A 72,089-nucleotide genomic window follows, 5' to 3' on the forward strand; every position below is an offset into this window, starting at 1 on the left:
GTCTCAATAGCGAGTCCTTTGAAGAAGAGAATGCTTTTGTTTAAATTAGGTTTAAATTCCACTAGAGTGGCACAATATTCCTGTGTAATAGAGTAAAGGTCATCTAAGCCTATCTTTTTCTTTTTTCTTCTTCTTTCTTTTCTTTTTTCTTTTTTTTTTTTTTTTTTTATTTTAAACTTCTACAGCTCTATAAATCCTCTGCAATAAATCCCAAACTCCCTCAGGAGGGCTGACTAGCACATTGACCATAGTAAAATGGTATCAAACCTGGGCAAAAGCCCACCTGCCTTTTATTCATCTTTCAGTCCTACAGGGCAGGACCATGAATTAGCGATGATGCCCACCCCCAGTGAAACTGTATCCTTCTTCCAATACAAAATTAAGAAAAGTGCATAAAGCATGTTTAATAAAAACTGACACATATCCTCACACACACTCCCTGCTGAATTCACTCCCTCATTTTTTATTTACTCAGGATATACAAAGCCAAAGAGCCAGCAGATCCAGGAACCTCACCCAATCAGCTACAGCACTAAAAAGGCCCAAAATGAAAAGGCTTATACCATGAGAGAACTCAAGCTGCAGGATTTTTTTTGAGCCTGACCCCCTCCAGACACTGTAGTAGTAAATGTCCCTGGTGTCGTGGGAGCAGCCAGGAGATGGGCAGGATCTGGCAGCAGCGAGGAGTGGGGGATTCCTGGCACAAGGGCTGGGTGTGTTTTTTTGAGGGAAACCCCTCCGTGCTGAGACAGTGACTCAGGGATGAAAACCCAGCTGGCTCTTTGCAGAGTTACTGAACACCAGCTAGTACAGAGCAGCTGCAGCAAAGTATTTAAATTTGAATTAATCCTCTTTTTCTCCCCATGTAGATAAGTCTTTAATAATAAATCCAGCTATCAATCCAGTTTATATGAAAAGGTATGATCTATAAAATCCATGTGCAGAAATACAAAGTTCTGTCTATATTAAGCTCTGAATATATTATTCATGTGGCCACTGAACTTTGTAGGAATCTTTCCATTGACTTCACCAGGCTTTATGTTAGATCCCTAGTTAAAATAGGCTTGGTCATGTGACTGGTATAGAAACTAGCAGTAATACAAAAGAAAACAGAAAAAGTAGTTTGCTTTACTTGTTCTTTTACCTTTTTGACATGCCAGTTTCCTGCTCTGCGTTAGGTTTCCAAATATTTGTTTCACAAGCCGTTGGCACATGCATGCATAATTGGTCTATTTGCATGTGCAAATTTCTATTATTTGCCATGCATCTGCATCTGCACATTCCATTGGATGCATTCAGTTTTTGCATTTGTTAAATAGACATACTTTGTATTTGGAGGAAAACTAGACCCCACACACAGTTCTTCTGTTTACTATGATAACTAACAGCAAGTATTAAAAACCAAACAAAAATAAACAAACACACCCACCATTAAAGCATTATTAATTAATATAGAAAATCAAGTTCATCCAAATGTTCTCCATTCTGTACCTAACCATGTTATAAAGAGGTTAATTTCTTTAAATCACAAAGACTATCGCTATTTTCGTTCATATTTAGACACAGAGACTGTACCATAAACTTAAGAATATTCCTCTCTTTCTTTCTGCATTGTTATTAGGGGAAAACAATTACAAAACACAATTTCTTTGGAGGGAACTTCCCAAAAACTTAATCCCTATTCCAGTTAATTTTAAAGATGCTCTGTTTAAACACTGTGTATCATTTTCTGTATTCACGCTTGGTAAAAATCTGGGTGTTCGCTAATTGTGTGTGACACCCTGTCCTGCTTCTGTGAGCTAGCTTGCTGGAGGAAGAAGGTATCACTATGACAATTGAGAGCAGTTTGGCAGTAAGGGGCTGGTTAGCATGGCTGATGAGTTATGCCATCAATACCAAACTGATTTCCAAGATAAATGCAATCTTGAGGCATTACAAAGCACAAGTTATGGCCAACTGTCTGCGAATGTGATCATCTTATAGTGATACTACAGCTTAGAGTTGCTTTTATCACTAGCCTGGTGATGCATTTATTGTGATTTTTGGAAAGAAAAGGATTAAATTAAGAAGACAGTACAGTGTTATCAGCTAAATTCTTTAGTTCAGCTCCTAATAGTTGAACAAGTTGCTCAGCTGACATTGAATGAGTGTAAGAAAAAAATGAAGTATAAATTATTTGTTAGAAAAGCAAATAATTTGGGTTACAGTTACAGAAACAGAATGTGAGGCCTCTCAGTGACCACATCATCTTCTATGTACAAACAGTTGATAATCTTATCAATGCAAAGTTGCCTCCGTGCTGCATTTAAAAGCAAGTTGCCTTTATTCCAGCTTCCACTCCATTGAAATCTGCTATAAATACCTACTTTATAACACTGACCCAATATATAAATTGCTTAGTTCAAAAGAAAAGCTTTTTTGGAGGAAGGGGGAATGGAGTAAACGCAGTGTGTTGTAAAAGCTAAGTGGTTTTATTGGCACTTTAAAATACCCTTTTATGCTGAACTCTATCAGCTCTGATTATATATAACAACAGTAGTTATGTATTAAAAATGTGTGTCAATAGTTCTAGTAGCGCTGTGATTTGTCATTTGTATGCCAGAGGTCCCAACAGGCTTGACTGACAAAATCTAGCCGTGACTTAAAGGGATCAGATGCTGGGGTATGCTGTTTGTTTGGTAAATTGATAAGAGTAACCATCTCAGTTATTTAAATAAAAAACTTCATGTGTCAACCACAAAAATGCTAATGCAGTCTGCAGTTACACATCTCTTACGGATGCCCATTCGTGATGCCAGCGGAGAAGCCAAGGCTGCCGTACCAAGACACCAGCCTGTCCGGTGCAGGAGGTTCTCGTAGGATTTTATCAATCAAATAATGAATAAAACCTCTAGTAAAAATTAAGGAACAAGTTTACTCATATTTACACAGGAAGGCTGATATTCTCCTGTACTCAGTGATTTAGTACATGCCCTCATAACTGTGTGGCTAGATGTCAGTGATGATAAAGCCTGTGAACTCTTGCTCCCAAAACAACATCTCTACCACAAGAGGTAAAGGTGTGTCTCACTGAGAGGTATAAACCTTGTATTTTCCATGGATGAGCTACTCAGAAGTAGCATACATTTTTTCGTGTGAGACTGTAGCCACTCAGACAGCCTGTCTTGCCTAAACTTCTTAAATAAGCAGCATATAAAGCAAGCAATAGCACGATTACTTGCAAAGATTAGTCAAGCTTTTAAAAGGATGGTTTTAAGACAGTACTGTATGTAAAACAGTGAATAAAGTTTCATTGCACCTGATGCAAGTGAAGCTGCCCTCAGACAGCAGGTGTTGAGCCTGTTTTGTTCAGTGAGGGGAACTTCTTTCTTCAACCAGCTTGTTCTGCCTGCGTGTGAATTCACGGGCTGTGAAATGAAACATCCCCCAGGACAGCTCACTCTTTGAATTCTCTCGGCTGTATCGTACATAAATTATGGTACTCTGAGACTGGAGGAAGTAATTTAATGCTGGAATTCTCCAAAGGGTTTGACTGCTTGTTTTGCTGAGGTGTAGCTGTGTTATACATTATACATAAACAGTGACTTTTGAAGACCCCCTCTTCTTTGCAGTCATAACTGTTCCCATAGGAATTAGATCAGTGACTTTATATTGATAATTGCAGAATACTCAGTACTTTGTTTTCTTTTCATACCACCCTCAGCTGAAGGCCAAGCTGAGTAATGCCCATAGGAGCAGCCAGCTGCCTCTCACCCTTAGTGAGCGTGCTTTGACCAATGGAGCACAGCTGGAGAAGGTGCACCTTCCTTCTCTCTCTCTCTCTCTCTCTATATATACCAGCTCCCACCACCCTTGAAATCATGTCTTTAAGTGTATCCTCTAGTCCCAGCTTTTCCTTACTGCACACAGCAGTCACTGAGCCAATGCCCACGTAAGATGCTGATGTTCCCTGCTGTATGACTTTTGTTACCTCCCAGGGCAGAGGTACTGCTGGTAGCTGGAGTTAGTTTATGGAGTATTTGGCTGTCTTACTGCTGCTCTGATTCAGCTTCTTAAATAACATTATTATTTGTGGTTAAAACTATTGTGCCCTCCTACAAGCCAGGATGATGGGGGCAAGTTTTCTGCTCTGGCAACAGCAGCCTCGGAGGGAGAGCAGGAGGCAGCTGGGAGCAGCGATGTTTGCAACTACCTGGGTGAGCCTCTCGGCTCGCTGCTCCAGCCCTGCCCCGGGGTGGCTCCGGGAGGGAATGAACGTCCTGCCAAATATTAGTCGTGCCTGATATCGGTGAGTCTTCATGTGGATGGGAAGTTTGCAGAATTATCGCTTTAGGGTGACGAAAGTGGCCTTGTCCTATTCGTGAAACACCTACTATTCTTTTAGTGGCTTATAAATAGAAGGTAAAAGAAATAATCATTTCAAAACATTTTTGTTTTAAAACTCCATTTATAACTTTGCAATCTAGACTAATGGGGATAGTCACAAAGGCTGGCCATCACCTAATGAGGCTAATCACACCCTGCCTACTCTGTATCAACGGAGGGAAACAGTTTTCTCCAGGGCTGAGTCAGAATAGTGTCAGCTTTGACTCACCCATTGGAAGAGCTGCTCTCTCTGCATTGATACGCAGTGAAATGAAACCCCTGAGGCTGAAGATGGGCTTTGCAAATATTCCGTGTAAAATGAGAGATGTGTCGGAGACTCCCTTCCTTCATCCATGCTTGCTTGGTTTAGAGGCACTTGGGTTTAGTTTTAAAAGTAGAAAGACTCTTAAATGAAATGTAGATTTATATTTTTATTTATTTTATTTTAAAATAAGTGAACTTTCTTTGTAAGTTGCATAGTTCAGCATCACTCTCTGGGTAACCAGCATGTTAACCAAGTGATGCTCAGGGGTTTCTGACTGTAAGTACTCTGTTGAGGAACAGCAATACTGGTTCTTCTGTTGTATGATACAAAATGCATCCAATAAACTACCCAGCCAGTTCTGTTAGTAGCCTTAAGATGTCACTAACTGACTTGGCCTTGGCTTTTTCTGCTGGTTTGCAGCAGAACTGGAGCTGGAGGAGCGGAAATAAGCTGTTATTTTTAACACATCTCCCCCCTCCTAGAGTGAGTGACAGACAAGGTGCTGATGTCAATTGGCTAGTGTTACAGGCATTAATTAAGTCAACTAAAAGTCCTTTTAGTTTCCATTTCCTTCTGCAGGGACAGCTAACCTACATAAATGGGAAGTGCAAGAAGAGAGGGCAAGCACCGATGCGACCCGCGGCTCTCTGTGCTGGGGAGCGAAGTCGGGCTCCGCACGCCGGCAGCCGTGCATCTGCTCGTAGCGCACGAGCTGCATCAAATAGTACTCGTGTGAGGGCCCCAGCTGAACGCTGACTTTATTATGAGGGTTATGTTAAGCATCTCAGTGTTTTTCACTCTTTTTTTCCAACCCCCCCCCTTCTTTTTTTACATTTCCCCACTCCATGATTTCCCCATGCCTTGCACTGAGTTGCTGAAGCCCCCTCTGCGGTGTTAGCCTCCTCTTTGCTTGTTTCAAGGTCTGCTTGTTCTCTCGTGCTTTGCCTGAACTGAATCCTGGTTGCAATACGTTTCTTTTGGCAACAGGGCTGTGATGGTTTTTAATGTCTGTACTGAGATATTTGCATTGAACGTGCATGGATGGATGCAACTGGAGACTGGTGTAGGAGGGCGAGTTTATACCTGCTCCAGAGTGGGTCCTTGCAGCTCCTCGTACTTGCTGGAGGAGGTTTCTGGGTGCCTAGATAAGCCTTGAGGAGTCACCCAAAGACTAGTACAACCTTATTCCTTATCCACCAAGCTGCCGTAACTGACCGCAAGGCTGGGCAGTAGTACACCTATGGTAAAATCCACGAGTGTAAACCCCTGTAAACAGTGTTAAATTAATGTTTCATTTTACATTTGCAGTGGGATAAGACTGTACTAAGCCAGCTGATGGATGACAACCAGTGCCAAGCCTTGGGCTGCCGATTCTTTAGCTCTCAGTTGTTTCAGATCTTGTTGGTGCCATCCTGAAATTTGCCAAAGTAAGAGAGACCACTGACAACATCCAGTGATCTTTAAATTAGATCTGTGGCATCCATCATACTAGCTTCCATATAGCTGAAATTGATGCCAGAATTGTCTTTTCTGTTAAGCAAGGGTTTGGGCACTGCAAAGGCTAGAATTTAACATAGAATTCCTATTCCAGTGCATTAAGACATGCTGCGTGTCCCCTGAGCATCTGGCAATAAATAAAGGTTAAACTGGGAAAGATATTCTACCTTTCAGCTCCTTTGTCCATATTTACAGTTGTTAAATAGATATTGTATTTCTATAAAACCAGTCATTATAATTTTCTTAATATTTTGTCAGATGCTGCAGTTTAAGCTGTCTTTGCGCTAACCTACTGTTTCCTATCCAGCCAGTATAACACAGTATGAACAACTCCGTATCTAGATCTTATTCATATAAGTAAAATATATGTATAACTTCCCAAGATTAAAGCATACTTTACTGAAGAACAAATCTGTGACAAAATGTTAATCTGTTGTTTGGGGTTTTTTCCTATTCTACCAGCTGCTCCATCCTCTCTCATAGAAACTTTTTTTCTTATAATTCTACAGATGATCAGTTAACTGGGATCTGGTCTGCATGTTACTTACTTACCAGTAGAATTATTTCAAATTGTTATAGGAGTCGACTAGTGGCTTTTGCAAGAGACATCTGTTGTTCCTGTACACAATATTCCCAGCAGCAAACAGGACAACCACAAGTCACATACCAGCAACTAAGATGACATAAGTCATATGTCAACAAATCCATCGTCCTACAGCTCAAGTTCTGTCTCTTTTCACCTGATGAGGATAGGTGATAGATTCACCTATCTTGGCACAGATTCGCCAGGACATGAAAAGCTGCTGTCCACAGGTTCCTCAGAGGTATCTTCACTGGGGAAGAGAAAGATTATGGCCGATGAGGGGGGACTGGACACCTCTTTAATAGAGCTCATTAATTAGGAAAATAAGTGGTATAAAAAGAATTGCTTTTGTGTTGTGGAGTGAAACTTTAAAGCACTCATGTTAAATGTTTAGAACTTCAGGAAAACACTGTATTCACATCTTATAAGCTCTACTGCTTTAAAAAAAAAGTTACGAATAGTAAACACCAGGCAATGTGGAAGAGCGCAGTAAGGGAGGGCATGCTGGCTCTGGGTTATTGTAGAGGTCTCTGATTCAAGGTTTACTACTCTACCATGGTTTCATGAACCTTTTTTGTGACCCCAAGCAAGTTACTCCCATCTCGCTATTCTTCCATTTCCCCTTTCTGTAAAATGATATTAATAGCACTTCAGCTGCAGAGCAGGTTTATTGTACAAGGCTTAATGAATGTTTGTCTCCCTCTGATTGAGATTCTTTCCTGCTGGAGGCAAGAATTTTAAGCAGGTTGATTAAATATAAAAGATCTCTAACTCTGAAGCTATTATTAAAAGCAGAAGGAATTATTTCTTAGCGAATTTTTAACTTGATATCCATTAGAATTGTCCAAAACATAGCAGCTTTAGTTCTTCTGTTATTTAGCAATTTTATTTTTGTTTCCCCTAGAAATTCTGTTAGGGGATGCTCTGACTTTTGAAATTATCCAAGGCAATTAATGCCCAGACAGATAATGCTAAACTCTTCTTGCCCTGAGGAACAACAAATCACAGCAGTTACAGTCAGAAAACTTGTCACTGTATCAGCAATATACCCGGAGTTCTGGAATTGCAGGAAAAAATGATTTTCGGATGTTTGGCCAGATCCAACCCTCTTCCCTAAGGCTGTGATGTTAGTGTAACACTCTGGCATGAGATTTCAAGCACTGAGAGGTGCAAGACCTCTTGCTGTTTGCAAGGAGAAAACTCAGCAGCCCACAACAGGATGAATGAAAAAGGCTGTGCTGAGTATGGAGCACTAACTCAAGTCACTAGGAAACGCTGAAGACAACTTCAGGACACCTCAAATGCCTTGCGGCATGTGTTTACCTGTAACTGAAAGCCCAGAAACATCACAAATGTCTTGCTCTTTGAAAGAAGGTTCCCACTCTTAAAAGATTGCTGCCAGAAGATGTGGTTGTGCCCTCTTCTGCTATACTTTATTGCTAAGAGCCATTACTGAGAAAAAAGTTCATGCCCTTTACCTTCACCTGTCCCGAAGGGTTCAGGTGCAGGTTTCTTCCATCACGAGTGGTAACCAGTGTGCTGCGTGTGCCCCAGAGCCTCTTCTCTAGCGAGCTAAAAAACACACAGTTACTGACTGGTCTCTGGCCCCTGCTCTATTTCTGTGATTTATGAAAAATTGTCTTTGGATAGGACACAGAAACAGTCCTAGAAGCAGGGGCTTGAGTCCAAGGGCTTTCTCTCGTGAGATGGCTGCCTGCACCCCAGGGTGCAGCCCCATACTCCCTCCCTGGCTCCAGCCAGTCTTCTATTACAACCTGCCAAAGGTGCTTCGGCAGGGTATGGTTCTCGGTGTTTGGGGTACTGCTCAGGGGGCTTTTGGCACAGCCTATGGTGCAGCTCAACAGCTGATTCCTTTGTCAGATCTGGAACTTTTTTTCTGAAAGAGAAGCTCAGTTTCCCAGCCCTCATTCCCATCTGCAGAATATCTCCGAAGCTGACTGGTGAATTCCCAAACATTAGAAGTATTAATTGTGCCAGGTTTTTGTCTGGAATTGCTTCATTTTCTTTCCCTGCCTCTTGCTGTCACATAGTTCGGGTAGATAGCTTCTGCCACCAAGAACAGTTGGTAAGTGACTGGTCCTGCTGAAAGAAAATCATCGGGCATTAAGTGAAGTTGAGAGTATTTTAATCCTCATAAGATTAAATAGCGTGTGACTCACAGGAAAATATGAAGCAGACATGATGTGAACTTAATTTTGATGTATACTATTCCTGTGTGTTTTGCAACTCCAGGTGAGTAGGGGCTCCGAGAACAACGGTCACACACCATGGCAGTGGTGTATGACCATTTCATGCACCTTCTGCTCAACCCAGCAGCATGCTCAAAAATCAGTTGTGTCAGCGTAAAGTTACATGCATACCCAAGGCGTTTGCTACAGGAACCAAATACCCAGCTCTAACACTTTTTCTGAAAATTGCCACAGAATCACACTTTATAGGTATTGTAAACTTCTTAAGTATACCTCCATAAAAACAAAAAATCTTTATCACAGTAATAAAAGCATAACTACAGAATCCTGTTTTGCTTTTGTGTCATGAAAGAAGGAATTTGTAAACACTCTCAGAACTTTCAGAAAAGCTTCAAGAAGTTCCCCAAAAGCTAAGCATTTAAAATGTTTTCATTCCTTTCTGGAATCAGTCCCCTTTAACTATGAGATTAAACAATCAGTTATCACATATGTATATCTATATTCACTGTTTTCACAGTTGTATATAGTGCTCTTCCTAGTGAATGAGTGGCAGCAAATCTGAGAAGGTTTTTGTAGGGAAGCCTTACAGCCAGATCTTCTTCACCACGGTTTGTACAAGCACTGAGCAATAGGTGACTACACCTCTGACTATAACACACGGAGGAAGGGGACAAATTTAATGTTCTTCTCTGGATTCAGATATTTATTACAAAATGGACCTACATGCTTGACTAAGGAGTATTTACAAGCAGTTGCAAGAACTGACATTAGCAGTTATATGAATTTAATCTCTCTTCTGTGGATATGATGAAAAGCTTGGCAAGAATTTAGCCACTAGTCAAGGCGAGTGTTACAGAGCACTATTGTGGGTCAGGGATTATATAGCTACTGCTGGTGGCCAGAGACAAAAGATGTGATGTTTTAAGAGTTAGCCCCGAATAGAAACCACAGTGTTTCCATTATTATACAAACAGGGCTTAAAGTCCTTGTCTTTCTTCCTGATGTGTTAAAAGCAATTGCACTGGTTAATAAAATTCAGGGACAAGTTTTGTTGTTCTCAGAAAGTGGAGTGGATGGAGCCTCTTCAGAAAGCTGTATGATGTAATTTTGCTAATATCTGCAACTTATAGCTAAGAAAACTAATTCACAATTCCCATGTTACAACCACAATGGCCAACAGATGCTTTATAAAACTGGCAAAGGAAGGAAAACACAGGGGAACGTGTAAAGGAAGATTTTGCTATGGGAACAAATATACAACACACATGTGGCCAGCAAATCTTCCTTTTTTTCCACTCTACTTTGATTCAGTGACCTGACGTTTACTCCTAAACCTAATCTGCTTCTCTTGTTCGTGATATCAACTACAGAATAAATAGATCAATGTTGGGAGTCAGCGTGTTGACATGGGAGCAGTGCTTAACGTGGTGGGATTTATAGGTGGTCAAAGGAGGCAGATATACAACACGCAAGTGAGGACGTTGGCAGCTTTATACCAACGGGCTGGGAACACCGTGACTATGAGGCACCTATGAACCCACGATAATATAAGGAAGAGCATTTTCTGTTCTCCCTCCTCAAATACCCCAAGATGCAAAAACGGCAGAAATTGCTGGAATCATCTTCTGTTGTCAAACTTCTAAAGCAAACAGCCTTGTGTAAGAAGCCTTGGAAGGATCTGGCTGGTTTGGAGCTGTGCAAAATGATTGCCATAATATCTAAGTGGTGCCAGTTTTGTTGGAGTTTGGATTCCAGATAACAAATTAGGCTCAGTTCAGTGAGAAGAATTTTGAGGTTTTAAATGAATTCATCGTTTGCTTATATTTGCATGTTAAGAGTAATATGTTTTTTCTGTTTGGCAAAGCAGCTTGTAGTCAAACTGCTTAGTATCATCTTAATCCTTTTGATGTTTGAGAGTCATTCATTTTTGAAATCCTCAGGTTATTCATATCCTGCTCATGTAGAAGTTACTACAACATTAGCATGAAATCTCCCAACAGAAATTGGAAGTTTCATGGAGCTTTTGCTATGAAAGAATGATAACAACAATCATTTCTTGAAACCTGTTCAGAATGTCATACTAAGTTTTGGATGTGTTAAAAAATCAGATAGACCTTACTTCTCATTTAGTTTTCTCAAAATAAATTGTGAGAGCTCCTCTGGTAGCCTAATTCAGAGCTTATGTCTTTTTTACCTCCATTACATTTTGGCATGCTCAGGCAATAAAACCGATAATCTTCCCCATGTAAAAATGTGTTTAATAAGCTACAAAACTACATTCGGCTCCCTCTTCCCTGTTATGGGGGGATCTCAGCATCAGTGCAGAATTGCACATACAGAAATGTACACAAACAGAGGCTGCAGTGAAAATCAGATTTACAATCTTCTTTCACAAAGCATCATGTTTTTGCAGGCTCTCTACAGAGTTGTCAGAATCCATTAAAAACAGAGATCCTCTTTTACCATCCTTAGTCTTTAATTTTTCAAACATGGGTAGAGTGGTTGTGCCTTCATAATAACAGTTGCAGTAGCTGTTCAGAGGGAAATGGCACATTTATGTAGATGCTTTAATGAGAATTTTTATTCCAAGTTTATTAAAGACATTTTTGAAGGCACACTTCTTAAGAAAAATAGTCCATATTTGTAGTTTTCCCTATTAACAGTTTATTTACTTATTTATTTCAGCTGCTGATCTCTCTCTAACTATTGCATTCCCAATCACTTTTCTTCCATCAGAGGAAGCAATCAGAAAAAGCTGTCATTGCCCCTCAAGGTTTCTTGTTGGCTAATTGGAGTTTTTGGCTCTTTATCCTGATGATTAAAAGAACAGCTGAGTGGAAGTCAGAATGCATTTACAGAGCTGACACACCCAGCTCTGCTCTTTGGTTTACTCTGATTAATTTAGCAAATGAAACTCCTGTAACTCACGTAACTTTTTGCCTATACAAAACTACCAAAACTACCGTTGCTATATAGTTTTAAGTAAGCCCTGGGTAAACTGTCCTGTAAATAACTAAATCGGTGTAACAAAAGCTTTTTGTTGAAAAGTGTTTTTCTGTAAAGTAACATTTTGTGCTGGGGCATATAGATTGTATGAAATTAAACAGCCCTTTTCAAGAAGCTGCCTTTATTTTAGTGTATGAGAAAAACAACTGTTACTGTTTACACTCTTCAATCAAGGTAAGCATGTTTGTCTAAAGTATTACTACAGCTTGGCTTGCAAACACTTGAAGATTGCTTACCATTTTTCTATATATAGACGGCTCTGTGGAATTGTCTTTATCAAAACTTTTGGGAAAATCTTTAACAGATTCTGAGAAACTTGCCTAATTTATGCAGCCATCTATTCTCCTTCTATTGATTCCCTCCATGATATATGTTTATCCTCCCTGCCTGTGAAAACCTAGAATTAAAACTGAAGCATTTCTATTTTATGCCTGTAATTGCTGGTAGAAAAGAGATGGGGTTTATGGGTAAAAGCCGTAATCTGTTTAGTGAGCTTTAAACAAATCATCTTGTAAAACAGAATACAAAACTATCCCAAGTTTACAAGACAGAAACTGCCAAACAGTAAAGCCTTACTTCACAGCAATTTTTAGAAACTACTTTTAGAGAGCTAACCATTCCCACACCTTTTGTAATGAAATAATACAAAGTGAACCAGCCAGCTCCCTGGTTTTGAGAAGGGAGAGAGAGTGTTGGGGACGTAGTCCCCACATCAAAACTATCCTGGAGAGATCAACCATTGATGATTTAAATCTTCACTACTTTATCTCTTTGTTTGCTGCTTGGAATGCTATTGATACCTTCTTTGTCTTTGTAATTGTTTTAATTAGCCACCCAGCATGGGCCCCTGACAGTGCTTGTGATAGAGTATTATGGACAACCCAGCAGGACAGTGAGCCTGTTAACATGAAACACAGACATTATGGCAAGCTTAATTTCTTTTATTTGTGTCATTTTTTTTCCTGTCCTCTTTGTTTGTGTGTGTGCCTGCGTTATTACTTGGGAGAATGAAAATAAGTTCCCAAGTACTTTGCCTTTCAAAGGGGTAAAGAAGCATGAAAACGCCATCGCAAACATTTCTCGGGGATTGTACAATTAAAGCTGATATTGCCACGTATCCTTTCTGGAGTCAGACAAAGAATGAAACATTGGCCATATTGATTAGTCTTTTCATGCATCGTGTCTTCAGCAATTAGGCTGATATTTATGTCAGTTACTGTACTCTTGACTCTGCAAATTTCTTCTTAATTATTATTTTTTTGGCTCTGTAATGTTATTTGTTCTTGTTGACCACATCCTTCTTTTGTAAATGGAAATCTGGATGTTCAATTATGATGCAGATCTGCAACTCATTAGCAGTAAGCTTTGGTACTGTTGCCATTTGAAGACAATTCTGTCATTTAACTTGTGGGAACTTTTGGCAATGAGTATATTCTGGGAAAAAAAAAAGCAAACCCCAAAAGTTTGTTTTTAGAGACAAACAATTCAACAACGTCAAAACCTCAAATCCTTTCATAGTATAGTTTAAAAAAAAAAAAGTGCTTGGGATAGAGGAATGTGAATAGAGGGAGAGGTGCTTCATGAAAGCACAAGTTTCCTTTGAATTTGGTTTGTTCAAATTAGCCCAAGGTCAGTCCCTGCCAATTATTGCCCCACTTCAGCTGTTCTCTGGACATTAATAAAAGCATCTGCTTTATTAAGTAGGAATCCAGTTTTGCACTCCCAAAGCAAGGAGTTTGGGGTTTTTCCCCCACTGTGTTCAATTGCTAGCTTGTTAGTCTATTTGTTTCATTTTATTGGCCTCCTTGAAATATATCTATGAGAAAGTATTAGTTTGTGACTTGATGGACCAGACTGAAATCATTCTCCACTTTGACAGAGTTGAATGTAAATCCTAAACGCCTGGGAATTCCTATGTTGTGTTAACCTAAAGGCACTGCTTATTTTCAGGTTGCCAACTCTTGCACTTTTTCACATTCCCTCAATCAAGAGGAAAAGGTGTGTAGCGGGGGGGGGGGGGGAGGCTTGTTTCTTAAGGAAGATTTTAATCATGACTGGTTTGAAGAGAAGCTGAAGTACAACCCGTGGTGTCCACTTCAAGCCAAAGGGAAACCGGGGGGTAGGAGGAGAGGGAAGGGGACTGGGGTGCTGCCTGGCTGTGCTGGGTGCTGGTGGTGAGCTGAATCACTGTACAGTGAGCTGAAATCTTAAAACCAAAGGGTATTGCCCCCGGCGCGGGGGTGGCTGCGCAGGAAGGGTATCTGCTCCTTCCACAGTCTGCAGCTCAGCAGTTGGAGGTAAATTCTCATCCTTTTCTATTTATGTTAATAGAGCAGCGATGACTGAGGGGTGGAGGGCTCTGAGTCCTGGCTGGGTCGGGCAGCAGCAGGAGCTCGTTCAGCTTCTGCGGGGACAGTAGATCAAAGACATGTTAGCTGTAACTCCGTAATTTAATACACTAGAAGAATTACTTAATTTAAATTGCGAGGATGAGAAATCCCTATTGCCATTAAAATAGTGAAAGAAGGCTCTTTATTAGAACAAATAGACAAATAATGTTGCCTTATGTAGAGTGTGAGGGACGTGGGTTCCTTCAGGGAAGGAGGCAGCACGACATTCACTGGCCACGTTTTACCCATCTTCACGATAGCCTAAAATGCAGTAATATGAAGTTTCTCTGCACCGTGGCCCCATTTCCTTTGCTGGCAGATACGAGGGGAAAGAGGCGTCTCTAAGTTTCCTCAGCACAGTTCATGTGCGTTAGCGGGGTTGGGGTATGGCAGAAATCAAGTTGTCTCGAGATTTGCTAATTTTTATTTAAAAGGTACAAGTCATGAAGCATATTATCTTGGCCACAGACTTCTTGTTTGACCTTGGGCAACTTGCACAGCCCACCGTGTGCTTCAGCCTCCTCCCCCCATCAAGTAGGTGCGGCTCCTCTTTTCTAGAATGTCATAGGGCTAAAAAGCCACTAACAATTGCAAAGAGCTCAGAGACTGCTTTAAAGAAAGCTGTTGGGGCTGAATGGAAGAGAACTGATAGTATCTCTGATGCCAGTGCTTAGCCATCCTTTACAGAAAAATAAATAATCTTATTTATGTCTCTTTATGTCTATTTGTTTCTCTTCTCCAAACAGAAACATAACTCTCTAGTAGCACTCGGACTGAATAGCTGGGGCATGCCGTGTTTCCCAAACTGATACTTATAGTTACATGTGGTATTTTAGTATTTTAATAAAAATAGTTAAGCTAAACATTGCAAATGTCTTTGTGCCGTGAAATCGTGCACTTGCAAACTTTGATTTTCATATTTCTGAACTGTCCGTTCTGATTACTTTGAATTTGGATGTGCAGTTACTTGCAAGCAGCAGTGATGACACTGCTGATTACCTAATTAGGTTTTGATTTACTTATTTCCATATGTATTCATGGAAACTACATGTACAAATTAAAGGTACAATTTGGTGCTTATTATATCCCAAATACTGCCCTTACTCTTTTTTATAAACTTGAGTGATTGTAAAGTAGATACTGCAATTTATGTGATACCATAAATGCAGCTGGCTGTGGGCAGCATGAGGTCAGTGATGTGACAAGTTAAGAGCCAGATCATTGCTTTAATTACCTTGGACTCAAAATTATTTATCCAGAACCCACTGAAGTCAGTGGCGCCTCTTTTACCAATCCCACTGGTTTTCTTGTCAGCACCTGATGGGTGCGTGGACACTGCAAGGGCCATGACTGCTCCATTGGCTCCTGCCTCCCTTTTCTCCACCATCCTTTTCTATCTCATTGTGTGCTGGCCTCTCTGGTAGACCAATACAGTTGTTGGGCTGCATTTTTTTTTTTCTCTTTTTTTTCCAGCTTGGACCAGTGTCCTGAGAGATTTCATAGTGCAGCTGAATGGGAGGCATGGAAAGCTCCGAGGCTGGGTCCAAAGTCAGGGACAGCTGGGGTGGCAATGCCATAAGCTGCTTTTCCTTGCTGAAGGTTTTGTGATATTGAACCACAGTTTAAGGTGAGCATCCTTCGCAGGATGAAAGTTGGATGCCCTACAAAGCCAATGGGAAGAGATGAGTGCCCGTGGGGAAAGTGGTTGAGCACCTGAATTAGATGCCTACCTTGTAAAGGCGTAAGCAAAACCCTAACAAACTAAACCCAGCAAGAATCCCTTGCACTCAAAAAGCTTGTGGAAAGAGACAGAATTCCTCCAGTTTGAAGGAAGTTTGACATGTTATTAAGAGATTAATATACTCTCTATGATTATGATGGAGCCATTGGTCTGGAGTCAATTTTCTTTTCAGGTCAGCAAACCTTGTTCGCTGGTTATTTACGAGACGATGAAGGCTCCTCTAAAGCAATAGTACAGAGCTTTTTGTGTCCCTCGATCTGACTCACGATTTATAAATAATAGCTGTGTTTAGAAATCAACCATGAGCAAAACTCTCCTGGGTGAGGCGATGTCTGAACAGAGACAGTTTAATTAGTTCTTACTCAATATTTGGTAGGCAACAAAGGCCCATCCCAATGCCAGCAGAAATCGGTGGCTGTCTTCATGGGATGCTGGATTGGCTATCTGATTTGACCACTTTGGACAAGGAATTTTATTTCTATGTTGGAAAACTTGCATGGGAAAGCTTTGTAAGTTATCTGTAAGCTCCAGACGTTGGCACACAATAACGTAGCCCGAGTCACGTGCGTCTCTCCTCTCCCCAGGCAAACTTGTGCATCGTAGAGTTTAAAAAGAAAAATATAATATCTTCTGCATCGTGGCTTGACATTCTCACTGGCAAAGGCTCCTAGAACATATTTAATCTTAAATCCCTGGTTTCATAGAGGTTAATGTTCAGGCCTGTTATTAATGACCCTGCTGCACAGGCTGCCAGTGGCCAGCCCCAGACTGGGGACCTGGAGATGTCCTTTGGGGGCGGGCGGGGGTCCGTGGGGAGCCACTCTCAGATGTGGGCATGGAGGGGTGTGCACCTCTTGGAGAACACACCCCACCTTGGAGAGACCAACGGTTTAAACCCATCCTGATGGAGATGCCATGGTGGGGAGGGGTTTTTCTTGTACCTTGAGCAGTGGGGAAGGTCATTGTAAACCTGCTGGGGAGAGTGGACTCATGTCTGAAATGGGAGAAATACATAACATAGCTGAAACTATTCATTTCTTACACAAGAATTCTTGTAGTAACGCATTTACAGAAAGGCAGCTTGAATGTAAACAACTAATTGTAAAGGCCGAGTGATTATTTTCTAGTTTTCATTTTGAACTAGATGGTGAAATGTTTACATCTCCTATAGATATGATTGATGTGGAGAGCAAACAAGAAAAAAATCCCTTACTGGGTCAACAGGTTACTTAGAAATGTGTGGAAAGGTTAATCCCAAAGCTTCTGTCCTTCTTAAGTGACCATTGTTATTTATGTATTCATAACCCTGGAAAAATCATAAAGACCTTTCCCCCCACTCCAGGAAGTTATACTCATGCATTTACCTGTTACAAATGACTAACTAAAGTAATCCACAATTTTTATGACCTCTCACTGCACTTTCAAATGAGGTTTTTTTTCTTTCTGAGAGCTTGGTGAGGTATTACTTTCTGCTCAGGTGTAACTGAAATCCCGGGTCATCCATTCAGGAATGTTGTTGCCTGCAAGATATTAATTGCTTCTCAAACCTTAGAACTACTCCAACTTCCAAAGGTTAATGGAGCAGATAGATTTAGGACATGTTCCTAACCACACAGGTTATCCTCCCTTCCAGAAATATGACACTCGCTGGAGATGGGTCATTCATTTTTATTGTTTAAAATGTAACGAAGCATGGCATTTATAATCCGCTGGCTGGGAACATCTTATTTGTGAAAAAAGAGGCCACAATATACGCTGCTTTTATGGATGTTAGCACATCCGTCATTGTTCTCATTCTCTGGAAACTGGCCACAGAGGCACGTGTTTTAGCTAAACCATCTGGTTACCCTTAAAGGGCAAACCTGGTGTGCCCCGCTGGGACACTGCTGCCCATGGTCCTCCCAGAGTTAGGTGGTTTGCAAAGCTGCTGAGAGCTGCAGAAGCTAGACTGATGTGAGGAGCTCAAAAAGGTACGGTAAGAGAACATGCCACCTAGCCGGCAGCAGCGAGAAGTAGCCGGTTCACCTTTGCAGATCGTGAATGCGGTGGGTCGTTCATGAGCGAAGTCCTCCAGCATCGGTGTTTTGGAAGTTCCCGAGCTTCCTTGGAATAGCCTCACACTGAACAGTAGCGTGTTCTGGGTTACATTACACTTGGTTGACACAAGCTTGCTTTTCTGTGATGTAAAATATACTCAGCTGAAATCTGGAGTGAAATGTTAGTTTCTTTAAATATCAGTAGGCCAGAACCCTTGAACTCTGTGCCAGATGACACTCTTGAACAGCAACAACAAATTCCTCATGTGAACTTCATTACCCACTCCTAATTTTCAGAAGTTATCTAAATTCTATCTATCATAAACCCTTGGCAAAACAACTGCTAAGTTTTGATAAATATTCAATAAGCCTCAGGATTTACTAGGAAGATTCATGAGGGTCCCCTTGTCCCTCCCACACGCACTATGGGCTCTGGAATTTTAAAAATATTTGCACAGGTTGCGTGTGAGCAGTGACTGTGGACACGTGGCTACCCATAGCATGGATAACCTCCAGCTTCTCCTCTTTGTCTTACACTACTGGATGCAGTAGTTTGGCTTGCAAGGTTCTCCAATCCACTAGGTACTGAAAATACAACCAAGGAGGTCTAAATCTGGTTTGTATCATTTAAGAACCATGTCTCTTTACCCCAGTTAAGGTTTTGACTAATAAATATAATCCATGTTCTGTGCAAAAGAACAGAAATAACTTCTGGCTTTCTGGTGTCTGTCAGTGAAGTCAGATATTTCAGTAAGTTGAAATTGTGATATAAAAATGTCATGCCCATTGTTGCTATAATAGGCTGTATTAAAAACAATGATGAAAGATATTTTCAGAATTATAAGGAAAACAAAAGAGAACTTTGATGTCAGTTTGGAGAGATCCAGGCAAGCATTAAGCTTCAGTTGCAATCCCAGGGAAATCAGTCAAATTCTGTGCAAAGGCAAGTGTCACCCAGACTTTTTTCTTTCATTTAAAGATGAAGGCCCAAATAAATACTGCCCCTAAATCTGTCCGTGATTTTTTCCTTGCAAGCTAGTGGCAAACTTTATGCTTTAAGTTTCGATCTTGCAGAAGAGTCTGTCCAGCGTTTCTGACTGCAGTGTCATTGTACTCCAGGCTGCTTTACGTGAGTACCAGGTTCTAACTACCTAGAGATAGTGGCAAGAGTTTTTAATGTATTACTCAGTAAATCTCAAGAATATTCAGTGGAGTCTTACTTTGTAAATTTAATTTAAAACTTTTTTTTTTAATTTCTTTAAATTTCTGATTTCTGAGTGTATTCACCATTTCCTCTCAAAAATAGGAGGCTCCTATTTCTTTCCTCCAGGCTCTCAGTAGGGCTTTTATGGATCACAGCAGTAGTTCAACAAGTTGTCAGTCAAATATGCATGCACACTGCGTACCACTTCAGTGATAAACTGTATTGGCTGGAGACTGCAATGTCTGGGTTTAAATTCTGCAGCAGCTTACCTTCTGCTGCCAAGCATCTTAAAAGACTCGGGATCACTTTAAGACTCCATCTCTGTTGTAATAAGTACAGCATTTAAGGAAACTCCTGAGGAACTGGGATTAGCACTGCAATTTCAATATAGATCTACGAGAAGAGCCCGTAGGCTTTTTGCTGGGGGAGTATCTGCCCCCTCCAGCCAAGGACACTACCGGCGGGAAGACCAGAGTGATCTCAGTTGCCCACAGAGAGAGGGATGGTAAATTATGCGATGCTCCTTTTGGTCTCCTGCTGTGGAAACTTAACTTTATAGACTACAGAGTTGAGTGCCATGCTGCAAAATATGAAGGGGGAAATTTTATATCTTCATCACAGAGTGATATTGAGGATGAAATTATTTCAATACTTAGGACAAATAGTAAGTGGGAGGTCAGTAGATAAAGAGATTAAGAGCACCCAAAAGGTCATAACATCTTACTGTGGAGCCAGGAAGAAGCTAGATGAAAGAGAGAGGCATGCCGAAGAGCGAGATGTTTGCTGGCTCCTGATACAGTATGGGCTGCCTTTGCAGCTGCTTAAAACACAGTCCCGTCTGGCTAGGAAAGGGCTATATAGATCACAAGAGGAGAACAGTTGTTTAACAGAATTTCTTCACTACTGCATTTGGATTAATTGAATCCTGTTCGAGGCCTTATCAGGAAGAGCTGTCAGCAAAGAATTCCAATAATCCAATCAGGAGGTCACGAGTGCAAGAATAAGTATCTACAAATCGGATTGAGAGAACCAAACTTGAAGCCAAGCAATATTCCAGGGATGACAGAATAGATGATTTCACCATGTTGCTGATATAATTAATGGAGATTGATAAGTTTATCACAACACCCGTGTTTTGTTTGTTGTGCTGGAAAGGTGGTAATCTAAAATCCTGATTAAAAAGGCAACAGAACAAAACAAGGAGTGTAAATCAGGTGATAATAGCAGCTAAACAATCATGTCTGTCATGTTAGAGTCTGTGCAATATTATGAATATCAAGTCTTTTTAAGCAGATGTCCAATGTTAACCACCACATTAAGTACAAGGCAGTTGATAACTGAGTAACAGATGAGTTAGAGGTTGTTTAAAAAAAAAAAATCATTGGTCATGGGACTGGTTCTGTCAAACAGTCACCTAAAAACAACAACTATTCTGCAGTGCGGGTATTCTGGAATATCATCTGTATCAACCTGTTCTCGGGAAGAAATATTTCAAGTGGATGACTCAAACCTTAGTCACTTCTTGTGTTTCCCTTCGTATTTATCAGAGAAGTCACTTAACCTGAGCTGTCTTATATAAAAATAAAGGTGTCCATAACTGAATGAAATACAGTAAGTCCAACTTTCACCCTGGTTTCACCTGTCAGTCTATTGATTCAAGTTTTTGGGGTTTGATTTTTTTTTCTTGTAGGAAAGGGTAATCTCAAAAAGAGAAACGCAATGTGTGCTCAGGATTGGGTCTTGACTAGGAAAAGCATTGTAAATGTGAATATAATTTTTAACACATATTTTGGCCCACTTGAAAGGTGGTATTCGACCGGGACAGACCTGGGGACTTCTGACTCTCGAAAGGGAAGGAGTCTATGAGCTCTCTCATTCAGGGTGACTTTAGGTCCGTGAATTAGTAATGCGAAAGAAAATGCCATGATATGTGCTGTGAATAGGTCTTCCACTACTCTTGTTGAAGAAGTATAATGTACTGTTCTTCAATTTTCTGACTAGTGATGCGGAGACAATATATCTACATATCTGTATATTCTTTGTTTTATTTCTGTTTCAGTGTTACAAGATAGTAAAATCTGTATATGCCAACAAAACAAAATGAACCGAAGATGGGAACAAGTGATGTGCTAAATTCAACTTCCCTTACACAGGAATGACTGAGAGTAACTTTGTGATTTAAGCCAGTGTGACTGAGAGTTGATTTGGTCTATTGCTGACTGCATAAAGGCTTTCCTGATCCAAGAGATGCCTCTCCATTGTAAAACCTTGTATTTCTAACCTTTAACATCTTACCAAGAGTACTGTCCATTGCTTTCACATCATTATCTGAGTTTAAATACCTCTCATCTGAGCTTGTTCTTCCTTAATCTTTAAACCTTGCTTAGCGCTACCTTCATACTTAATCATTCTCCTGCTTTGCAAAGCACTTGGGGATCATTCCGATGATAAATTTCAGCTTCATCAGCTACTGACCCACATATGCTCCACAGCCAGCCTGCAACTGCTTGTCCCTTTAGGTCCTGGGGTAATGTTATAATTAAAGAGCAGCTGCTGGCATATATAGGCTCTATGGACTCTGTCATCAAAGGGCAACTGATGTCCCACATTAACTGAATGGATCTCTAAGGAATTTCAGTGATAGAAACCAACTTTCCTCCTCAGGAGAAATTACAGCACATCTGCCTTGCCATAGCCAGACGCTGCACTTGTCCTGATGATTGTGTCTCATCCAGTGCTCCAGTCGTGCCTATGGGTAGGGTGACTGAGGTCTTGACGGTACATCGGGACCTCCATCCATCTTGCTAGGGTTCCCCATGAGTACCAGAGATGCTTCTGTGCATGTCACACAATAAAGTTGTGTGGCTAGTTACACTTATTTACCCATCTGATGATTAAAGATAAATGGCAGTCAAATTTAAAATGTCCTTTTATACATCAACAAAAATGGATAAAAGAAAATAATCTTGTGTTTGGTGTATGATTAACCTGTGGAATTTACTGCGGTAGGATATTACTGAGGCAAATAGTTTAGTAGGATTTAGGGATTAGACACGTGAATAAGAAGAGCATTTACTAGTTACCTTCTCTAGATCTTAGAAAGGTAATTTCTTCCTGGTGCAATTCGATACATAAGGACAGCAAATGATCGCTAGCGTAAGGACGAGCAATGTCTTGTCTAGCCCATGGCTTCCAGCAGGTCTCCAAGACAAGGTCCTTCCTTCCTGGAGAAGGATAAGATATCAATGTGCTTGTCAATCAGGGCGAGATACTGTACTGAGTGCACAACTGCTCCCTTCTGTTGAGGGATTATTTTGTCCCTGCGGGTCAGGTCAGGACTATTTCACACCCTCAGCAGTTTGAGGTTTTGCCCTCCCACCTTTTTTATTCCTTTCTTAATTTCAGAAAGCCTGACAGTGTGGCCAATGCCCTTCTGCAAGGATCATTACAACTAATGGACAAGCCTATTTATTATAAAGTCTGTTAAAGGGTAGTTAACAAGCCCTGATTTCTATTTAACTGTCACTCTGTAACCTGCTTGAGAGCAGATCTGCACTCTAAACATAATCACCTCTTAATGCTTCTTATTTATTTATTTAGAGGCAGTATAAACACCATAGGCCAGAACCTCTGCTGATACATCGGCGTGCCCCCAGCAGCCAGGATCTGTTGAAATCAATGGGGCTTTACTGATTTACATCCCATGAGAATCTCCACAGAAAATAAATTCCAGCCAGGAGGTAGGAGATATATGTATATGCAGAAGTCAGATAAATTGGTGTGTTCGTGTGACACACAGATACTTCAGGGTCAATAGTATGTACAGAAATCAGAGTTCCTTTAAAAGAAAACTTAACGACTAATCCAACTTATTAAACCTGATTTATGTTTGTTAAAAAACAGTCAGGTGACAACTAACTGATGCATATCTTTATTTGCTTTGGTGTAATCCTGCGTTTTTGTTTTGCACTTGTAGATATGATGTTTCACTGTTTTAAGGTCAGAGTCTAATTTCAGATGTCACAAGAAAGGTAGTGTATGAAGGAAGCACACTGCTGCTTTGTGTGCATGCAAGGAAAAACCAGATATTTTGCAACACTGAACTCCTCCACAGTCACAGTAGCTATAAACTGCCCTATCGACCTTAAAAACAACAGAATACCTTTAAATCAAGAAGTTGCAAAGCGCTTTTCAAACTGTCATCCCAGCCAGCCCAGTTTTTAATAAGTTGCAATAGTCCTAATTTTTTGTTCCCTTGTTGAGGTTAGTCTTCAGAAAACTATGTGCAGTTTTCGCTCCAAGTGAAATGAATATGCATCCAATTTTCTGGGGCTGCAGTCCATGGCGTGTGCACAATTGGAAGTTGGATTAAGCTGAAGTAGGTGGATTGTTAGTATTGTATATTTTAAGTGCGTGATCTTAACTGACTCATTTCTCTGCCTCTTTTCCACCCTCACCCAGGATGAAAGAACAAACCAAAAGTTTTGACACAATTATTTTTTGGGTTTTTTTAGTGATGTAGCCTTGTCCCTTAAGACATGACTACTGTACTATGACTTATTATAATGCTGTGCCATGAAACACCTCATAAAAATAATGTTATTTCCTCTGCTTTCTTCTGAACCTTTACAAGAAAATTGCTTTCAGTCTGCTTAAATCCTGTTGCTTTTCATAACAACCTCTTACAAATAAAAGCAGTATAGTTAACTAGGTTGATATGAACAAACCAGAAAAATAAGGTAGATGTTTAAATCCCCCCCTCCCCGTTTTGTTTATTCCTTTGTCACTTACCAAAGGTTGGAAGAAAAAAGAGTAATTGGATGTTTTATAATTTGTGACCATTTAAAAGAATAAATGACCTGAATCAAAGGTCAAAGCCTTTGTGCTTTCTGCAGTAGAGAGGTTTTTGTTTTGTTTTCCCCTGAATCTTTTTATACTGGAAAAAAAAAATAAGAAAAGAAATTAAAGCGGACTAAAATAAAAATCTTCCCTGTGCATATTCATGCACAAGACGGTTCCTAAAGGATCTTTACGGCTTCTGATTTAAATGCCTTTTTCCTTAAAGCTTGCAAATATCAACAACATTCCTGCACACTGTAATCAAATACTTTCCCAAAAAGCCATGGTATGTGCCATAATTTGTCAAAGATCCTCACTGACAAGTTTTTAGTAAAGTCCACTACAGCAAACCCTCCTCGGCCCCCTTGACCCACGTAGCAAGAGACCTTTGACCCTATTTGGGCCTCTTTTATGAGCTTCTTTCACTCTGACCAGATGGCTAAACTATCAAAGGTTTTTATGAGTAAAAACTGCTTTTCAAACTCACAAGTTGTATATTTCTCTCCATGTTAATGTGAACTATCAACCCAAAGGCTTTAAATTGAAAACACAAAAGGTGCTCTGCAGCTGCCGGCTCTGCAGCGGCACCTCGCATTGTGCCGGCTGGGTGGGGATGTTTGCAGAGTAAACAGCTGATGTCCAGATGAAGACAGTTTAAGGCCAAATAGTTTAAAAAAACACCCATCGAAACCCTAATAAATTATTTTTCCCCAGGATATTGTTTTGAGCCTCTAATGTGGCGTTTGCATATTCATTCACAGCTACCGCCAGCCCACCCTCTCTCTTCTGCATGAAGACCACTACCCGGAGTGGCAAATTAGGACTAATTAGACCAAATTGTGTCAGAAACAAAAATAGAGAGATTACAGACTTCTCAATCGGTTTGAATTTCAATGCAAACATCTCTGAACACCTGGACATCACTTTCTTAAAGCCAACTGAACTGTCTTGTCCCTTGCTGTCAGAGTAGCACTGGGGAGGATTTTTGATCTAAGATCATTAGTGGATATTTGTTGTTACTGTACACGTCACCTAGTCCACATTTTTTTCTTTACAGAAAAATTCAGTAGGGTTTTTTTTAATGTAATATGCTTTTAATGTAATATACTTTTTTAATGTAATATATCTTTTATATAAAACTATTAATATACTACGTGTATTTCACAGCTTTCGCTCTTCCTATTTTTAACAGATATTTAGCAACTTTCAAATCAAGATACTATAAATCACAGAGAGATTAATAAAGAAAAATCATACCGTCATCGGCTTTCCCAAGAGAGCTAGGGAATATAATCTGCTCTTCCTCTTTCTCACAGGTTTGCAAGAGCTCTTTTTTAACCCTTCACATTCTGGCATGCCATTCTCGCCATGGCATATTTGTTTCATTAGTGGAAAATCATATATTGTCAAAGTTGCAGAACTGCACTTTTGGGAAGAACTTTAGTTTAGCATTTTTAATCAAACTACTCTTACGCAAGGTATTTCTTTAATTCAGTTTGAAATGAAGGTCTTAATTGGTTATGTATCTTTTTAAGTCAAATATCCTTTCCTCTCACTTAAAATCACAAAAGGGTTTTGTGTGGAGGAAAACAATGGTGTCCAAGTGGGATAAAAGATAAATATTGGCAAGAAGTCTCTACTTTCATGAAACCCGGGTGTCTGTTAACATCAGGCTCATACATCATATGGTCACCCATGCATTCTGAAATCATGTAGGCCAGGGCTGTGTCTTCTCTTTGGTAGTTGTTCAGACCTACTGTACTTATAGCTGTCAGTCATGGCAGCACATGTTACAAGTGAAGATAATGTACAGAAAAATAGATGTAAAATATATATCCATTTTTCTCTTACCTCAGGAAAAAAAAATCAGTTTATCCTTACCTTCTGTCTAAAGCTTTTCACTTTCTCAGATTTCTTTACATGTGACTTGTTAATCCATCAGTCTTGTTTATCCAACCAGGTTTATTAATGACAAATGTTGCTGGCCTTGCTGAGTTATGACTGTAAACTGAAAGAATATGAGGGCCAAGGTGAAAAGGTGATTTCTTTATAACAGCTGTAATTTATCCTGGGCTTTGGCCAGGCCTTTGATTTTGGACTGGCCCTGGATATAGTATTCCTACTGATTGCATTAGAATAGCCCTCAGGGGTCATGCTGAATTCCAGGGCCCTGGAACCAGTTAGAAGAATGGAAGATGACCATATGTGCAGGGTTAGAGAATGATAATAAGGTGCAGCACAATACAAGCCTGGGTGTTGTGGAAATCCTCTGCTATGCCTTCTGCATGCTGTCATTCATAGAAGCATTGCATAAGAAATGCATCCCAGCTTGGTCAGGAGGAGGAGAAAAGAAAGCAGGAAAAAAGAAATTAAGTCTCTTAGTTAGTCCTTGGGTTCATTAAACATCTCCTGCAAAGAGAGGGTTTGAGTGTATCATGTTACTTCTGTTTAGATTTTGAAAGGATAGGAGAGGCCAGTGCCATCTAAAGCAGCTTCAGCAATTGTTGTTTCCAAGTATCACTTCTTGTGCAAAAGCCATCTGGTCTTTGTCCCACAAAGAAGGACGAGATGGAGAATATGAGGGCCTCATCTCTGGTTTTCACTTAGTTTAGTAGTCCTGAAGTCAGGTCACACGGATAGGCCATGTCTTCTTCTGTTGCCAGCACTTGTTTCAGAGACAAGGTCTCGGTCTGTCCAGAGGTGATCCTCCCCTCCTGCCCAGCTATGGTCTCTGCAGTTGGAGCAGTCACCCAGGTGTAGGAGACCTCTCATCTGGTGCTTTTTCAGTCTGAGTGAATAGCGTATCTTAATCAGGATCGAGTTCCCAGTCTTTCCTCTTGAAACTCTTTCACTTTTCATGGAATAATTAGGGTTTAGAGTGGAGTTGTAAGGAGAGAACAAGAATGCATATAATTTTCCTAACTAGGGGTTACAGCACTCTCAATGTATGCATGAGTATGGGGCTCTGCTCTACCAAGTATTTGCATTATTTTTATTAAGCAGTTACAGATAAGTTACCACAGGAACTTTATCTTCTAATGTTCCATTCTGAACCATAAAATCATAAGAAACTACAGGAAACAGGAGGTCTAGGCTCACCTGCCCTCAAGTCAGCTGGATTGCAACTTTGTAGGTGCAAACAGATGATTATACTGCAATAACAATTGTACAATTCAGTGATACACACTGCTATAGACAAGTTTTCACAGGTGCAAGATTGCCTTTGAAAAGAGATCAATCCAACCTCTTAAAGTAGTTTTATTAACTGTTGACAATTCCCATTATTTTTCAGGCATGGCTGATTACACTGTCACTTTTAGCAAATGCTAAAATAGCTCATGATCTCTGCTGACTTCAAAGGCTTTGGAGCAGGGCAATACTGTACCTGATTTCTACAAAATGCATCTGGTATCTCAATAAGGGCAAAACCGTTAATTGTAGGAATACAGGTCTGGCTATCTGGCTGCACATAAAACTGTACATACTACTGCTAATCCTTCTACCTGCCAACCTGTCATTAAGTGCTGAAACTGTGATTTGCAGCCAGACGTGCTTACCATGACTCAAGTCACTGTTTTCACATGAGATCAGTACCGTAGTCAGTCTGTATTAAGACATGACATGGCATTAGCTCTTCCTTGGGTGTGTGCCTTTGGTCTCTGCAGTGTTTTATCGCTATTATCATACGTTAACTTATTAATGGTCCAGATTTTACCTAATGTCATTGTGAACCTACTCTTTGCAAGTTCTCACGTTGTTCACCTCGTCAGGACACATCTGAGCATCTTCCAGAAGTGCAATAAATAATGTGCCTAATCAATGTAGTACGTGTTCATCCTCCTCCCTCAGAGGAAAAACATAGGCGGTGGAATAGCTTGCTTTCAGGAGGGAGAGACTAGGATTTTCTGAGAGGTGGGAAGGAGAGGGTGAGCATTCAGAAGGCCCTTACTGCAGTAATTTAACATACAAAGGCATTCAGGCCTCTGGACAGTTCCTAAAAGAAATAAAAAAGCAAGCTACTGCCCACATACCACTCCAGCTTCTATTCTGGTCTTGTGATAGGTGTCAGTAAATGACAAGACAGAGATATGAGTGGGAGAGCTGTACTCTGAGAGGCATGTGATTGCATGGGCAATTGCATACTTCATTTGCACAGGATGACTCTTTCAGCTCCTGGCTAAACAATTGCTCTTGCAATGTGCCAGTGGAGCAATAAACAGCTGGGAGGATTGTTTGGGCCAAATGCTAGTGGTTCTGTGTTCTTCGTGGCCAATATTTCAGAAAATACAACCTTAAATTTCTTCATGTTCAGATGGCAAAATTAACAGTGAGGCATCAATCTTCATTGGCAGCAGAGGCACTGCAAGTTATTTGAAGTTTCATTATTAAGTATATAGAGGCTATGGGGTTTCGTCTCAAAAAACACTTTCCATTTCTAATGAAGGATACTAGAGAAAAGAATAACCTTTATTACATGTCCTTGTTTCTGTTCTCTGTTCGACAACATTGTCGGTAGTGCTCGTAGCCTAAAGGAAAGGTATACCTGAGTATTTGGGGAGTGGGCACTGAATGGTCCTGCTAGAAATGCTAGACAGGAAACATGTCTAGCTCATCCACACCTTGTTAATTAAGAAGCATTAAAATCTCAAGTCAGGCATCATTTTAAATCATCAGATTAAAAAAATTACTCAATACTCTTTTTTTTATTATTTCTTTTACTAATTCCTGAGCCCTTAGATGATATATATCAGGGTTTTTCTTTCCATGAGGCTTGTTTAAAAAAAAAAAAAAAAAAAAAAAAGGAAAATCATCATTTTTTTTCTTCATGAAAACTAAAATTTTTAAGTCACTTTAGTTTTGCATCAATTCTTAACATCATAACTAGAGTTAGTAGTCCTTTGGTGTAATGCAGCAGTGTTCCCAAACCAGTGCACCACTATGGCATAAACAAAAAGTACCTGATGAGAGCAGACCAGAACAGGGATGTCAGAGCTGCAGTATGTCAGGACAAAGAGTGTTGACTGACAGATTCTTGCAGGTCTGGCTAGTGCAGTTCAAGAAGTTCCTGCCTGCCACTGTTTATTACTGACTCTGGGTTGGTGATAACTAGCTGAGAGGTGGGAGCAAACAAACAAGGGTGGTAACTTCTTAAATTGTTCCAGGTAGATCCATTTACAGAGTGTCAGCCTGCATCCTGATGTGTGCTCAGTCTATTGAGACTGCTTCTTGTTTGGCTAAAATTTTGGCGCTCCTAATTTAAACACATGCATTAAAAAGAACAATAACGAAATTGCATTTCTCAGTTTGGGTCCTAGGAGGGTTGGGCAGAGCACTGGAATGAATGAAATGAAATGAAAGCCCTTCACAGGTAACTGCACCTTGGGCTCACATAATGCAAAGCTGTTGTTTTATCTTCGCATCTGACATGCCACTGGCCTTATTTGCAGAAAGCTGACCTTGTGTCAAACAAGATGATCTGACTGACATTTTCTATTTCTGGAAATGATTAATCTGTTTATAAAAAGTTCAGCTAAGAAAAGCCTTGAAGTTTCCTTCTACATTTTCATTGATTTCTTAAAGATTGAGTTACATTCTCCATTTGTTAGAAGATATAGATAGAACTTGCTATTCAAAGAAATGCAGATCGCAGTGCTCTGGCATGTACAATGACTGGATGGTTGTACTCTTACACACGGGTTACTTATCCTAGCACCATGACACACCTCTCTGTAACCAACAGAAGCTTTTTGGTTGTAAACATGTTTGAAAATTTGATAGTGAAATACTAACAAAAGCCATTCCTCCCCCCTCACCCTCAAACTGTACAAACCCTACTTAGGAGTTTCATTTGTGTAAGCCAGTTGACTATGCTGAAACAATCACAGGCACAGCTAGATCTCCTGGACCAGGACCGCTACGGAGAAACCCAGTCTTGTCTGAGGTTTACAGACTCATGTAAGGAACAGAGCTCTTGCACCGTTTGCAAGCAGCTGTAGCTGCATTTTTACCTTCATATACAGCCTAGAAAATAATCACATCTCCTCAAAAGCCATGCGATGCCTTCTTTGCCCCACAGAATGGCAGTATGTGTTCTCTTCAAATTTGTTTGCATTTCATTTTTTTTTCAGTCTGTTCTGAGCTATAAATACTCTCAGGATCCATTAGGCTCATATCAGATACATTCATATTTCCCCTTCTTTTGGCATTCCAGTTCCCAGCTGAATCTGATAAGCAGATCAGTCACTGCTATGTCAGCAAAGAAGAGCAATGTTGTACCTTAATATTTGTCATCATTACCCAACACACCCATGCAGAGCAAGCTGTGAGGAATGCAGGTTTTCATGCTTTATCAGCTGTAACTAAACATCTGGTTACCAAAAAAAATGAATCACTCAAAGTTAATGAAGGTTATGATTTCATATAATCTTTTTCAAGCAAAACAAATTCCATTGGAAGAATATAATAGATTAACTGTGGAACTGAATCAATTGAGGTTTTAACAGCACTGTTATTTACAACCCATCCATTTTCCATTCTAAGCTCAAACTTTGTTTTGTCATTGCCAGCAGGGCTTTTGCATTTCTTTTTAAATGCACTCTAAAACGCCTTCATTTTGTAGTTTCCTAGAAACATAACCACTACTGTAGCTGTGAGCTCAGAGAAATTAATTCAGTTTGTATTGCTGAAATGCTGATTTAACAAATGGAAAAAAATACATGTATTCTTTAAATGCAGGTATTGTGTGCATTCTTGACGTAGGGTGCAGCTGCAGCGGTGGAGTAAAGTGGCCTTCTATAGCGTTTCTCATCAGCAGATCTTAAATATTTCACATACGGTAGGAAGATCTTAGCAATGCCCTGCCAGGATGAGGAAGGAAGTCTTAATTTCCCTTCCGCGGATGGGAGGAACTGGGGCACATGCTGCAAGTGGCGTGCGGTGCTGCTGCCAGGGGTGGGAAGAGCTGAAGCGGGCAGCGCTGTGTCAGGCAGGAGGACGTTGTCCCCCAGGGACGCACTGACCCCGAGCGACATGCCGCCCCGGTCCCCGGCAGGGTGCTCGGGCGTCCCCACAGCCATGCCTGGTTTACTCCACACAGTTCCCTGGCCTCATCAGCTTAGCCTGATTTCCTAAGGAAATGAGGTTTACGTGATTGTACTCCCTGCGCCTCTGTCTGTTTATGCGTGCCCATCTCCCTCATCCCCCTCCCCACTGCAAGAAATTGTCTGATTTCAACTAAATTTGAGAGACAAATAGAGGTCCCAAAGGAAGATCAATTTCCCAAGATTTCTGTGTGTGGAGTGGAAGGAAGGAGATAACTCATTAGTGCGCTGATGGAGGCAGGAGCAGCTGCCTGGGTTTTCCTTGGTGGAAATAGGAGAATCCACGCAGGCAAAAAGCGATAGAAAACCAGCTGTATTCTCTGTTTGGTTTGTGGCATTATAGCATTTTAGGTGCTGAAGGAGGGAATGAAAGGCAAAAGCCCAAGTGACTATTGACCAAACCCATCCACTGACTCCACCCTGTAATTCCATTCCCAGCCATCATTTCCCAGTCCAGGAGGAGTTGGGAATAGGCAAATTTGTCCAGACATCTATCCTTGCTTTTGTCGAGTAAGAGGACGTTGGTGTGAGATGGAGGCAGGTGATCGTGGAGAAGCGTGGCGGAGCATCAAGGAAAAAGCTCCTATGAATGCACACACACTACTGGGAAGTCAAGGGCACCCCAGCATTACATGTTCAGCTCGTCAGGCTGTCAGCAGCAATAGTAGTGCATAGACTAGTAAATGATGGAGCTTCTCTTTGCTACTCATCGTTACAAATGGGCAAAGGAGGGAGATAGATGCTTCATGCTAGTGCTCCCTAAGAGGTGGCTGGAATTGGTGAAAGAGTAGAAGAGAGGACAGGCAGTCTGACAGCACTGCCCTGGGCTAAGCAAAACCAGCAAACCAGAGCAAAAACAGTAGTCTCTTGAATTGAAAAGTGGTGCACAAGTACTTTAAGATCACTAAAGAATTTTTCCTGGTACATGGGTGACAGAATTTTGGGAGGCATGGCAGGGGAGAAGTGCTTTAATGCTTTAATGAAACCTCTGACTTTTATTCACTATCAAATTATGATTTACCTAAATGTAACTTAGACTATTAATTTCATTTTTAAAAGCAAAACTAAATAAAACTGCCTGTTTTTTAACTGCTCTCTGCACCACTGAATCTGGGATTTAGCAGACTAATGGGATCAGTCATCCCCTACTTAAATACATCCTGGACAGCATTCACAGGAATGTTTTTGTTTGTGTCCAAAATGCGCTGTCGTCCTCTTTTTAGCATCTCTGAAAATAAGTGAAGATCGTGACAGCTGCGGATGGTGCCAGGTCTCGGCAGGCCGTGCCTGCAGGACCATCTCTCCCATCGTGCTGGCCCATGTCCCAGGAGAATCTGCTCCCCTTGACTTACCCCTCACGCTCCTTCTAGGCTTGCGATTTAGTGACCCACGTTCACTGTACCTAAACTCTGCCCTGCCCATCACTGGTGACAGTCTGAGGTATCAGCCCCGCACTGTGCTGGTCCCAGTGCTCTTGTCGCAAGCGGGGTCGTGCCAGATCCAGTGCCACATTCGCTTTGGAGTGGGCGAGTGAGTCATGACTGCCTGGGTTAGAAGGTGGACTACAGGCAAAGTCTCCAAGGGTAGTGGTGGGAGCAATGCATTGGCATCCAGCCTGTTAGAGAAACCACTTCTTGAGTCTTAACAAACTCAACTCAGCGAAAACAACAGATAACTTATGTTAAAAAATCATTAGTGTTGGATATACAGCAATTCAGCTTCTGACCCTTGTAGTAAACTGAAACTTCTAAGTGGAGAAATCCCACTGGGCTCAGCTCTGTCCTCTTGTGCTGCAATATAAATCCAGAATAGTTTGCTTTAATGAATCTGAGGACAGAACGAAGCCATTGAGCATTAACTGAAATTAATCATTTAGTGGGGAGGTACAAGAACAAATGGATTAAGGATCTTTCTGGAAGGCAAATATGAGCCACAAAAATAGAGATGCTGTGACAGCCACCTTTCTGCTGGATAAAGTTTCACATCCTTCCAAACGGCACCCAGTTGTCTCCTCTGTGTAGTAAAGATCTTCCACTTCTTTTACAAAGCCTCCACGACTTATCTATTTTTGTTTTTCCCAGCTGTTGTTGTAAAATCTGTTATCTTTAATGTATTACCCTGAAAAACAACACACCTTTGAGAAGGCCAGTGGCCTGTGACATAATTAGATGCAAAATGCACATCTAAAAGCTGTTTACTTCCTGTAACACTAGGATAACTACTAATGAATCACCGACTCTGGGGATTCTCAGTTTGTAACTGGATACTCCACAAACTTCTTATCAGATCAACAATGATTTCTGTCAAAAAAGGGGGGAAAAAAAAAAAAAAAAGAAAAAGTGGGGGTGGGCAGGTTTTTTTCCCCTGAAACCAGAGTTTAGCCTATATGCACCAATTCTAAAGCATTTTTAGCATGTCAGGCAGAGTAGTCATGGTGAGTTTGAAGGGATAAGGGAAGATAAAGTGTATCAAAGCAGGATCTGACACTCGTGATGCTATGCAGACCTTTCTTTCTGAGAGCATCTCGCAGACTGGACTGACAGCAGGGATTAATCCATGCAATGGCAATAAACAATAGTTGAAGTGGGGTTGAGGCCTAACACCTGGATGTTATGTTACCATCAGTAAAGCAGCCTGTTTCATGCTGGGGATGAATATATATGATTCTGACACTGTTGCTTTCTCAGCAACAGGTAAGACTTCTCAGACCTTTTTTGTGAAAGGATTTTTTTTCTCTTTTTCTTTTCGCGTGCCAGAAAGCTGCAGGCTCTCTGATTGACATGAAATGCTTTAGCATGTTTTGCATATGACCCTTGTTGCCAGGTACGAGCGGCTTAAATGCATGGACTGACATTTTACGTTTATCTATAGATGCATATTTCTTCTCTTTAAATCAGTCCCGCTAAATCAGAGGATCAAGCTTTCCCTTGCTGAGCATTGACACCTCTAAGTTGTTAAGGTCGTCCCGAGGGGTGCAGCTGAGTTTCCCACGCAGGACAGTGGGGATGTCCTCTCAGCAGCTCAGCGGTGCCAGCGGAGGGGTGACTCCTGCGCCGGGAGCCACCAGGGCCATCATGTTGCATTGTCCTCAGCAGAACCAAGTTTGTCACATCCGCTCAAGCGCGCCAGCACCGTGGAGGGGTGAAGGCAGGAGAACATGAGGAGATCTTCCCTTATCGGCCTCTCTCTAGGGTTACTCTTTTTGGCAATAAAGCTTGCCAAAAATTTACGTAAAGAATCTCAGAGGACTTTAAAGGACACAGAGAGGTTGAAACTTAACCATGCGCCAAGTGGTTCTCAGGAAACCGTGGTGCAGCTAAACCTTGCTAGGAAGTTCACCATGTGGGGGCTTTTATCCATTTTTTACCTCATTTACTCTTGTGTATTATCTCTGACTCCTCAGGGTCAGCCTATGTAGGTCAGGGATTCATTGACATAGATGTTCATCTCTCTTCTTTACAAGAAAAAAAAGGCAGGGAGGGAGAAAAGAGAAAGTGGGTTGGACAGACTGACAGAGGGCCCCAACAACCATGTCCAGAAAGCAATCCGGTGAGAGGACGTGGGAGCAGGCGCGAGAGGGAGCACGAAGGAAAAGAAAAATGCTTCAAGGGACCGTTTGGGCCAAGCAATGGAAAAACATATATGTAGGAGCTATCACACTGATTCGGAAGTACTTGACCTTGGTCTTCCCAGTACAGACCTGGTCTTACCAGGCTGAGAGCAGAGAACTGGAAACACGGCATGCAAAGAGCTCCAGCTCTCTCCCCTTCTTCACTTGGCAGACTCTCAATTGCTTTACAAGAAAGATTTATCAGCCAGAAAACTTGCAGGCAGAAGTTTCTGTGGGGAAGCAGAAATGTTCTTGAAGGTTTCTCAGTGAAATACTGCCTCCTCTTGGATCCAGATCTGTGTGCTGAACTGGGAAAAATGAAAATGTTCCCGCTTTGAGTGCTTTGACTCAGATGAAGAGACGTTTATCTGAAGGTGCCATAGGGTTTGAAATCTCAACAGCAGGCACACAAATGGCCTTAAAAGGGCTTGTTATTTTACAGTGTGTTTTCCAGGCAACAGAAAGGAAGCTCATCTTCTACAACAGGCTTTATGAGGTTACTCAAATGATGGACTCTGGTCCACGTCCAGACTGCACCAAATTCCCAAATGTAATTTCTCAAGTAGTTCATTTCCTAGTCTCTTGGCAATGAGCTGCCACTAATCCTAGCCATGGAGGTGGCACTCACTGCCTGGCTGGCCAAGCAGACCCTGGGGCTAGAAATCTTCCAGCTAGCTGGCTTCAGTAAAATTACTTGGAGAATTTAATTATCCTAGTCATGTACTAGGATATCCCCTGAGAAAATAAAGGGAAATGCAATGTATTTGCCAATTCGTGCTCTGTTGCAAACACGTTGTGCGTTCAGCAGCATCAGACTATACGTATTGAAGGTTCAATTGCTAAGTCACTTGGCCAAGATCAAGAAAGATTTTGCTTAGGATAGCAAGGAATTAAATCCAGATTTCCCAAAGCCATATGCTAACTCCATCCTGCCAGTCTGGACTCATCCACACTCAATATAAATCAACATTTAACAAGGGACAAGATCGCTTTTGGCCATAGTTATCAAGAGGTACAAATGGCTATTCCGCTTTCACCTACCATCTCATCTAGCTCTTTATAACTACCCAGTCCTTCATCGAAAATAGCACGGGGAAATATCAAATGTGACTCCTTTGTGAACTAACTGTTCTGTCTGTGTCAGCTCCTGCAGAGACATTAATTTAAATAAGTAGCTATGATTAGTTTTTTTCTTCTATCCCTTTCTCTGCCTAAACAGAGACTTAACATAGTTTTGTCTCCTTCCTCTGCTAGTTGGCTGGTGTATTTAGATGTTACAGAAGAGATTTCATACTCGTTGAATGCTTGCAAGGGCCAAAGTCTGAGGTTGGTAACCAGTGAGGTATCTGGAATACAGAAGTCAGTCTGTCTAATTCAGTCCCACTCATGTGTTACTGGAAGCCTTTCTGCTAAATTCAGGCTTACGATCAGCCTGTTAATGTTTACAATGTGGCTCTTTTGGAATAGATGGGAAGGATTTGCAAAGTGAATGTGCCTATAAAATCTCTTATTTACATGCATCATTTGAGTGATTGTGTGTGCAGAAGGACAATGACGTGAGTTGTTTCCTATGCAGTGTATTCAGCAGTCTTTTTCATGCAGCAGCGTGGGCACAATGGGTTTTTAGGGGCATTCATCAGTGCCCTCCTCTGTAACCTGCCTCACAGAGTTTACAGCAACTTGATTTCAGAGTGTTAGATTTCCAGAGGAAAAAAAATGCATCAAGCAAGACTTGGAAATCTGGCCAGGTAGGGGATTGCCATAGCACCTGGGCAGCTGCTCAGCCTGGCAAAGAGTCTTTGGAGCGGCCAGGAGTCCCATCCACTGCTCTCTGTCTGATGTTTGCACCTCTTCTGGGTCTTGGGGTATTTTTTTGCCCAGGTCCTTTAGGCATTTAAAAACCTGTTTCTAGAAACAAGGGCCATGGTTGGGAAGGGAATGTCCTTTCTATGGTTATAAACAGGGAAATATCTGCTGGATGAGAGCCAGATTCAGCTACAATCAAGTAGGAACCACATTGTGAAAAGTCTAACGGTGAAACAGGAGGAGGACCCCCTCGACGTGGGTTTTACCCTTGGCTGTTCACGAAAACACATCATAGCTAAGGTACTGACTTGTGCCCTCCTTCTCTCCCAGCTTTTGCCTGTCTTGCCCTTCCATGGGGACATGAGGTCGGTGGCTTTTTCTCATTTACGTAGGCTGAACAGGGCCCAGCACACAGAGGCTGATCTGAAAACTCTGGAAGCTACTGCAATACAGATAATGTATTCACAATATTGGCTGAATGCATCATATAATAAAGCCTTTAGGCTAAAAAACACCTAGCAGCAGAAACATGCAAATCTTGCTCACAAAATCTTATATATGATTTATTTCTTGATGCAATAATAATATTGCTTCACAGGTTCTTCTACAACATCTTCTTATCCAAGTGTTCCAAATTGCTTTCAAAATGTTAATTCCTAAGGTCTCAGAGCAGCACTGAGTGGTAGATACCCACCTTGTTCACTTACATTCATTGAACTACAATATTAAAAAAAAGCAAATGAAATCTGCATTTGGTTTTACTCGGTGATGAAACCTGCTTGTCACTGCAACAGAAATTAACCTTTTGTCAACAGCTGTTAACAGGAGGGCCGCAAAGACCCTGACTTCCTAAACTGCGGAAATAGCTAAGAAGCAGCAGTACTCTGACATCTGAATTTTAATACACTAACCCCTTAGGAAGCTTATCAGAAGGGTAGGGGGAAGTATTTGTGCAAAATGCTTTTATTTGACTGTTTTCTCTCCATTCAGGAAGAGTAGTTGCCCTAACAATAGCATGAATCTAGTGTATCGGTGAGTTGTATCCCTTGAACTCCAACTTACAGAACAAAAGACTTCTAAGAAGCATCCATGCAGCAGATGTTTAGTTATCTGAAGTGTCAGAATGCCAATTAGATATTGAACATGGCAGGAGGAGGGTGGAGTTTCCAAAACAAATGAATGATGAATAGGAACAGTTCCCGAGTTTGGTCTAAAGTCCTGCTGTTCTTTTGTAAAATGATTTGTGGCAAATTTGTTTTGTCACTGAGGCATAGTTCCCCTTCAGGATTTAAGTGATTTTTATAATCACTCCAAGGAAACTTTAAAAAAAAAAGGAAAGGGGAAAATAAAAAAAAGAGAGAGAGAAAGAATATGAGGATAAAATGCCCTATTTGTTATGAAGAACAGGCTCTAAAAATGAACATGATTTAAAGTGTAACCAAATAATCCTGTCTTCCATGTGGTTCATACATAGGGGCTACTCCCCCACATTAAAACCCTAGCCTTGCATTGAAATAGAAAGGGGATTCTTTTTCAGGGGGGAGTGGGGGTCAAAACATGAATGAATTTAGTGAAAATTGTTTGTTTCAGAGATTAAATTTTAAATTTTGTTGCTACTCAGTGGAAGGGTAATCTTGTACATGGTGGCATGAAGGGGGTTAAAAAAAAATCAACTAGGTTACAAAATGCCTCCATAGCTGACTTGCATTTTTATTGTCATTGACCTCAGTAAATCATTGTTAGAAATTAATATAACGTGGACATTTTCAGTTCAGCCTTTTACGTGGCATTATGTTTAAAATAGTTGTCTTTGACTTGCAAAATGCTCTAGATTATTCTTGCTTAATAGTTGCACACAACTTGTAAATGTACTTAGGACAACTGATTCTGTGTGTGTGTCTGTCAAATAAGAATAATACTGGACAGTATAAAATACCAGGCAAAACAGCAGAGCGGAAATTGGACTTGCATTGACTTAAATAAGCAAGTGCTGTGACAAAATTGTTTAGTTCTCTTTTGACCTTTTGAGGTCACGTTTGACTATTTATGCTATCTCCTAATGCTCTACTTCTCCCTGCCTGGTAACAATTATGTGTTTACGCTGTTCTTTGCCTTCCCAGTTGGTATATTAAACAATCACTAATTACTGCATAAAAATATACATTCCTATTTTGGAGTTTCCTGTAAACACCCATCTACTTCTAAAGTACTCTATTTAAACAGCTGAATGAAAACCTGCATGTTTTAGCCATGTTGGTTGATTTGTTTAAAACAAAGGCATAGAAACCAAAATATTAAAAATTGGCATCAATTGTTTTTCCATCCAGATATGGGATATAGAGAGTGAATCACAAATTCTGGGGAGGAGGCAGTTGAATGATGTAGGTAGATTGAGATTTTTGTTTACAGTAGTGTTAACAGAGGAAAAGCTCAGCTGAACACAATATTAATAGACATTTTGTGATCATCATTAAGTGTAGTATTTGGTCCTTTTTTCTTGGGTGGGGTATTGCTAAGAAAACTGAGTATAAGACCTTTCTTAGTGTCCTACATATGGCAATCCATGTCAAATCCAGGAGAAAAGGCAATAAGAATTAAGGGTCTCAGGACTGTCTTTAAGAACTTGATGTTATAAAGTACTGAGTGAGTTCCACTGCTTTCAGAGCTTTCCCCATTCCCATTGAGGTCTACAGCTGTTACTTAATTCAAAAGGCCACCAAGCCAAAGTGTAGCTAATTTGAAGTTGGATCCTGATGCTCATATTTAAGTACTTGAGTGAAAGAGATTTGGTATTCAAGATATTTGGAGATTCCATCTTCTACTAACCAGCGGTTACTAAATACTTTCAGAAAATATTGATAAGTTTTCATGGAAAGTATCCAGCCACCGTAAAACCTGTTTGATTTCTTTTTTTTTTTTTTCATTTTTTCAATTGTATATGCTCTAGTTCAATGCTGCAACTTGGAAATAATTCAGGCAATTTATTGTTGCTACCATTGAGAGCCAGACTGAGCAATTCCACCCAACTCAGTATTTCAATGCGTTTCAATAAGGCTGTTAAGCACCAAATAGGTCATGCACTTTGCCCACCTGGTTCTTTGTTGTAGTGTTTAAAAGCATTGAAGGCTTATGGAAAATTGTTTACAAAATACAAATTATTTTCTTGCCCTCTTAGTTTATGAACTCTACTTCCACACTGAATATTCCTTTAGAGAAATTAGTGAAAATGAAAATGCTAGATCCATCATCTGCTTCCTGGGTAGACTGGATCTTTCTGCTTTTACTTTTAAAAATATATGCAAGGGCAGATGGTTCAAAGTGAGTGTTAATTGTGTCTAACTAGCTCAAACATGTCTAGTTTTCCAGTTAACCACATAAACAAATCACTGTTGAAATCTGAAGATGTCTCTTGCTGTCTTGTACTGAAATTAAATCAATGCTGTATCCTTTAATAAATCCTCTTGATGCTCCAGAAGCAGAGAACAAAGTGGTATGACATGCACACCCCATATTAAGGACGCCAACATAAACTGACAGAATCTCTGCACTCGATGACGTTACAGTACGTAAAGCAGTGAAACGGGACAGGAAAGCCATTTCCCATGCTATTTCCTGATTTCCTGCTCTCTGCATTCCTGCACATAAACCTTTAATTCATTTCAGAATGCAGAGGTCATGACAAAAAGTCAGAGGATAAATATACCCTTTTGACAAACAGAAGGTTGACAGCAATTTTTACCCAAATGTTTCTGAGGCCAGGTGTTTCCCATATACTGTATTGAAATGTGTACCTCTAAATGTTTTGTTAGTATTTGAACTGTAAACACTCTTAAGCATTATGCTCGAAAATAATTTCTTGATGGCAAGGCAGAAATGTTTCCATCTGTATTTGTGCAAGACCAATGGTCTGTCTAACCAAAGAGACTTGGGGTTCCAGTGACCTAGGGGCTACATGGTGTAAAATAAATGTCCCATTCAAACACAGTGAATGGCAACTAATGTAGAAATTATGAACTTAATATTCTCTTATGATTGAGCAATGCAAATATTTGCTTTTGAGTAACAGAGCAGCCAAAGATTTAACTGAGAAATCACAAAGGAGAAACTGCCGTTGAAAAAGAAAACACCCCGCTCCCCCCCCCAGCACCCTACCATCCCTGGCACCCACAGGAGACGACACCAGCTCCAGAGCAGAGTCCCACAAAGGTGGGCTCTCTATACCCTTTGCAGCCTGACAAGCCTTGTATAAACGCACAGAAAATGAACTTTTAGTTGTGGAGGCTGTAGTGGCTACGAGGCTTCCCTGGATGTGTTTGGGAGGCCAAGGCTGAGAGCCATCGGGAGAGCGTGCCGGAGCCTGGAGGCAGCGAAGGGCTCTGCAGGGTGTCCTCCTCTGCAGCCAGGTTATTCAGCCTCCAGCCTGGACCTCCACCCATTAAATCTTCCCTCTGTGCATAAAATTTTGGAAAACTTTGCCCTTGTGTCCTCCACAGCTTGGTACCTCATCATTGCTGCAGATAACTGGTCATTTTAAAACCACAGTTGTCTCCCTGGGAAAATACGGCAGGGTGAGAAAACATTCCTTTTGTTAAGATCAGAGGTGTGTATAGGACGTGCGTTTTTGCAGGTGTCAGTAGAGACTTGCTAAAATGTTTTCTCTCTCCTTTGCTGGAAGTGAACCAAACCCTGCCTGTTCCTCAGAAGAGGAATTCTACACCTTATGAATTTCAATGCCTGTATTCTTGTGTTTCTAAAGGTCCATTCAGAATGAAATCTTCAAAACAGGAATGATCAATCTGTGTGTGCAGGAGTGGCCAGAAAGCAGGTGTGATTTCATCTGTGTATAGACAACTTTTCTCTGGACAAATTCTCAACTCTTCAACCTTTGTTCTGTTTGCAGAATGTCCATGGATTTAATTACACTTTCTTAAATTAATTTTTTGTAGCCAATTCCTAGAACCGGAGCCAGTGGGTTTACTGGAAATATTTTCTTTCCCTGATATCCATATTTAATTCCACTTACAGCAACTACAAGACATGCTCTCCTCAGTCTTTATTTTTCTCCCTGTTTACAAGCTCTGTTACTGTCCACACCTGCAAAGTATGAGTGAAAAATGCAGTAAAATAATACCAAATCCAAAGGAAGGAGAGGGAGCAGGTAAAAGTCTGCTGAGATTGTCTCATATGGCAAAGAGCTACCAAACTCTTTTAGGATATTGATCTTGCACTGAGTTTCAGCATAGTGAAACAGATTTAAAGAATATAATGTGGGATCCCCCAATCATTATATTGCAATTATTTTTTGTCATTTCTTATTATGAGAACAGACTTGTTCTCATCGTCAACAAGAGAATCTACGTGTGCACCATCATGGTCTCTCTCAGTAGCATCGCCCCTATTGTGAAACCGCTGAACAGCCAGGTATGGAATCTGTCCTCCTTTCCCACCACCCCCTATCTGCCCAAGCTCCATGTGTCTCATACACATGCCCGCTCTTAGATAAATACATTAGTGATTAAAGTTTTACAGACGACACATGGCTTGACTGAGCGCTGCAAAATAAAAAGAACAGATGACTGCTTCAGAGCATTGTGACTCATAAGATAAGATGAGCACAGGCAAACATCTATTACTGTAGTATAATTGATACTTGCTCTTATTAATATATCAGCCATGCTGCAGGACAGGCACCTATAGCCTGTGCCTCCGAGGCTTGGAAAGGAAAAGAGGAAAATGAGCCGAGTTTCTGCCTTCTCTGAGATGGCACAGCCAAAATTGGTGATTTGATTCTTGGCTGCATGAAGTGGAAGGCATCAAGTGAGGGGAGAGGAGTTTTATCACCTGGTATACAAAAGGAAATAGAGGGCTCTTAAATGAAGGTAGAAAAATCTAATGGCTGGAAGCTGGCCGGTCAAGCCAGGAATAAGGTGCAAACTTCTGACTGATGGCAGTTCATTGCCCAGATAATCTACCAGAGCTAAATACTGCATTGTTCCTTACAGATATTTTAAAAATAAGGATTTGAACTGTTTAAATGATGAAACAGAAGCATGGCATGCACTGTGGCATGCTGGGAGTCACACGGTGACTCTCGCAGGATGCAACGGAGAGTGGCAGCAAATATTCTGCAGTGAAAATACAGAATACGTATGCTTTGGTAACCGCCCAGGTGGATTGCACCCCTAGATAGCAAATGCTGCATTCTCCAAGGGCACGGTGGCCGTCCATGAGTCCTAGCTCAGACTGGTGGTTACATGCCACAGTCCAAGTCAATAAAGTGCACAAGTTTTGTTTAGCTAAAAAATCTTCAGGATTAGATGGCTCAACTTCAAATGATCCCCTGATAAGCAGAGAGAAAATACACACCATCAATTTGCTATTATTTTGAAAAGAAGAGCCTAAAAAGGGATAACTGTAGGTGACTGGGAGCAGTTGAGGTTCAGTGGTATTACAGATGGTCCTTATAACCATAACAGCCTACAGGGCTTCCCTGCTGAGAAACTCTGGCTTAAAATGACTTAAAAGATATCTCAGTACCTTTACCTTTTGTGGGTTTTTTCCCCAGAGCAAGAGGAAGATTTGATCTTTCAAATAAAAATAGAATAGGACCTACCTTTAAATAAGTCATGAAAATAAGAGGACAGAAGGTCAGCCTCCCTTCTGCAAGTGCAAGATTTTTGTGTTGTGCTTTCACTTGCATGAGGTGTGGGACTTGGCAATGATCTGTTGGACCAAAAATATTCTGGACTGCTGAGTGTGGATAGGGAATAGCAAAAAATCAGAGAGAAAATTGATGAGAAAATAAAAACCAGTTTATCTTTTTCTGCTCTATTTAGCTGTCTTTTCAACCTTCTCAAGAGTGTATGTTTGTAATGCTATCCCCAAGCTGAGGATTTGCGGTCATTCACGGGACACAACTGAGAAACAGACAAAAAGGGAGGGGTGGATGGCACTGAGGAGCTGTTATTGCCCAGATCAATGTTTCCTGCAATCCAAACCACTGTACTTTTCTTCAAATGAATTGATTGCAGCTGTCCAGATGTCATTGGCTCCCTGGCATTAACCCTCCTAGCAACTTCCAAAGTGACTTCTCCCCTTGAAAATTTAAAGACTGTTATGTACTTAGCCTCATACATTAGGTCTCCCAAGGGACAGCTGTGCATTACTGTGCCTTATTTTGACAAGGGTGCTTGTAATGGCTGCCCTATTCAAACGCACTCTGCACAAGGTAAATCCTATGTATAACTGCAGCCTGCTTCAAAAATTGTTTGATAAAACCTGGAAAATACTACTGAAAAATAAAACAATCCTCTTTGCACGTAACAATTATTTGCTTTAGAAGTCAACTTGGTTTCATTAGATACCAAAGTTTGAAAGCAACCTTCAAAGACAACCCTCCTTGCCCCATCCCCCAAATAAAATATGACAGAGATGATAAATAGATTAGGCTTCTGTTTGCATATTGATAAGAAAAAGTACATTACATCAATGTAACCAAATATCTTATCACAGCCATTACAGACTTCAAGGTCTCTATTAATATGAGGGCAGGGAAAAACTTCAGTGGTGAAATCAGTTAATTCACAGGGTGGGTTTGGTCCCCTTCAGTTTTTACAATGTGATGTGAATTACTACGCATCATGGATTTAATGAAGTCATGGTATCCTCTCAGATTATTCAGCTGACCTAAGGCTCCTTAAATTCCTCATGTGTTTTAAAATGACTCACGTACAGAAACCTTTCCCCTGAATTGTAGCAAGAGCACTCTGATCTCTGCGAGATTGGACCCGGTGTTTTGTTTGTGCTGTAAGGAAGACCTTGCAGCGTGTTCCCACAGTGGTGGGCTTTGATTTTTAAAAGATACTCAGCTAGTAGGTGGCCAGAGATATACAGAGGAAACATATATGATAAACTCCACAGGATAATAAGGAACTATATGAAGTTCTTGCATGTTTCTGGCAATCTTTAATGGACTCAAGTGACTGTAAAGCAGGATGCGTAGTGTTATTTTGGTTTTGTTTCCTTTCTTGACTTACGGTTTAAATCCAGAACATTGAATCATGATGTGATGACTTGAAATGTATTTTTCAAGTGTTGTGTGAACTTCCATGAAACTGGGAAAATTAGAGAGGGAAAAGACCTACTAGATTAAGAATTTCCCTTTCCTTTCAACACCACCTCCAGTGACCTGGCTAAAGAGGTTTGAGGGGATACAAGGAAGGGGACTTCTCCAGGTGATATTCTGCAACCTCCCTGGTGACAGGGTTATGCTGAGGGCTAGGAAATATTTTGTTTTCTTCAAAATATCTTCCCAGCTACTTAGACCCTGGTCCTCCAGGTTGCTCTGACTCACCAAGCCCCTCCTGCAGTCTCCTGACCAGTGGTATAGACGCTGCCTGGAGGTGGCCCCTGAGCTCCTTGCATGGTGCAGAACTGCTGGGAGGTGGTTTTTTACAGGCTCTGCAGAAACCAGCACACTGGGTGAAGAAGTCCAAGTTAGTCACTTAGAAAAGCCACCTTCCTCTAGGGACCAGGTGCCTCCCTAAGCACTGTTTGCATCTTGTAAAACAAAGAAATCACTGTAACCTCTTTCCTAAAGTATTATATTTATAGAGGGATACCTCCAGAAGGGAAATTCCTGGTATTACTGGATTCCTAATGTAATTTTGCTCTGGGCATGCAGGAATCCCCGACAGCCATTCTCATTTGCTTACTGTTTAACGGTCTATTCTAAGACATTGGTAGTCTCACTCTAACTACTGCGTACCATATTTTTATTATTATTGTTGTTATTGGCGATGTTATTAAGAAGTTTCTGGAGTATTAAACAGCTTTCTTCCCAGTGCAGACCTCCCTGGGACAGGACAAGTCAGACTGACCTTAGGGACCCTTGTTATTTCTAGGTACATAGTGCACCTAGAAATAGTTCCTGCATAGTTCCATCTTTAAGCTGCCAGCTTAGCATCTTTCATAACCATCAGTTACCAGCCTTTTTTTCTGTTGTTTGAAATGTCTGTAATACAAAATGCAGTTACTATCTGACCCGAAGCACCTCTGGAGTAATATGTAATTCAAAGATAGTTACAGGCTGTGAAACAGGTCTGCTGATGCACACTGGAATAATAACAATGACACTAGGAATGCAAGTCTGAGATTTTTTAGGTACTACCTGTAAAACTGGCATGACAAGGTAGCGTTTTTCATGACTGGAATTTGATGTGCAATAACACTGTCATGAAAATTGTGCCAAGGGCCCGCTTACTGCAGAGCATTTGTTCAGCTCCTAAACTGGCTGTAACTATGACTAAACCCTGGTGTTTGCCCATGGCAAACAGCAATTTAGGCCCTTGACATAACCCATTAAGCCCTACCTGCTACAAAGGAAGGCAAAATAGCTTTTCTTCCCTCCCTCTGTAGACTGAATTTGGGGATCTGCTTTCTTCTCTGTCTAGCTTTCAAAACAGAGGGGTTGGCCCAGTTGCTGTAACTTCATAAACTATTCTAGTGCTGAGGAAAGTTGTCCTGCATATGTCCTGCAAGGCTAAAAGGAGTAAAATTGTGTCTTAGCCACTGCAGTAATCAGGCAGGACTTTAAATGCATTCCAAAAGATGCATCTTGTCCTGGACCACCATTTATCAGGAATAATTGTGCTGCCACCCATGGAAACTTGCTGAAACGAGAACAACGCCTGTATGTCTGAATTGGGCCCAGGAAGCAGACCTGCATGGCGCAAAAATGCCTTTTGCATAGTCACTTGTCAGAGTAGAAACCCTGTAAAGCAAATTCTTCTGTTAATGTGTGTAATGCTATGAAGTAATGTCTGGTACTGGATAAGTTCCCAATACTGTAATTTAATTTCAAACTGCATTTAGTTTATTTCTCTGTAGGAAAAGTATCAGCTGTGCACAGCTCTGATCCCACTGTCACTAGGGCTAAATGCAACAAATTATCTTCGGAAGGAATAAATTTAGATTTGCTTTACATATTAGTGTATTTCAGAAGATTATCACGTCAATGAAAATTCATTTTGCTGCACAACTTGCATTGCTTCTGCTGGCTCCAAAAAAGTCATTGGGGTACTGTCCCCTTCAAAAACTCTTTAAAGGAAATACTGTGTAATTCAGAAACAAAAATGCATGGGAACTAGCAATACACAAGTCTTCACAAGCTCAGGACTTGTATTCACTGTAGATAAGTGTGTTTTTCCCAAATCTCTCAACGTCCTGAGTTTGCAGAATTGGGACAGAAAGTCTCATTTGAAAACAAAAACTTGCGATGTTTGGGTTTGTTGTTTTATTTAAGTTTAATAACACAGTCTTAGATCCAGACCAAGTAGCTTTCTCTCATCAAGTTTCAGAGCATGCATAAACGTGAAAGCGGCTTATACATGGGCTAAACCAGAGCTCACTAAAATGGTGAAAGCATGACAGCAAAGACCGATTGTCTGCAGAGGGCTTTGGGATGGCACTCTGAATTTTCAGACCTCCAGGCTAGGTCAGCAGCTTCACTCCCAAACCACTTAGACATTTACCAGACCAGTAAACGGGGAGGGAGAAGGGGAGCACAAAATGTTGTTCTAGTTCAAACTACAGAAAGCCAAAAAGGGGACAGGGAGAGAAATCTCCGGTTCACTTCTATTTCCCTTTCCCTGCTGAGATCTGTATTATTCTTGGACAACCGCTCTGTGAGTCTTGGCATCGAACATCTATAGCTGCAGGGCAGACCTACAAGGCAGGCTGTACCAAGACCAGGGCGACCAGTGCTTCCAGCTCCTTCCCAGCCAGCTGGGAGCCGGGATGAGTGAAGATCCCCAGAGCAGAGCAGTTGTCTCCCAATCTCTTTCTCCCTTCCTAGAACCCAGGAGTATTTCTCCCACCTGAAAGGTGGCCAGCAAAGCAGCATCTCTTTCATTCAGCAGCTACTGGGGACAAAGGGAGCATATTCACGCTTTCACGATTTCTTTTTTTGGAAGCTGAAGGGAATTAAATTGCTTTGAGAAAGGAATTTCTAAATCCGGGATGTCAGGGTTGCATGAGGAAGTTGCGAGTTTTGTTCAGCTCTTCTTCTGACTTGGTTTTCCTGTCCAGCCACCTCAAAGGCTTCTGGTTTTGTTCTTCCCTCTGGACAGTAGCAGATTTTGGTGTCCTTTTTGTGCATTATCTTAGTTCCAGTGGTGCAAACTGCAGGCAGCATTTCTATGCAGGTACTATTTTGTAATGTCAGCGATGATTTCTTTTAGTGTTGATTGTTGTCTGCCTGGACCAGCCACTGGGATCTGAACAATGGCAGGTTTTGTGGTGTGATACTCAACACACAGGCTGTAAAGAAATGGCTAGCTAAGAAATGGTCAGACACAAAAGTACACTTTGCGACCTTCCTTCTTCCTCTCCTCTTCACAAATTGGGTAACACAATGAAATTCAACTTGGGGCCTGCACTTTATCCTTTTGTGACAGGTCTTCCATTTCCAAATTTCCCCTGAAAAATAACGAAGAGAGTGTAGGAGTGTTACGGGATCTGACACAAAGAAAACCTGCAAAATTGCACTCAGATAAAGGACGGAAAAATAGGTAAAAGCAAAACTTATTTATATTTAACACGGATCTAGCTGAAAATGTAGAGAACTAAAAAAACCAAACCCCATGTATCAACTGTGAGGCACTGTCAGCATGTCCTTCTCAAAAATACATATGAGTGAGGAGCTGTCCTGGGGAACAGCAAGGCAATGTTTTCAAAGTTTCTTTTTTCTTTCCCCCCTCAGCAAATCCGGGACTCCAACCTGAAGGATTGTTTCATGCTAAATAATATTAGCATTTAAATAGCCCGGCATTGTAGTTAACAACTGGGTGAGAGTAATGGGAGGATGGCAGTGCTGGGTTCACACCTCTGGCCCTGGCCCTTATTCGGCTGGGGACCGCTGCCGCCTCCTACCCTCAGCTGTGTTAAGAGGAGGCAGCCCTTCTTCCCCCTTTGTTTAAGATCTTTGCAGGGATAATGAAGATCTAGCAGCAGCTATAAAAAGCTAAAATCCTAGGCCCGTCTTTTAGGTTTTGCCTACAACTGCGTATAAGCCCGTGTCTTCTGCTTGAAATATTACCCTGATCAAGTAACTCTCAACAAACTGCTTGAAACACATTTAAAAATTCTCTTTTTCTTTCATTTAATAAGCTTGACATGCTTTCACCTATAAGGAGGCTGCACAGAATATGTGTATACTCAGGTGTCCTTATTGTCACAGTTGATATGTTGCCATGGAGGAAGGCTATTAATGAGAGGAAATTAAATTAGATCACCTCTGTGCACATTTATCTGCACACAGCACAGCTTCAGTCTTAAGGAGAGGGAGTTCTTGTGGGAAAGCAATTAATAGATGCAGGTGCACAGAAAAAAAATGCATTTCTTCTAGACCTCTGAAAGATGCAGCTCGCGTATGTCGCTCTTTGGCACGCTAATCACCAAATTTCACAGATACAAGGTGATTTATTTCACACAAATTTCATAATTAGCAAAATTTATTGTTTTTCCAGAGTTCCTTTTAAAAGATAACAGAGATGTAGTTGTGTAAGGTAGGGGATGTAAATCATTTGCAGCTCATGTAGAAACCTGTTAAAGATATCATAGTCTTGTCTGATGCAGTATCCCATAGCAGTTTGTTGGATAAAAAGGAGGGGTCCTAATGCCAGAAAATCCTGGGGTCTTGCTGCAGCTAGGAGTGATGAGAGGCAACCTAGGTAAGATGAATGTGTGTGATTAGCCAGAGGAGAGAAGGCTGTATTTAAAAGAAAATGGATCTTCTGAAAGAAGGACAGGAGGCCATGGGAAGAAGGGCCCTTGTGTCAACAGGAACTTTCTGCCCCACATCCATGGCAATGAAGAAGATGAGACATGGATAAAATCTAAACCAGATCCTCAGTACTGATAAATTTGTTGGTGGGTTGGTTTTTTTTTTTTCCTTCTGTCACATCTTTAGCAGCATCTCAGCCCATAATACATAAGTGTAAAGCACTGGAAGAAGAATTAATCCTGTAAATGTACCAGTTACTGGGCTAAAGCAAAAGATGGCTATCCTGGTACCTGACCCTGTGAGCAGAGGCTGGGACCAGATGTCGTGGCCGCTGCTGGGCGAGAAGTGTGGGACAGTAACTGAGCACATAGCTGTGCGTTCGGGTTTTTTAGACAGCCTGGGTAACAATAATCCCTGGCACAGAGACTAAAATATCAACGATTATGGCAGTCATTTCTTAATGATGTATTTTTTAGTTACTGGGCCCTGATTAGAGCCCCGTTTCAGAAGCAGCTGCAGTGTAACTGCGAGGAGGTCCCCGTGGGACCACTCCAGTGGGTGCTGGGATAACCAGCAGCGCATCACACCCCCCTGCTTTGGGAGGAGGGGGCTGTGGGGTGTCCAGACTACAAACCAGACTGGGAATTGGCCCAAGTAAAACTAACCTGGTGTTAAAAAGAGTTTTAATGGGTTTTGCTGTCAAACTGTAATTGCGGGTGCCAAGGTCTGGGCTTTCGCTGCACAGACTTGCTGATGAGGTCTCCGTATTGCCCCCCGTCGTTTTACTGGAGTTGGGTTTTATGCCAACTTGAAGGAGTTAAATTTGCCCCTGGAGGCATCCAGAGCCAGGGCAGGGTAGGTGGGTAGGTTGGCAGGAGCCGGCCTAGGGAGCAGGACCCTCCCTCCTGCAGCCCCTCACGAGTACAGCATCGCAGCCTATGGATTTCCCTTGTTTTGATTCGGTTAATGAAGAAGGGAGACTAATTATTAGCCTTTTGAATCTCTGACCAATCAATTCTGACTCCGTGACAATACTTAGCACTTATTTTGCTTCACAGGGTGACAGATTAAACATTTTATAACTGTAGGTAATTGTCCTCAGTTTAAAAACAAGAAAATTGAGCCCCAAGGTCACCAGAACTACAAAGTCAGGTACAACATGAGGTATTATCTATACGTGCTAAAAATCCGCGTTACGAACCACGAGCTCAGTAGGAAATGGCACAAACTGTTTATTCTGGAAGTAGACTCAGTAGACTACGACAAAACTGTAATTCATATCAAATATATAAATTACACATTAGCAATGTTTTAACAATAAACAAATATAATGTATCTAGTTGATTTAGGTACCTATGTCACCCTAAAAATTGATGGGATTTTTTAAATAGATCTTGGACTTCTAAATTTCTTGAGAGGTGTACTTAAATTAACTCGGTTTAAACAAATGTACAGTATATTTTCTGAGGTTTTGTCACAAAGGAGAATTAATTAATGGCAACTTTTCTTTTTCTTCTCTGCTCAGCCATAATCCAGACAAAATCTGTACAATAAATTTTGCTTCTGGGCTGAAATCCTGTATGACAGGTTGCAGCCCAGAGCGAAATTTCAGAGATGAGCCACGTAAGCCCTGAAAATAGGAGCTGATAATGATAACAATCACTGACAAACCTTTTACTATGCCTGTGCTAGTGTGTGTCACTATAATACAATTTTGTATGTTAAACAACAGATGTCAAACAGAAGAAAGGAAAGAGGCCTTTGCTTTTCTTCTGTTGTGGACCTTGTTCTTCCAAAGCAGCCATTTTTTCAGTTGCCATGACAGTGTTAATAGGAGTTTATCATTTTCCCATGCCTGCTGCATACTAATGAGGGATCAATTCATGAATGTTATCTGTAAGGCTAAGAAGGGTCCAGCACCACAATCTCTGGTGCATTCTGTACTTGGAACGGCACCTCCGTCTGTAGCCCTGCAGTTGCAGCGCAGAGTTTTATAAGGAGCAGAGTTTCTGCTGTTCACCTTTTATTCATCACTGTACGGGGATATGCAGCAGACAGAGCTAACGACTGAACGTAGGCACCCAAAAGTTTGATTTGGTATTTCCTGATTTGTCGCAGGGAAAAGTAGCTGTGAAATCTTCACAGAGATAAGGGAATTGCTTCAGCTGCATGTCATGGGGAAAGCAGAGATTTCTGTGAATTTGACTTAACTTTGGGACCTGGAAACTTTATATCTGGAGCACTTTGTTTTAGGCAGTTAGTGAAAAGGCAAATCACACCTTATGCAGGAAAGCACTGGGGTCTCAGATGCATTTTGGCAGTGCATTGTGTGCGGTGGGATTGATCTTGCCCCTGCCAACCATTTTCCTCAACTACCAGTGGTGAAAATAGATGAAGAAACTGAGATTAGGGACTGATCGGAGAACTGGTGGAGGCGTGATTAAAGTGGCGCTAAACAGTTTTACTCCAAAAGTTACAGAAAATTTTGCTAATTCCATGACACAAAATACAGTACATCATCATACACTGGAAGAACTCGGTCGCAGATGTAGAGGTTTTTCCTCCTCATCAGTTCATCAGCTGTACTGGGAAATATGTTTTTGAACTGGTGATTATTCATATTTATGTTATGATTTATTATAGGTAGCAAACTGAGATCCAAACAACGTGTTATTTGAGCCATATAAGACTTTTCAAAGACATTATATATGTTCACACTTATAATGCCATTGATTTCTACATGTAAATCTTTCAGCTGTTTTCTTTGTTCTGCTTTTTGGGTTGGTTTGTTTGTTTGTTTTGCTACTATAAAAGAGCAAAAAATGAGGGGAGAGAGTTTTCCTCTTTTCTCTGCCCCGATAATTTTTTTAAAGAAATCTGAAGGTATTTGGGGCTTTTCTTTTTTTTTTTCTTTCTTTTTTTTTGTTATTTGCAGTTGTTCTTTTATCATTATCTTCAGGAAGCAGCATTACCATGTTGCAGATAAGAGGCACATCCAGATGTGCATATCAAAGGATGAACAACTACTTATTAAGAAAAACTTCTTTTACGCCGAGCAAGGTTCAAAGGAATAGTAAAGTCTATGGCATAAGCGACAAAACTGTCTGGCAATTCTGTGCATTGTCAATCTAATGCACAGAACTGGGGGAGAAAACACTTTCATCAAAAAGAAATGGTGGCGAAATGCATGTAGAAAGACGAAAAGGCACTCAGCTGAAAGAGCAAACACCCTTCTAAGCAGTGACAATATCACTCACTCCTTTAATTCTTGTGCAATAGAAAAAAATTTGGTTTTTATAAGTTGTTGAATTTTTTTTTTAACCTATTTTTAACAAAATTTCCCAAATCTTGTGAAGAGTTTCATGGCTATATAAAAAGATTTGTGTTGCATCCAGTTTGCCTATTCAGTGTATGTATTCATTTGGGTGGAAGGCAGATTAAGACAGACTCGTGTTTTCCCATTTTTATAATCCTGGGAAATGTACGAGCTTGCAATGAATGTATAGCAATATATTCATGTATTACTCCTCATCTTCATAACAAATTCTGCTCTCTCTTTAAAACTAAAGAAAAAGTATGTTTATTTGGCTGTATAACTGTGCAGCTCTGTAATCATGGCATAATTCAGAGTTTGGATCTGGACTTGGAGTGATCTTAAGCAGGGCGATTCCTTCTCTAGCTATGATGAGTATGAGCAATGCCTCGGACGTCCCCAACTCTGTCTTGCTGAAAAATTAAGCAGAAAGACAAGCTGATGTTAAATCATTTTACTTGTAAAATGGCTACGAACACAGTTTTTCCCTTTTTTGTCTTCTTGTATGAAGCCAAAGACAGCGCAACGTCCTTTCTTTGTGGGTGCCTATCACAGAACATTAGGGGCCAGAAGAAGATTTAATGCAGTAAATGCTGTTCCTTCTGATTCAGTTCCAGGATTTGACCCACTAACATGGTGCTTTATTTAGCACACTCCAACTTCACACAAACTTCATCTCTATTGCGTGTTCGGTGGTAGAGCCGTGGGTTTAGATCTGCTGAGGTGGGTGAAAATCAGCTTTTTTTTCTTCCTCTGTTTCACTGCACTTTCCCACCAGAGGTTGGGAAGATGTCTGCAAGGAAGGGTCGTATTCTCTTAGGTGGAATCACTGCTTTCTGATAGTCCTTCTATGTTGGTGCAATAGCTGGGCTCTGAATATCTGAAATTATATGCCACTTTTAGGACTTGATGCATGTAAAAATGCTGCTGAGGTTCAGGAGTCCAAGATTTGCTTTTGGGGTGGAAATGTGTGTTGGGGTGAGCAGGATATACTCAGGACTAATCTTGCAAAGTGTTGGGTGAAATTCAGTTGCAAGCAGCAATATTTGTCATAGTTATTTGAAAGGCCTTTTGATAGATTGATTGTTCATAATCAATCTTTCACTGTGAATAAATTGAAATAAAATCATATTCAGGTTCATATCATGGCAACAACACAAAATATGATAGTTTAGCAGCTGGCATAATCATTCCAAGTTTCTGAGCTTTTTTCATTTTTAGCTCTGTTGAAAATATGAGATTGCATAATGCACTACGGTTTATATAACAGCCTCACATGGCTTTACGTTATTATTTCACATCAGTTTTACCTCAGAGTTTCTAACAGGTCAAGTAACCTTCTGATTTCATTTAAAGTTTCCATTATTCTCTCCTGAAAGGGAAAATCTAGCTCTTGTTTGGACAGCTTTGGTAACTCCAAAGGAAAAATTGGGCATTATAGTGAATACAAAAGATTCACTTTCCATGCATTAGGCTTTTCAATTGCTTTCTTAATGCAAAGTTGGACAGGAGAGTATAGGCAAGGAAAAAAGATCATTTTGTGTCCATGGTCAGATGTCAATATTGACAAAAATAAATGGAATGTAACAATAGATCCTTGCAAAGATGAAGGTCATATGACTAAAATGTCTAACTAGACCTTGCACTATAGCTGTATCTTATTGCTGTTTGTGATAAATTATTGGAGGTTTTTCCCCCTAGTTTAAAACAAGCAAAAAGAGAGTAAGTCTGGAATTTTAAAACTAGACCATTTTAGGCAATAATATTGACGGTGAATCAGAAGTGAAGTACTTAGAGAATTAAAAAAAAAAAAAAAAGAAAAAAAAAAGAAAAAAGAAAACAAGAAAAAAGCCTAAGGAGGTCAAGTGTATTGGTCTCACTGAGGTCTGTGCATATGACTCCGTACTGCATTTTTCAAAATTTCTTTATTCAAAACTTAGATGATGCAAACTGCTCCAGCTGCCCAGGGTACTGGGCTGAATTCCAGTTTGTAATTTGGGTTAATTAGTGATAGTCTGTAAACTCATTGTGTCTTAAACTGAGACTTTTCTTCACTTCAGATTTTCTTGCCCAAGTCAATCTTTTTATGAAATCAGCCTTTGAGATTCATCCAGTTTTTTTCTAGTTAACATTACTATTTTAAATATAAAAAGCAAAGAAATAACTTAGATGCTGTTCAGCATTAAAGCCTTTTCCCCTGGAGATATTTCCCAATATGTGACAGCAAAACACAGCCCTGCATAGTACCATTAAGCTGGCTCACACGTATGTCTGTGCAGATAACTTCTGACCACATCAGGAGGGTCACTGAGAGGAGTGACCAAAGACTAAACAACAAGCAAAACCTGCTTTTGTTCATAAAGGTAATAGAAAACTTAATTTGTATTTGAGACCTTTGGCTCTTCAGAATTTTGGAGTGCCATCATTTATATAGTCTCCAAGCACAGTTTCTCTCCTTACTGGAGCATCTCCTGTCATTGGTGTTCCTGCCTCTTTCTCTCTTATTATATGAAGGTCTATAATACAGGCATTACTGGTTATCTGAATGCCTGGATGTCTCTTGTGAGACTAAAAGATAAACTCTTAGATGCCCATTGTTCCCTGTTCAGAAATATGGACAGATACCCACTGTAAGCCAAATAAAAGAAAAAAAAAAAAAGAAAACACTTCAAGTACTTTAATTTGTAGCTGATTTATAGACCTGGTGAAAGCTATTTTCTGGACATGAAATTTTTTTTTTTAAACAAATGACTTTTTTTTTTTTCTTTTATTACCACTGCAGTCTGAAAAGTTCCTTGTGTCTTTTTTTGTATGTAGAAAAATCAACCATTAACTTAACTCCAGAAGACAAAGCAGCAGGCAAAGGTTTCCTAACCACGGCATTGTCCTTCCCGAGTGCCGAACAGCCCCGCCAAGTTTGTTTCAATTACACTGCCATTTCCTAACTGAATCCAAAATATTTCTTCAAAAGGCTCATCTGGTTTAGGGTCATGATCATAGGTGGAAGGTCAGTTAGTCATTTGCTGAGACATTCACTTCTCACTCAAATAATCTTTCATAAATCTTAAAGGAATGCAATAGTTTATGCCAGAAGAAGCAGGGGAGGTGAATGGCAAGAGAGGGTAAAAGATATTTACACAAACCGCATTTCTTCAGATCCAATATAAGTATTAGTTTTTCCTCTTTGCACCTGTGAAAAATGAAGCTGTTTCCCCACCTCCAAAGTAGAAGGAGCTGCGTCGCTGCCAGGCACAAGAGGCTTCTGTCCAGCCTAGGTGCGGGATCTGCCAGGAGACTTCGGCCAATGTGCCTATATTCACTGGTTATATATACGCACATCCGTGTGCATATAATCATGCTGGGTTTAGCCGCTCTTGCCTCTACGTGCCAGCACAGCTGTTGTGGGGACATGCAGAAAAAAGACTGGGAAAAATCCACCTGAAATTTCCACAAAAACAACATGTCAACTTTGTTTTATTTGCTGATTAGCTCGGTTCAGGATGTGGAGGCTGTGCACGGCCCAAGCCGTGTGAAGGGACCTCTGGACAAAACCTGAGATCTCCAAACGGCCCTGGCAGACGTGGCACCGTGTGCCCGCTTAACTGGTGTCCTTAGTGGCCACGTCCGTCTGGCTACAAGGGGATGCTCTGAACTGCCGTCTCCTCTCCACCAGCAAGTGGACCTCAGATGCTACTTTAGCAGTGCTGCCGATAACTCTGCTGGGGACAACAGGCTGCCTGGTCTCAGCCCTGATGGGAAACTTTCGAGTACTGCCAATTTTAGTGCAACGCCAACAGGCTTTTGTAGAGATTAGACAGATTCATTTCTCTGATTCTGAATACGAATAGTAACACTATGGGAAATTCTTATTCTAAATGCGATCAGTCTGGCTCCTAGACTGCAGTAAGTGAGCCTGGGTCTTATCTGATGCTGGTGTAAATACAATGTGCCTGTCCCAGAAAGCCAGCAGTGCTGCCACTGAATGGCAAAAGAAAAGTACATTAAATAGATAGTAAAATAAACTATTTATCAGATGCAGAGAGTAGAGGAAGAATTCCCAGTGTACTGTTAGTTGTGCTGGGAAAATGTACAAAAACTGCCTCAGTGCTTCAGTTTTCTCGTGTAGCTAGGTTTAATTATACTCATTCCACGAGAGTGTTTTTCCTCACTTACAATAGTTTGTGAAGTTTGTTGGATGAAAGCTGTTAGAAAAGATGTCAAGTATTAGTACTTGACTATCAGTATCGGTTTTGTTTCTTAAAAAAACCCCACTGACTTCATACATCTATACTATAGATTTATCCAGTGAAAGCAGAATTTTTAGTGCCTCTAATAAAAAATATATGGGCTGATTCTCCCCTCATGATTATTGGTAGAGCAAAACAAAAGAGTTCTCCACAGCGTTTCTGAACATGGGTTTGATGATGAGGTGTGAAATGTTTCAGTGATTTGTTTTGTGTTTGTTCCTTTCATTTCTAGATCACTCATGACAAACAGCAATGTATCAGCAGGACGAGACAATTTACCACTGCATGAGCTAAAAGGTGAAAAAAGTTCCGTACATTTTATATCCCTTTTGTAGTCACTATACTGCACTAAAGATGACCGTAGGTCACAGTGCTTGTACTCAGCATAGTTTATGTGTTAATAACTTCTTTGGATGATCTCACCCTATTTATTTTAGGGTCCTTAGATAAGGATGACTGTTGCCTGGGCTTGCTTTCATAACAACCCCTTTCCTCACATGATTCAAATCATTATTTTGTTATTAAAAAAAAAAAAAAATCAACAAAAACAAAAACAAAAAAACCCTCAGCTGAAGCTTTTCCCCCTTCTCAACTGAATGGATTTTTCCTTTGTTTGTACATGACAATTTGGGGGGGGGAGAATTTTGTGCTTAAACTACTCATGTGACTGAGTCACATGCATATCAGCTACAAAAGGAGCTTTGGCATGTTATGTATAAATCTCCATTAAGAGAGAAAATAGGAAAGTTTTACGTGACTGGTATCTCATTCACAATGATTAACTCATTAGCCATCTGAAACTACTGTACGATCAAGGTCAAAACAACCAGGCAAAAGAAACATTTTGGTCACGTTGTGGCACCTACAAGAATAGTCGCTATTAGTATTCTCAGTCTCTAGTTCTCATGGCATAAAATAAGCCTTTATACATTTAAAGCCTTTTGTCCTGACATGCAGGAAAGGAGACCCGAGTGATACCGTGGTGTCTGTCTCTTTCTGTAGACATTTCTCCTCAAGCAACTCTAGATTTTGTTGCCTGGTCTGACCTAAGTTTGTTGGGGAGGCAGAAGTCTTAAAGATCATGATGCATTTCATGAAAATAGCTGGATATCAGAGAAGGACATCTGTATTTCCAGACTGCAGAAAGGGCTGTATTGTGTTCAGTCTTTTTTGGACTGTAGAGTATCCGACTGTGTAATGTGCAGGAAACCTTCATTAATTTCATTGTTCATGCAACAGAAAAGACTAGAAAGATTAAAAGTTGCGTGAAGTGCTGTAGATACAGGTTCCTTTCCAGTTTTGGGCTTACTAATGAGGCTGCAGCTCATGGCAGCTTGTCTTGGAGATCCTCTGATGGAGCTCACTGCTAATCCGTCTCTGCCCCCATGAGATGGCTTGGCATCACCTGTAATAGCTCCCAATAATGTGCTTCATCCTGCGCTCACCTAGCTCCAAGTGCTGATACAGCATCGCTATTCTTCTTCCTAAGAGGAGGAAGAAGTCTTCATACAGAAGCTCATAGAGGGTCTGTGCAAATCACGCCCACGATGAGCGTGTGACCGAGAGCAGCATGAGCGCTTGGTGCCCCGGCAGCAGCACCCTCGCCTTTTTCAACTCTGGCATATGCCGGGCTGGTTGGATGTTAACCTGTTAGCTGATGGGATCCAGCCCTTCGGGAACCGCTAGCTAGGTGTTAGCTCACCTCCTCTAATCCCAGCAGCCCTCGTGCTGTGTCTTCCTTGGCAACACTTTATTTTCCACGGGGGACAGCGGGCAGCAGGAGCTGCGCTGCTGTGAAGCCCCAGAGGAGACAGCGCTGCTTTAGCGCATGGGGAGTAGGTGAGGTCAGCAGCGGTGGCGAGCGGCGATGACCTCACCTCCTCGCTGTAAACACCAAAGCACCTTGTCTCCACTTTGTTATCTCACTGTAAAATCCCCACCGCAGGCTTGCTGCCTGGCTGTAAAAAGACACCTTTGTGTCGGTGAAGACAAAGCCTTAAAGGTCCTGGTTCAGAAAAGCTTTGAAACATGCACAGGTCCAGAGACGTGCAAGTCCCACGGTGTCAGAGTTTTAGTGTTCTTCCATAATCATGTTTCCAACATAACTTATTAATTTAAAAGTTGCTTTTCTTGAACGTTCTCTTTTATATCAACAGCTGCTCTTTCTATAAGATTTCTTCCAGCAAGCATATCTCTTACAGGGGGGAAAAAACACAAGGACATGGGGACAACCAAGTAAAATTACTATGATTTTTTATTTCTTAATTTGAAACAAGCATTGAAGTTTGTTCTCAGCCCTCCATCTCCCAAAGATACACAAGCCCTTTCATCTCCCACCATATAAAACCAAAAAGAAGCAAGTTGCTGAAACAGCCTGGCAATCTTTATTTCATCCATTAGTGTTTTATGTTAGTTTTGAGTTAAAACTCTGCTGAAGGCAAGTGCCACTCTCTGAGAGAGCGTATCTACCTTCCTGGCAGTGTACAGGTAACTTCTTTTTTAGAAAGCCAGTGTAACTCTGCTGTAGGACATTGACTACTCGGGCAAGATTCCTGCTTTAATATTATAAGAACCCGCCGAAATGTTCTGTGCTCAGTCAGGGCTGAAGATGTGTGCTGGTGTTCTAGACTTACCAGGTTTGTTCCCTCTGTTTCAGCCAAGTGATGACATTGGTGTGCTCTCACATCTCGAGGAGGGGGGCGAGAGAGGTCTGAGAGATGTTGCGTTTCCAGATGAAGAAGGACTGTTTCAGCCAGGTACTCCAATTTGCTTTCCTTTCCCTTTGCGGCAGAGATGCTGGAGCTAAGCGGTTATTGTCGTTAAGCTGTAAAAGCAGGGGTCTGCATGAGAAGGAAATGGGCACATAAAGCCATCCCCTCCAAAAGGCGACATCCCTGAGACTATTCTGGTTTTAAGAGGCTTTTTAGTTTGTCGATCAATGAAAGGAAACACAGCTTTTCTGCAAAGGTTCTGATAAATCTTTTTATGACAAGTGGCACTGAACGTGTGGCAGGGGCAGGTTCTCTGCAGGTGTGAAAAGGGTCTGCAGCCCACTGAGCCACACTGAGCTGTGTCAGCTGAGGGTATGATCTCCGCTGGAGAAATGAGCAAAGCGTAGCTTAGCCTCCAAATAGCTTTGACAAAACACTTTCTCTTTCAATATCATGGGCTCTCTGAGAGATAGGCTTCGCTTTTCATGACACGTTAATAGTGTTGGAGCAAGATGGGATCAGGAGGCGAAGGTGAAAAATAACGAGTAGGTGTTATCCCAAGAAGCCTGTGTCAGTGTCTGCACAATTTCCACTTGCGATGAGTTTGCTCCAACGCTTACGACTGTAATTCATTGCCAGTGGTAGGACACGGGCTGGTTGTGCGTCATCCCCAGCGGGAAATGTAGGAGACAGGACACCCTTTGGGAACTGCAGTGCTTCCTAAAAACTTGTGGGACCATGTCCACCCTACTAGTCTTTGAAAATGGAGTTAAAGCAAGCTTCTTTGTGGGGGGAGGGAATCCAATGGGCCAGTACAGGTTGTCCATAACGACCCCAGCATTCCCACGCACCAGCGAGCCTTGAATTTACAAGGTCAGTATGAGTTGCAAATTGATCTAGACCTGCTTATGCATCTTTTGAATCTCCTGGCTTCACAGTTTTGGTCCTTAGGCTTCATTGCATGGAATCCTTTCTTTTGCGGATAGTATGAAACTCCTGCTTGCTTTTAGTGCATCAGCACGAAGCAGCTTGACTTGGTGTTCTGGGCAGTTTATAAAGGAAGTCTCACTGAAATTGTTGTTTATAGTCATAACTGAAAGGCACTTCCTTTTATGTTTCACTTTAAATGCAGCTCTGATGCTTGCTACGCATAAAATACAAACTGGTCCCTGCAGTTGAAAAAGCTAGTAAAGCACATAAGCGATTCTGGGATTTTCTTGTTTCCGTTAAAAATGCCCAATGTCCTGTATTTGCACGGTTGCTAACATGATTTAGGTCTGGCCTGCTAAGCTCTTTTCAGTATACTGTAGGTCTAATTGTACGATTTTTCCGAAGAGGAACACCAGCTTTTCCCCTTTCTATGGCGCAGAAACGCTCCTGCTGTGAACCTGCAGCCGGGCTCAGCATCCCAGCGGGGCACGGGGGGGCACTTCCAGCCCCACTTCCTTCGCCAGGCAGGGAGCGGGGGTCCCCAGGGCTTCCCCGGCTCACCTCAGGGCACTGCCTCTTTGGCGTTTGCCAGCTTGCAGCCACACCTGCTCAAGGCCACTAAACTCTTTTATGAGAAAAACGCCTTAATACCTTCCAGTAAAAATCACTGCCCAGGTTCCCACCCCCTGTGCCTCCCTTTCCGCTCCCCTCTGCATCTCCGCTCCGAACCCAATTCCCGGCTAGCGCCAACGATCCCATCTCTGGTTTTTATACATTTGGTATAAACATTTCCTGGAGCTCATAAACACCTTTGTCATTTATCAGTGCAGTGAAAGATGTTTATTGCCTAAATACGAAAACTATGATGGGATTAGTGCTTCGGGAGGCTCGCTGCCTGATCCTGTGTCGTGACGTTCCCCAAAGGAGGGCCAAATTTGGGGCCAGCTTTTCATTTTGAATAGCGAGGGCCCCGCTTTTTAATTACTCATAGTGATGATTGCAACTTCCAGCATTAAACGGTGAGCACTGTCTGACCAAAGCTCATTTTACAGCAGTTCTGGTATGTACCAAATTGAAGGAGGTAAAAGAAAAGGGTCGGGGCGGTGGGGGAGGAAGAGGAGATCTATAACTGGCATGTTAATAAAACTCCAGTTTGTCACTTCAGCAGCACACCCTGAGTGTAATAACTAAGCTTCCTTTCTATACCCCCTATGAGTTCCTTTGTATTGACAGATGCCATTTGTTCATTTACGACGTGATAATAAAAACCTTCAGTTTTACTGAATGTTGTTCTTTTCCTCCCCTGACACTGGGGCACCAAATGGTTTGTACTGCACTCAGCAGGCACTTTTCATTAAAGATCATGACATGAAAATGAACTGTATTTGAAAACCATTTAGGAGCAAAAGTTCTGGGATTGAATAGGCTGCCTATAAACCTTCCCGAGCTAGGAAGCGGCTTCCTGGGTGCCTCCGCACACGCTAGCACACATTTTCACATGCTGAAATACGGGGTGTCTTTATGTTCAGGCAGCGCTGCTGCATTTGGGAGTCCAAGTGCTCAGACTCCTGGAGCAACGATTGTATGTTGGTATCAGTTTCCTGTGATTTTGGGGTTTGGTTTTTTTTTTTTTAAATCTCTATCCACCTTTAAATGGCTCAAAAATTTTTCTTTTGGCTTATCTATACTTCTTTACACTTGTGATTTCAAATGTTTCCAGAAGTTTCCACACACACACACACAAATTAAGCCAAAACTGTAAATTCTAATGGCTGAAAACTAGCATTTGAATTGATAATTAAGCCTTTATTCAGGAATGCTTGTAAACATCAGCTCGAACTATATTTTTAAGTACTAGTCAAAATTCAGGCTTACAGCACCCAAAAATGTGACTCGATTTGCAAAGACACCGAATGCTTAGAATTCCCATTGACCTGTTACAAATATAAATGCATAGCTTTGGGTTAGAGTCACCTTTGAAAATTATGCCCATAAGTTTGCAATGCTTTATCCAAAATGTACCGCTATAAAATGAGTAAAAAAAATTTAACAGATGAGCAAAGGAATGAACATCATTTGTTCAACACATTTTATTTATTTATATTTATCCTGGGGCATAAGTAGTATTTCTCTCACTCTGTAGAGGAGTCAGTTATAAGTTTAGTAGCTAGCTGTATGTTTTGCTGTGAGTAGTAAATTTTAGTTTATGCTAACTAGTAATACATAGCAATAATCTGTATTAATTATTGATAATTAAGCCTAAAAAGTGATTACTAAAACAAAAATAATTTGGCCGAGCTGGAACACAGCCACATACTGTACTCTTTAAATACTAAGAGAGTGCTCTCGGCACTCTTCCGAAGGCAAAACTCTAGCAACACGTCACAAGCTTCGGCAATGCTGCAATATGACAATGTTAGTCTCTTTTTTATTATTATTTTAATCCCTCATATTTCATTGTATTTGGCAAAATATCTGTAAAATAAGTGTTTACTAACCACAAAAAAAAGGTAATAATAACTGTTATCATCCCTCCCTGATCATCCAGGAGAGACTTTTATCACTAACATTATCACTTGTTGCCAAACAAGTACAGAGATGTTAGCCCGGAGGATGAAATAGTTTAATCATGGGGAAACAATTTGCAGTGCACAGATCTCAGCTGGTTCCCCTTTCATCTGCTCTCAGTTACTAAGCGACTTCTGAAAATCTGTTTTGTAGCTGTAATAAAATTCATTCTATGGTCTCTCACGCACACACCAAATGGTTTGCCTAATTCAGAAGTGTTACAATCATCTGGAACAAAGAGAGAATTCATAAGTTTTGAGAGAGGGTATTTTGGTATTTGAGAGAGGGTTTTTTAAATCACATAAACAGAATATTTGTCTTCTAAAAATAAAAAAAAGGGGGGGGGCTTCTTGCTTCTGATTCCTTCTGAAAACAAAACAAAACAAAAAAAACACTGTGGTCAAGTTAGACAAATTGTTGCAAAGACAAAACTTCAAATTTAAAGTGGCATTAAAATCTCAATATTCAAAATTCATAAACTGTCATAGTAACACAACATTTTAAAGTCTGTATCCACACATGCCCCTGGAGTGTATTCTCCACATTAAATAAATACAATTTTTAATCTACAGAAATTTTGAATAGTCACGTTCCTAGAACTCCAGGAAGAAAAGGAATTTCTGGTATTAGCACAGGTAAAGGCCTCTGTGAAATCTCTTCCCGATCTGAAGTCTGTGGGATTCTTCACAATTATTTTGAGTCTGTATTTTTGTCCTTGTGCTCTTGGAGCAAATCTAGCGCCAAGCCATCTTCTGACTCAAAGGGACAATATATTCTGTTATAAAATTTGGACTTCAGATTAAAGTTCTTTCTTTGAAGCATGTAACTTCCTTGCTTAAGCACCTTGCTGAATTGGTAATAACCCAAGAACATCACGCTGACTTCAGATGACCAGAAACTGCTTCTGTTGCATTAGCAATTAAGCTACCCTGGGACTTCATGTGTTTGTAGCCCTGAAGTTAGCATAGTTATACCCATTTAACACACCGTGTTGAACTCTATTTCTCTGTCTTCTCATGTGATATTGAGAGAAGAATGCCACAAAACTATTGTTATTTAGTTTTTCTTCTGTTATGCATCATTTGGATCTCAAGTTGTAACTCAACAGCCTGTGCATGAACTTCAGGCTTGGTACATAGCTTGCAACCCATGGAGTTTTGCTAAGTACATTGGAAGTGTAGCTAAAAGTGCAGATGAAATGAGGAAATGGAGGATGTGTTCATGGATTGCGTATCAGCAGGTAGATTTGGGTTTAGTTTCATTGTTTCTTAATAGTCTTTACTGAAAGCCACCAACCCTGATTAGCTGCATTGAAACAGAGGCATGATGGGCTCTGATACCCTTATTCACATTGAATACGACTTTGTGTCAGAAGCAACCCTGTTGAATTAAAAGCTTTTTTTTGCTTGTTTATTTACAAATAGAGTAAATTGGGATTGTTTATCTTTTCATTTTTTATGAAAACTTATGAAACCTATGTTTGACCTAATGGCTGGTTTCAGTCAGCTTCCAAACTCGATTCAGGAGATTATAGATGTAGGGTCCAGGTTTATCTCTAGATTTACAAAAGCCATATGATCGTATAACCCATATTATGTGTGTTCTCACTCTCTGTGTAGTTATGGTTTTGACTATTAGAAGACAACAGGTATATCTATCCAATAGCCCCTTTTTCTTAGTATGCCCACAAACAAACAACTACTTATCGGCACATTTTTGCTAGAATATAAATAATTTCAACTTAGTTGAAAGTGTCTATCAACTTCTAATTTGCTGCCTAAGCATGCCTGTTTCTTACACTTTGATTAGACTAGCAATATATAAAAATGTCTTTTGTAATACATCTTAAGAAAGTGCTCTACAACGCTCTTTAAACCCCTCTGTACATCCAAATATATGAAATGGAAATAAATGTCTAATGTTTTTCATATTATCTTATCTCTTCCTCTTGCAAAAAAATTACTTTTGCTGAGCAAGAGATAACATCTCTCTCTAAGCACAAAGCGCTGGGGTTAATTCAAAGTGTTCCTCACCCTTCTCAGGCTCAACTGCTCGTCAGTGTAAGGTAGGCCGTTATTGTGGTCATGCAATAACCAAAAAGAGAAAGTGCTTGGTTCACCCTGTAAAAGGAACTAGTAGAAACCTATCTAAAACAAATCACAGATACAACAGTGCAGGTAGGGCTGATGTACGAAGGAAAGCAAAGGGAACCTTCTAATTCTTGCGAGCAAAAGCAAGGAAGTTCAGTTAGGTCAGGATGTCTCTCCATCATCAGCATGACAGATTGTGTCTGTGATCTACATCGATCCCTGAGAGAGATTTATTGTTTACTTCTTTACAAAGGAGACGTGTAAGATTCAAATGCAATGGTGTAGAAGTTAGCCCCGATGTGTGGGGTGAGTTAAGCGAGGACAGAAGGTAAGAGGTTAGACTGGTGATGGTCAATGGCTAGCTGGTTTCTAAGAGCATTGGTTTTTATCAGCTAAAGCAGTATGGCTGCCTTTACCACCCACTACATGCCTCTTGTGTCTTTACTCACTCTACTTACCCTTTTGAAATCCCACACTGTGAACCTCCCAGTGTGATGATTTGGACAGTTTACGGTGTGACGCAGGGCAGCTCCAGTCTATGATTCACTCTTGCAGCTGTATTAAACAGAAACAGCCAAGTATTGACAGCTGAGCAAGAAGCTACAATCTAGCTACCAGTCTACACGAGCTGCCGTTAAAATCCATGATTTGTTCGCTGCCCGTGATTTGCTCACCATGGCACAGGAGTCAGTCAGCATAAGTTCTGTATGGGGCGTGAAAGGGGTGTGTATGGCAAGGTCGGGGCCTCTTATAGACTTCTGACAACAATTTGTCCATCAGATATAACATCTCCATGTAGTTCACACAGCTCACTAGTCACCATCGTTAATGAAAACCTCACAAATATTAATTTAGACAGGAAGAACTGTGCAGAGGGCAGCATGTTGGCCGAGGACCCTGACAGCCCATGTTCAGGTCCTTCCTCAACTGGAAACTTCCTGGGCAACCTTGAGCAACTTAGCTGCTCTCTCTTTGACTCAGTTTCACCCTTTATAGAGGGAAATGCGCAGATTAAAATGTTTCCCAATGTCAGCATGATGTTGTGACATATCATATTCAGATACTCTGTAATGGGTACCATATAAATTCCATAGCTACTTTATCTGATCCAGCAGTCATGAGTCTGCCTGTCTGAAAGTTGCTGCTCTCGATAAGAAAACATTCCTGCTCTTGAAATTCCTTTTTGTGAAAAGAGTAAGGAAGGTTTCAGTCATGTTCTGGTGAGCAGGTGCCTGTAGCAGATTTAATGGTCACACGCTGTGTCCTGGCCCACTGCTGGCACTTTGTTGGGTGAGAGTCTGTAAATGGGCATCTTGGACCCTGGAGAAGGAGGAGGTCATTTGGCAGGCACCTTCTGCCACCTTGCTACAATGCTGAAGTAGCCTCGGAGCCCAAACCATTGTGTCATCTCTTTTCAACAAACTATGCAGGAATTTTAAGTTACTGTTCTCATGGGTTTGGTCTGTTGTATTTTTTTAAACAGCAAAATAATGGAAATTAATTATTATCACCCCATTTGAAAATTAAACTTTTACTGTATTTAAGTATGCATAGGAAGTCTTGATTTTACCCACTTATGAATGAAGCCAGTTTGATTAAATTTTATCTATCTGTAGCAGTTTTGCACCAAGTTTTAGCCTGTTGCAATACCCTCTGAATATCTTTGTTCATTATGGGGTGACAGCTGACTCTTAACTTTAATATGGTGCTGTATTATTTATCTTCTGGTGTCAAACTAGCCAAAAGAACTCCAGAACACACACATATATTACTCCATGTGCAAACAAAAAGAGGTTTCCAGGTTACAAATACCAACGGCAACACTGGAAGCGTCTCAGCTAGGCAGACATCACGACAGTGTCCATGCAAATCCTTGGAGAAATGCCATTAGTGCTACTTCTGTGAGCTCAAAGACTCAGCAGCTCTAATACTGTCTGTACACGTGAGCTTCCGATCCCATGGCAGCAGAGTCAGAGACTTGTAATTTTTGTGTGTTTGTTACCAAATTCTCACCTTTCCTCTCTACCTTTTCATTTCATTTCATCTTCATACAGTCAGTCCTGCAGGGTTAATTTAAATAACACGTTTATTACTTCAGCGGTTCACAAGAAACATGATTTGTCTAGTTCTGTTTATAGAGCACGTAATCATTAGAATAAAATAACAGTAAAGATCAAAACAGTTAAATCACCATCTCTGTTTAAACTGACCTCAAGTCTTTCCTGTAACAGAAATACCACTGTGAACACTTCTGAAGCTTTTGGGACCTAAACTACAGTATTTTCCATTTTTAACAATATCCATAATTATCTTTTGTTATGGTGTGTTTTGCTGTGTACATATATTTATGTTTTGTTGCTATGGTAGTTGCTTCTGGTTTTGAAAGGTAGAGATGTATTATCAGTCAACTGAAATCAGATTAATTGAGCTCCTTCTGGTATAAAGATCTCAAATCAATACAGTGTTCACCTTGTAAAATGCACATTTTTTGGTGGGGGTTTTTTTCCATGCCTCCTGAGATCAGATGCATTAAAATCCACGTGGAGCTAACTTTTCTTTCTCTTCTCACCCCCACACTTCCCCATATGTGGTTCTGATTTTCCCCTCAGGGTACCTATGGGAGGTCTGGAAAACTCTTGGGAGCTTTCAAAGAATGTTAATATGTATAACACTGCATTTTTAGTTTTAAATAAAACATGTAAAGATTTTTCTTTTTGAGGATAAACAAGTAAAGCTGCTAGTTAAAAACTATTTGTAAGAAAAAGTTCCCTCTTACCATAAAAAAGCTTAATAACATTTAATTGTATTTCATAGCATTTGGCACCCGTAGTATTAAGCATTTACAGTTCCTTGTAAAATGTCTGGGCAGCACTGACGTTTAATTCTCCTGAGTTGTTGGGGGCTTTTTCCCCTCTTGATATGAAATTTCTACCTAATGGTCCAGTACAGCATTTGCTGTTCAATCCTTAAGCATTTTGTTTGCCTAAGAGCAGAAGCTGGTCCCTGCCTGGTATCTCTGCTGATCTTTACAAACCTCATCTCTCTGCTGTGATACTTACTGTGAGTACTGTGATTGCAATCACAACTGGGAGCAGAGCTTTCTGCTATAAGTAATTCTACAGATAACAGGAATAAGCATTTGTAAGATCAAACTCTCCAGCTCAAGCACACATACCAGCACAAAGACACAAGCACCTTGGGGTAGATGGCAATTTTGTGGTGGCGATCAACATGCATTAAGTTATTGGTTGTAGCTGCACTCCCTCCTTTTACCCTCACTTGAAAAGTTAGCTAGTCAGTGCTTCAGATAAAGACTGTGAAATTTGATCACTGGAACTAAAATGGATGGCTTAGCTGCCTAATCTCCTCCATCCCGTTATCATCAGCTCCCAATCCCCTCCCCACACCATCTTCAAAATTGGGAAATAGCCCCAGACTTATGGGAATATGCTGCTGAGTTAAAGTAAACAATTCTCTGAGACTGTGTGGCCTCAACCACAGGCCACAGGTGGACCTGGTGATGTCCAAATGGGGAAAATTAACTTTTGGAAAGATTATAGTATGTTTGTCAGTCGGATCAGCTTGTTAAAGTTGATAACTGATTGTGTTTCAGTAATAGTATCTGAAAATATCTGACGATATACTACTAACTCGTATAATCTGTCTTTATTCCAGCAAATTACCTCTGAAGACTAAATCCTCACAGACAAGGTATGCCGTTTACAGTAAGAAGTTCAGCGTGTTCCAGGAGAATTAGATCTCTCTCATCAACGCAGCACACCCATCAGTGCAGCATACAGACAGGGTAAGAAGATGTGTTTAAAGCAGCCCTTTGAATGAACTCCTGCAATGGAGATCGGGGGGGGGGGTTGTTTTGGTTTGCTTTTCCCCAAAAGAGACTATTTCTCCATAAGTGCAAATTAAGTTCATTTTTCTGCAGCAAGTTGCAGGATCGGTTATTGCTCCCTTCCCTGTGGACACACAGAGAAGCCAGACTTGAGGTGAGGAAGCAATCCCAGCCACGGTTCTTTTGTGCTGGGTTTCTGAACTTCACTGGAAGGCATTGTGTGCTGGCTCCCATAACCTGGTACACTCATGCTTCTTCCGAAGCAAACTCTTCCGAGCTTGCTAAATGCACACAGGCTTGCTATCTTGTCAGTGCATATGTTTCGTTAATGGAAGTTCCTTTAACAGAATCACTGAATAAGAAGAAAAAAAGAAGATTATTACTGACATCCCATGTCCCTTTTACATCCATAGACCTCACCGAGAATCACAAAGGGTGAAAAGTTATCTACATTTTCTTGATAGCAATTGTAAAGTACAGCTAAAATCCTAGTTTAATATGAGGTGTTTATTCCATACTGCAGGACCACATAGGCACTCTCATAATATGCCAGATTCCAACTGTATTAGGTGCTGGAAGTAATTCTAGCAAAAAGGTGCTTCCTTTTCCAAATTGCTACAATCTGTATGTGAGAAAAGATAAGAAAGTGGGACAGAAAGCAAATGGATTGGCTTAATAGTCTGAACCACTGGAAGTTTCAGCAATATATGTTTATTATTAGGTTTTAACTGGACACCTTATTGGGCCTGTTGATAAAGTATCCCCCTCTACATTCTGTACTAATGCATTTCCAAAAGATATGAGCTGCTGCTAATTAAGCCGGTTGTGATTATCTGAAGTGTTATACAGGAATGTCATTTTTGTCAGTTTGCCACTTGTCCGTCTGGCTGGGAGCAATGTCTGTGCTCTGGGCAACAGTGAAAATCTCCCAGGTAAAGGTGTAATGTTGTACGTGGGACTGGGGACTTGGCTTTAGTCTTTACAATGTGGCATAAGGATTGCTATAAGAACAAGTAAATGATGGTCCATTTTAATCTATTATTATACATTATATATTTCTTCTATTTAATTTCAAGTCAAATGTCCTCTATCCAAAAAGAGAGGTATTTCTGACCCTGCACTCCCCATCCCCCTTACACAGCCAAGGACGTATTTAAAACTTAAGGGCAAATGTTCCATAAAACACTGCCCAACCCTTTGCAAATTCCCTGCATAACTCTCACATGCATCCTCTAACTTTAGTCCATCCCTACTCCAAAGTTGTAATTTGCCCTCCAGTCCTTTTTTTTCTCTCTCTTTTTTTACAATCTTTGAGATGGCAATTAGCTCAAGAGATGCACTTAGAGCTTTGCTTCAATTACAGATCCCTCTGTCTCAAGCTATATGCTCTGCGGTTTTATGCTAATTTAAACGTCCTTTTGCATGAAACATCAGTCTGAATTCTCTAATTGTTCCCTCCTTATCTGAGATTTGTCTCGTGCTTTCCACCCATGGGTGTGGTGATCTACATCCCACACAGTCCCAAAGGCTAACTCTTTTGCCTGGGCCGAGGTTTTGTTAAAGAAAATCCCTTGAGGCAGAATCACTAAAGCTAAAGAAAAAATAGCAGTATTAGTGCTGACCATTAATACAGTCTTTTTCTCTCTATGGATCTCACAAAGCTTCACAAAGAGGAGTAAACGTTGTCATCTGCCTTTTACAGGTACATAAACTGAGGCAAAGAGCAGAAAGTTACACCTGGTAGATCTGGACAAAGACAGATCTGATATGGAGCCATGGAGGTTTGGAGTATTTGATGTGTTTGAGGACATTATGCCCCATTTTTCCTTAAATGATGGATGATATAAAAGGGTGGTATAGGTGAGCTACAAGGGTTATGATTTTCCTTACTCCTGCATGTCCCTCAGTTTTTGTGGATTTTGTCTTAAATACATGCAGGTAATAACTTGAAGTAAATGTTACTCCTGCTGTGAAGCTCAACACTTCTGTCTTCAGTTTAACTCTATCAATGCTTCCCATCCCAGCATCCAAAGGTATCCCTTCTTTCTTTCCATGAAAACACTTTGGTGCAGAACAGATTGAAGTAGTGTGTTGGGAGGGAAATATTAGGTTGAGGTACCGGATATTGGGGTACCAACTGCTCTGAAGCAGTCACTGGAAGAAGCACCACGAGATGCCCTTGAGAATTTCAAGGAAGCAAAGAGTGCCTGTCTTCATGCCAGCAGTCCTGGCTGAAAAATGACACTGGACTTAATGGCTGCAAAGACACAAAACTGTATATGACACTTTCATTCTTGGTCTTACTCCTCACCCCCCAAATTTCTGCCGCTGTATATTAAGCATCCCCCTTGTGAAGTTAAAGTAGCTCATAAAAGTGTTAAGTAAAAAGTCAAAACTTACATGGGAACTGTTACATTTTCTCTGTGTGGCCATAATGAGGTTATTTATGGTACATGTAGGAAAGATTAAAGGTTTTCATAATAAAGGAAAGCAAGAGCTCAAGAATTGGGTGCCTCCTAACAGCACTGACTCTCAAGATGGGATAAATCACCCAAGTAACCATTAAAACTTCAAGAAGATTGCTTGTAAACCTCCAAGCAATGCCAATAAAGCATATTCCTTGCCATATAGCAGTCCATATGGTGGAGCTCAGCAGTTTTTCAAAACTGAGGGCTATTCACAATTTAACCCTACTGTCTTTTTCCTTAGAGGGCATAGCGCCAATGAACCACTATCAAATCAATGCAATCTTTAAATGTGGAAGGGCAGGGAACATGGAGAGCAGACTCAGGAGAAGTTAACTTCCCAGGCGGTGAGCTTCTCAAGAGCGGGGAGATGGGTTGGATTCCTGCGCTTAAGAACTCAGCACCATTTTTCATTATGCTGCTTCTTGGGGGGTTCCCATCATAACACAATGCTAGAGACACATTTTTAGGGGCTTTGGGGA

The sequence above is a fragment of the Aquila chrysaetos genome, chromosome 3 (genome assembly GCF_900496995.4).
Source record: "Aquila chrysaetos chrysaetos chromosome 3, bAquChr1.4, whole genome shotgun sequence".
NCBI lineage: Eukaryota > Metazoa > Chordata > Aves > Accipitriformes > Accipitridae > Aquila > Aquila chrysaetos.